Source organism: Vigna unguiculata, chromosome 9 (assembly GCF_004118075.2).
Source record: "Vigna unguiculata cultivar IT97K-499-35 chromosome 9, ASM411807v1, whole genome shotgun sequence".
Taxonomy (NCBI): Eukaryota; Viridiplantae; Streptophyta; class Magnoliopsida; order Fabales; family Fabaceae; genus Vigna; species Vigna unguiculata.
The window spans coordinates 8,218,204-8,290,292 of NC_040287.1; the positions used below are offsets into that span (position 1 = coordinate 8,218,204).

A 72,089-nucleotide genomic window follows, 5' to 3' on the forward strand; every position below is an offset into this window, starting at 1 on the left:
TTTATCAGTTGATCCAAAAATTATATCGTCAACATACACTTGAACCAATAAAATGTGTTTACCTACTCTTTTAATAAACAAAGTTGAGTCTATTTTACCTCTTTTAAAATCATTTTCGAGCAAAAATGTGCTTAAGCGTTCATACCAAGATCTAGGTGCTTGTTTTAAATCGTAAAGTGCCTTTTTCAATTTATAAATATGATTTGGAAATTTGTAATCCTCAAAACCAGGAGGTTGTTCAACGTACACATCTTCTTTGATAAAACCATTTAGGAAAGCACTTTTGACATCCATTTGATATAATTTAAATTTCATAATAGAGGCATAAGCAAGAAGTAAGCGTATAGCTTCTAACCTTGCAACAGGGGCGTATGTTTCATCATAGTCTATATCTTCTTCTTGTCGATATCCCTTTGCCACAAGTCTAGCTTTGTTCTTAGTAATATTTCCATCTTCATCCATCTTATTTCTGAAAACCCATCTTGTTCCAATCACTTGAAGTGATTCATTTCTTGGAATCAACTCCCATACTTTATTTCTTTCAAATTGATTGAGCTCCTCTTGCATTGCAATGCACCATTGATCATCTTGAAGAGCTTCTTGAACATTTTTTGGTTCAATCTGCGAAACAAAAGCAACATTCATACAGAAATTGTTCATATTTCTAGTGATTACCCCTTTTGAAATATCACCAATGATGTTGTCTAGAGATAGTCCTCTTGGTGACTTCCAGCATTTTTCAAGATCTTCAGATTGATAAGGTGGATTCTCATTTAAATACATCTCATCAAGGGCCTCCTGAATATATTCTTCATCACCTGTAATTTGCTTATTTGACTCAAGAGGGTTCACCTCAAGGTCTACAACTTCATCAAAGAAAACATGCATGGATTCTTCAACATTCAAAGTTCTTCGATTAAAGACTCTATATGCTTTACTAGTAAGAGAATATCCTAGAAATATTGCCTCATCAGCTTTAGAATCAAATTTTCCTAAATTTTCTTTTCCATTATTTAAAACAAAACACGTGCATCCAAAAATTTTAAGATGAGCAATATTTGGCTTTCTACCTTTAAATAATTCATAAGGAGTAATTTTTAAAATAGGCCTAATAAGCATTCTATTTAAAACATAACATGCAGTACTCACAGCATCAGCCCAAAAATATTTAGGAACATTATATTCATTTAACATTGTTCTAGCTAGTTCCTCTAAGGATCTATTTTCCCTCTCTACAACTCCATTCTGTTGAGGTGTCCTAGGTGCAGAGAAATTATGCAAAATTCCATTTTTATCACAAAATTTTTCAAATGACTCATTTTGAAATTCCCCACCATGATCACTTCTTATAATCTTAATTTTCAAATCTTTTTCATTTTGAACTAATTTTGCAAATTTTTTAAATGCTTTAAAGGCTTCACTTTTTAAGGTAAGAAAGAAGGTCCAAGTAAACCTAGAGTAGTCATCCACAATAACAAGAGCATAATAATTTCCTCCATAACTCTTAATCCTAGAGGGACCAAATAAATCCATATGCAAAAGCTATAAAGGCTTTGAAGTAGATAAAATATTTTTTGAATGAAAGGATGATCTTACTTGTTTTCCTTTTTGACAAGCAGCACATATTTTATCTTTTTCAAATTTTATTTTTGGTAAACCAATCACTAATTCCTTAGAAATCAACTTATTCAACTGTTTCATGTGAATATGAGCAGCCCTTTTATGCCACAACCAAGGATTTTCTTCTTTTGCAACTAGACATGTTATATCACTAGATGATGCACAATCAAGATCAATTAAATAGATATTGTTGTGTCTCATACCTTTCAAAGCAATTTCATTAGAATCCTTTTGGTGGATAATGCAGTAATCACTTTCAAAGATAACTTTGAGACCTTTGTCGCATAGTTGACTAATACTGAGAAGATTGTGCTTTAGTCCTTCTACAAGTAGCACATCCTTGATCTCCAAGGTATCCCCTCCACCAACATCTCCAATTCCAATTATTTTCCCTTTGTTGTTATCTCCATATGTAACAAATCCTTGATCCTTTCTTTTAAGATTCTTGATCTTCCTTTTATCACCCGTCATGTGTCTTGAGCATCCACTGTCAAGGTACCACAATGATTTTCTAGCTTTGAAAGTTAACTACAAAATAAGAAAAAATAATTTCTTTAGGTCCCCATTAACTTTATTGGGTCCTTGGGGTTAGAGAGATATAAGATTTATCTAGTAATAGGCATCCAAGTATACTTCCCATTTGGAACATCATAGTGTTTAATATTGCATTTATTTGATGTATGCCCCTTTTTCATGCAATAAAAACAAGTAGCTAAATAAGTATTTCTATAGTGAGCAGTTCCTTTTTCTACCCACACTCTGCGAGTCCTTTTAATTTTATTTTTAGGAACATATTTATTTCTACTTAGATTCTTCTTCTCAAAAGCATGTTTTTCAAAAGATTTATTTTCTAAATCATCTTTAAGTTGTTTTTCTAAAATCATTAACTCAAACATATAGCTTTTTCAAGATTCACATTCAACTGCCTCAATTTCTCTATTTTCTAAACTTAAGATTTTATTTTTCAAAACATTTTCTTCTTCAAGAGATTTTTCAAGATTGTCTTGTAATTCTTTAAAATCCTTTTTTAATTTTTTGTGAGCAATATCTAGTTTACTAGATTTAGCAAGCAATTCTTGAAAAACATCATAAAGAGAATCATAATCATTTTCATTGTCAGAGGAGCTTACCTCACTGTCAGAGTGATCACTATTGGCCATTAAGCAAAAGTTTGCTTCTTCCTCATCGGATCCTTCAGAGTTGGATGAACTTGAGGCATTATCTTCCCACGCTATGTATGCCTTTTTCTTATAATATTTCTTGCTTTTCTTTTCATCACTCCTTTTTGAATTTGGACAGTCTGCTTTTACATAACCAGTTTCTCCACATCCATAGCATTTAAAGTTTGAGGAGCTTCCTTGATTCTCCTTTTTATTACTCTTGAATTGATTTCTTCCTTTGGACTTCATGAACTTTGTGAAATTCTTTATCATGAGACTGAGATTGTCATCATCATCAGAATCTTCTTCCTCTTTTTGCTTTTTGCCTTTGACAACCTCGGTTTTGAATGCAATATTTTTCTTTCTTCCTTGATCTTCTTCATCATTCAGTCTCCCAGCTCAAGCTCGTGCTCTCTTAGTTTTCCAAACAGAGCCGCCATGGTCATTGTTGCAAGATTCTGTGACTCCGTGATAGTCGTCACCTTTGACTGCCAAGTCCTATTCAAATATTTAAGAATTTTTATGTTAAGTTCATCAGTATCAAATGTTTTACCAAGCCCATTGAGATGGTTGACAATGTGTGTGAACCGCTTCTGCACATCGTAGATGGTTTCTCCCTGCTGCATTCGAACCATCTCATATTCTTGTATCAAGGAGTTCTTTCTAGCCCGTTTAACATCGTCAATTCCTTCATGAGTCACTCGAAGGATTTCCCATATCTCGCGTTCACTGGTGCAGACAAAAATTCTATAGAACTCATCAAGAGTTAGAACAGATGATATAATGTTTCTGGCTTTAACGTCATATTGAGCTCGCCTGTTTTCATCAGCAGTCCATTGAGCAAAAGGCTTTGATTCCTGCACTTCATTAACAACGTTAACAGGCACAAATGGTCCATTCAAAACAGCATCCCAAATACCCCTATCAACTGATTCTAAAAATATTTGCATTCGGACTTTCCAAAAAGGATAGTTTTCACCCGTGAAAAGTGGAGGTCTATTGATAGACGCACCTTCATCAAAAGTTTGATTTGACCCTATCATTTTCGAAAAATTTGAATGACTATCAAAGCAAGCTCTGATACCAATTGTTGGTATCGCGCAGCGGAATGACTACACAAAGGTCAAAAATCAAGAAGAGGGGTGAATTGGATTTTTAAAAATCTTGACAGGTTTTAAAATTTTTCTCAAAATTTAATTAATTAACTTAAAGTAATAGTTACTTTAAATGCAAGTGCAGATAAATAAGGAGTTTAAGGGAAGAAGATGCACACTGATATTTATACTGGTTCGGATCAAAAGACCCTACGTCCAGTTGTTAATCTCTTAAACAAGGAGATTAACTCAATCACTATAATAATCAAAATTACAACAGATTATATAAGAGAAAAGATTAGAAAACACCTCTCTTGAATAACCACAAGAGATGAACAAAACTCCCCCTGAATCTCACAGAGGATGACCAGCTTTCCTAGCAACAGCACAACACTCAATCTTCTAAGAACTCACTTAGAAAAAGTTATCGCTCACTCACACTAGGTTTTTCAAAGCTTTCTTTAAGAATGTCATAGAGCAACACTTTGCAGTCACAGCCAAAGAACTCTGAATCTTAAAAAGGTGTGTTTGAAGTTGAACTGCAGTTCCTTAAATAGAGTTTTTGAAAATTAGGTTAAGAATTGAGCCGTTATGTTCCAACTGCCAAGGATAATCGATTATCACTAAGGATAATCGATTATTCCAGTAGGTTTTCGAAATTTAAGTTAAAAACTGAATCTTTATGTTCCAACTGCCAAGGATAATCGATTATCACTAAGGATAATCGATTATTCCAGTAGGTTTCCTAAAAAGCAAATTTTGAACAGGATAATCGATTATTTCAGGAGATAATCGATTATTCCAGTAGGTTTTCGAAAAATACAAGTTCTGCACAGATAATCGATTATCAATTATGATAATCGATTATCACTGTAGTTTTTCTAAAAATAAGAAACCTTCTAGAAAAACGAATGTCATGCTGCTGATTCTAAGTTTAATTAAACTATTCTACAATACACTTATTTTATTTTACAAGATAACATTTACATAATTGAACACTTTGTCTTCATTAGTGCTTGATCATTATTCAAAATCACTCGACTTCCTTCTTTTTGCCAACAATAATTTGTTCTAAAGTAGAAGCTGCCTCCCTAGCTTCTCTAGCCTTTCGATTATGCTTTCTTCTTCTATTGTTATTCCTACGAGTTGTTCGTTCTATCTCTGGATCAAATAGAAAATTATCAGTTTTTGTTTTGCTTCTCATGCAAAATAAGAATTACTAGACACAATAGGGAATAGGTACAAGATGAATATATACATAGTATGGATGTACAAAAATTAAAAGCAAAATGAATTTACAAATGAATGAAAGAGCCTAAACCGGTAAATAACACACAATTGACTAAACAATAACAAATAAATACCCGACAACGATGCCAAAAACTTGTTAACTCTTTGGCAAGTGTATCAAATCATTGCAAGTAGTAAAATGGAAGTTCAAGTATCGTTTCCCAAGGGATTTGCATTTGTTTGTCTAATTGTTATTACTTACTAATTTTAATGGTAGTAAAGATCATTATTTGATTCAGATTCAGAGAAAAAGCATACGAAATTAGAAAATTACAAAAGTTATAATATGATTCGGCAAAAAGCTTGACTATGATTGGATTTCATGAACCAATTTAATGCAACAAGAATACAATGTACCTCAATTCTAATCAAACATTCACATATGAGCATACTTGCCTTAATTCCTCAAAACACAAGTTCCAAATCTATATGTTTCATCACCAATTCCTCAATCATGTTAACATACAATTGCATTAAAATCAAATGTCTAGAATGACCAAGAGAGTAATTTTATTCCTAGAACCAAAACTCTTGGGTGTTCTATCTGTGTCTAAGTTCCAGTTCATTTTCCAATGATTAGATATTAACAAATAACATGATATTCCATTATATACATTAATAATCTAGATAGAACATTTGAACTACAAAAGAGATTATATTGCATCGAGAGAGTTACACAGAATATGAGTTCACTACATCCAATACTAATGATATGAGAGTTTAACTACTTATATGCATCCATAACATACAAGTTGGATGCAATTTTAGAGGAATTTGAAGTTTGAATGCTCCTAGTATTGCCTTTGACTAATATGAGTTTCTTTGCGTTTCCACACCAAAAGAACTCTTTTTTTTTTTTCGTTTCATTCACGACATATTAGTTATTTCCAGAAATTGTCTTCTCGTTGGGTGAGCACACAGTTTCACTAAGCGAGGAATGACTTCTGTTTCACTTTTAATTGTCATGTCTCGTTGAGCGAGACAACATACTCACTAGCGAGACAACATATTCACTGAGCGAATATCAAGCTTAACCTTTGAGCGAAAAATGGTTCTAAGAGGCAATTCTCAAATCTTCTTCAAATGTCAATTCTCCTTCATATAATCTCAAGGAAACAAATTATATATAACTTAAAAGAAAACATAAAAGTCTTACATCTTTTCATGAGAAAAACACATAACACATGAATGAATACAAAGAGTAAAATAAGCATGAAAAATAAGTATTTCACACTTATAACCTTTTAAGGCCCAATTTAAGGCTCAAATAAGGTTTAAAACTAGCCTACTTATGCTTATACAATATCCAACAAAATACAAAGAAGAATGTACAACTATACTTTTGTACAAGATCAAGAAGAAAGAAAGAAAATCTTATTATTCTACGCTTCAAAGTAGTAAAATCTCTTTTTTGTGAGGCTTCATCTTATTCTATCCTCTTCTTAGCCATTAGTTTTATGGTTGAATGCTTTTCATCATCGTCTATACATAGAGATGGAGAGAAAAAAAGTGGTTGCAAATTATTTTGAAATTGGTGGGAGATCTTGCGAACTTTTTCTTCGTATTTTTTATTATTAAACTCATAATCAAAATCAAATATATGGTCTGTTGGACTTTTATCTAACAATAAATTTCTTAGCTTTATTACATACACTTTTTCATGTTAATAAAAAATAAAAAGAAAAAATCAATTATAGAGACAATAATTTCATTCCATACATATCTTCCATGTTAATGGAATTAAGCATAGTAGATAAACCAAAAATATTTACCATATGAAAGAAAAAATATTTACCACAACCTTTGTCTCCATTAACCTACACAATCAATAACCTCATGTGTAAGCAAAACCTCACACAACAATCAACTACACCCTCCCCCGTTACTCTTTATTTACCACCATTATGAACACAAACTCAAATGACTTCAAACCTTAACTTCCAAATCTCCACCATTATCACCCACACAATGCACCTACAACCCGACCTCTTCAAAATACATATTCTTTTTGACAATTCTAAAAACTCAAACTCTAAAACAAAAATAATCAAAACATATTTTTTCTACGAGTCATTATCTCAAAAGCGCAAATTGAATATTTTACTCCTTAAATACTTCTATCAATATTATCTTTAGATATTTTCTCAAAACTTCACATAAAATTTTCAATTTTATGTTTTATTCAAGTGACTACTCATTCAACTTATTCTTAAAATGAAAACTAAATATTTGTATTTTAATACTTATTAAATTTTATATTATGTTTTAGTCGATAAATAATAATACGAGTTCTCCTTTATAATAATTTCACTTGATAAAAAACATATGAAGTTATTTAAAAAAATATTTATAATCAGTGGATAGTCCGGGAAAACATACCGGTTAGTTAACCAACCAATAAATTATTCCTATGGAAGAGTCTCAGAGGAGAGACATTTCCGTACCTTCGTACCTTTCGGAACTCGTTTATGTTAACAAAAACGAGGAACAAAACGCATCATCCCGCTCCTCGTTCCAAACACAACAATAATCTAAATCCTTTTCTTTTCTTTTCTTTTTCGACTCAGATCCTCTTCTTTCAAGAATTTCCATTGACGAAGAAGCATAAATTGATTCCCTAGGGTCCACCATCACCCATATTTTCATCATTTCTTTTTTGCTTTCCCTCTCGTACCAGTAAGTGACTAATCTCTCTTCCTTCCTACCCATCTTATTATTTCAACTATCTTGTTAACCGCTAAAATAGGTTTTATTTTTCTGTGTTTTTCTATAAAGAGGGGTTGGATTTTATTAGAGGAACTGTTTGATTGAATTAAATCACAAAGCTTTGTTTTCTTTCACTTTGAATTTGCCGTGCTGCTTAATTCGTTATGATTTCAATTGATAATTTCGAAGGGAAAAAACAACACGAGATTGCGGTCCATGTTAATTGAAGTGATTCACCGAAGGTTGATGTAGGAATTAATTTGTGACAAGGGTTTGAATGTGGACCGCACCGCAGTGTGTTTATGCAGACGACAAATCTTTGAATCATGTGAATTCCTTTTGTTTTGACTGATTTTCTGTTGCATTGATTGCTGTTGTGACCATTGGCTTTGGTGTGAATGGAACATCTTGGTAGTTAGTTCATTTCACATTAATGCCTTAATACGTTTCTCTTTAACCATACAGAGTTAATATTATAAAGGTTCATCATGGCTACAAAAGGGAACCCTGGGGACAATAGAAATAATAGGAGTCCAATGTCTGTTTTCATCATAGTTGGCTTGTGTGGTTTCTTCTATATATTGGGTTTGTGGCAACGGAGTGGCTTTGGAAAGGGAGATAGTATAGCTGTTGAGATTACTAAACACACAGATTGCAGTGTTCTCTCTGATCTAAACTACGAGACTCACCATGATGATGATTTTGGAACATCTGATGGTTCCGACATACAAGTCAAGGAGTTCAAGCCTTGTGATAATCGTTACATTGATTTCACGCCTTGTCACGATCAAATGCGAGCGATGAAGTTTCCTCGAGAAAATATGGCTTATAGAGAAAGGCACTGTTTTCCTGATGAAGAAAAATTGCGTTGTCTCATACCTGCCCCAAGAGGATATGCAACACCATTTCCATGGCCCATGAGTCGTGATTATGTACCATATGCAAATGCACCTTACAAGAGTTTGACAGTTGAGAAGGCTGTACAGAATTGGATACAATATGAAGGAAATGTTTTCAGGTTCCCTGGTGGTGGAACTCAATTTCCCCACGGCGCTGATGCTTACATTGATGAACTTGCATCTGCTATTCCATTGGACAATGGGATGGTTAGAACTGTATTGGATACTGGTTGTGGGGTACGTCAAATCATGAATAAACATCCTTGTTTTGATTATATTCATTTTGTTGGCCTCTCTACATAATGTTTGCATGAAGACATTATTGTCCACAATGAGACAGTCCTGGCTAATTGTAAGCTTTCCCAAAGGAACCTTCAACATTTGAATGCTTCACCCATGACATTTTCTTTTTATTGAAATGCAATCATTCTTTCCTGTTTCTCTTTCAAATTTGGAGCCTAAATATGTGCTCATTAATTATATATTATAGCTCATTGTTGATTTGTTGATGGTGCTAGGTTGCTAGTTTCGGTGCTTACCTGTTTAAGAAAAATGTTATTGCTATGTCAATTGCACCAAGGGACTCTCATGAAGCACAAGTGCAATTTGCTTTGGAAAGAGGTGTTCCAGCAATCATTGGTGTTCTTGGAACCATAATGCTTCCCTTCCCGTCCGAAGCTTTTGATATGGCACATTGTTCTCGCTGCTTGATTCAATGGGGTTCAAATGGTGAGAATAACTATGACATTTCTGCTCTTAAACAATTAAAATAGATCTTTTAGATCAATAAAAAAGTTTCTTGGTGTCTCTCGTGTTGGTGATTTAGTAAGTTATTATGGCCTCTATGGATGGCAGAAACAATTTTTTATGATATGCATATATACCAACAAGGAAGCCTGATTCAGCTTGTATTTATTATAAAACTAACAACTTAGAAGGGTTGGCTTGTTAAGTACTTTGATTTATTCTCCCGTGCTTAGACAACGTAAATTAATTTTGAGTACTTAAACTATGACCCTGCTATTTTTTGTTATGATGATGCCTCAAAGTCCCATTTTTCTTACAACAGATCAATCTGTTTTTTTATTCACTTCGTTTCTTGGTTTATTATTAACTGTTTGATGGTGGGCTAACAAAAGTATTACTTTGGCTTTTTGGTTATATGAAATATTTTTAAACTGTATTTAATGGAACTTCTTTCTTAGATGGAATATACATGAAGGAAGTGGACCGGGTTCTTAGACCTGGTGGTTACTGGGTATTGTCTGGTCCTCCTATCAACTGGAAAATGCAGTTTGGTGCGTGGCAGCGTCCTGAATATGAGCTTGAGGAGGAGCAACGGCAGATTGAGGAAACTGCTAAACTTCTATGCTGGGAAAAGAAATATGAAAAAGGTGAAACTGCGATCTGGAGAAAACAATTACAAAGTGGTGATTGCACTGAAAGAGAAACTCTACCAACCATGTGTGCTACCACAGATTCTGATGATGTCTGGTAAATTATTCACTCAATCTTTTGCCCCTTCCTCTTTTTTCTTTTGACTGATTAATAATACTTTATGTTCAGAAAGTCAATTTCCTATTATTACTCTTGCACTATATTCTTTGTCAATTAGAAGGATAATATGTATTTCAATTTAAGTAACTGCTTAAATTTCTTCTAAAGTAATATTTTTCTCTTGGCTTGTCTTAAACTCTTCCTTAAGCCTTCTTATTGAAAGGATACAAGAAGTTTGAATTTTATCTATAATCGTTTTGTAAGAATTATTTCTTGACTGCTAAAATGGTGTCTTACAAGATTGAGTACTTGAGAAACATGGTTTAACGAGAATTAGATTTCTTCTCTCCTTATGAAAATTACTAATGAGGTCCTAACCTTTTGGATTATAGACTATTGGTTTCAGTGACTTTCTGAAAACGTCTGATAATGTGTAGGTACAAGAAAATGGAAACTTGTGTAACTCCTAGTAAACCTACTGGTCCATGGAAGCCATTTCAAGAGAGACTCAACGCTGTTCCTTCAAGAATTACTAGTGGATTTGTTCCTGGTGTATCTGTGGAAGCATTTGAACAGGACAACCGATTGTGGAAGAAGCATGTGAATGCTTACAAACGGATCAACAAAATCATTAGCTCGGGGAGGTATCGAAACATAATGGACATGAATGCTGGCCTTGGAAGTTTTGCTGCTGCACTGGAATCTCCCAAATTATGGGTTATGAATGTTGTGCCCACAATTGCTGAGAAAGCTAACCTGGGTGTTATATTTGAGCGTGGATTGATTGGCATTTATCATGACTGGTAACTTCTATGACATGGTTATCTATAGAAGTATAAGTTAAGATGACAACTCTAAGATCTAGTAAATTTAACCCTCCACTGCATAATTTAGTACAATAGTTCACATTTCTGAGATTGCACAGACAAACAAGACAGAATCAGAGCACAAACCCACAAAGCATAGGCCTAAACCCTAACAAAGAGTTCTTTCTCAAACATTTGCATTCAAACTCATGTACCCTATCAGACAACTGTCTGCCTTACATAAATATATCACCAAAGTGTAACACCAAGAGAAAAAATAGTGGAGTAAAAAGAAATGAAACATGAAAAGCAATAGATAACCATTCTCTTTGTCCATAATAGAAACTTATTTTTGCCCAATCTGTGTTTGATATTCAATACATTCATACTCTTGCTTACGTAATTATTCCCACTTAGTTCAAAACTGCACCTCCTAGGATTGCTTGAAGTCACTTTATCGAAGGTCTTAGTCTGAGAAAATTGTTGAAAGGTGCAGTGATGATTACTTAAAGGCCAAGAATCGTATGCATTGTATGAAAAACAATTTTAGTACTGTTGAACTTTATGTACAAGGAATACATTCATACTCTTGCTTACGTAATTATTCCTACTTAGTTCAAAAGTGCACCTCCTAGGATTGTTTGAAGTCACTTCATCGAAGGTCTTGGTCTGAGAAAATTGTTGAAAGGTGCCGTGATGATTACTTAAAGGCCAAGAAACGTATGCATTGTATAAAAAACAATTTTAGTGCTGTTGAACTTTATGTACAAGGATTACATTCTGGAATTTTTCTGAAGCAATAAATTCTGCTAAATTTTGCTTTCAATGGACTATCATATGATCTGCCACACAGAATTTTAATTTGAAACTTTAGGGGGTGAAGTTCTGTTTAATAATTATCATTTTCCGACCAGGTGTGAAGGCTTCTCCACATATCCAAGGACATATGACCTTATCCATGCAAATGGTGTTTTCAGCTTGTACAAGAATGGGTAAGTGCGTGCTAAATGTTTATGCTAGACCCTGTACTGGAACAACCTTGGAGACAGGCGTGCAAGGGAAACAAATTACTTTTGGGTTTTGCTAACTCAAATGATCAATGCAGATGTAATGCAGAAGACATTCTATTGGAGATGGACCGTATACTACGGCCTGAAGGAGCAGTAATATTCCGAGATCAAGCTGATGTGCTAGTGAAGGTGAAAAGAATTGTGAAGGGAATGAGATGGAATACCAAAATGGTGGATCATGAAGATGGTCCAATGGTTTCAGAGAAGATGTTGTTTGCTGTCAAGCAGTATTGGGTTGCAGGTGACAACACCACAAGCTCAGAGTGATGAAGCAGTGTTGAAATGGAAGAACAGTTCCTTAATGGCATTTGACAAACTGATTCTAGTTGTGACTTGGATTCAAGATATTTCCAGCTGATGAGTCAGACGTGTGGATGAAATCGTCTGGTGTCTTAACATCTGTTGTATATATTTTCTTATTTCTTTTTGCTAAGTGGTAGAGTTTATAGTTGTCCTATTTGTTAGAGTTCACAAAACGTAGTCATAAGATTTGTGTATTTGGCTTCTCCAGAGTCACATTTTGTACTTGCAATCAAACCTCAAAAGACTTTAGATCATCAAGCTATAGATATGATCTTGAAACTAAGGTCATGAATCATGATAGAGCTTGGTTTGTGTTTTACACTTCCTTCTTTTGCTATCTTCTCTCATCCATTTTTGTGAACGAAATTTAGATCTTATCTTGTTCATGTTATAGCTTCTGTTAATTCTAAGTCTATTGGGTATTTTTTATTCAACAAAACATAGATTACTTCCTGAAGCATTTGGGTTTCATATTATTTTAAGCTTCGTTATCCGATCTGGTTTACCGGGGAAAAACGGGTAACAGTGGCATGATTTCTCTCTTTGTACATGAAAAGTCTTTATAAAATTTGTAAAGCAAAGCCATTAGGAATGACAATGCAATAGGGTGTGATGAGAACATGTTTCAATTTCCCATCTCCATTTCTAAAATAAAAATTCATACTCGTCGTTCTTTTCGTATTTAATGGGTATAACATTTTTATCTCACCGTATCCTCACCAGAGAATAACTATATCAATATCCATGTTGTATCTCTTATTATATCAGTTATTTAACTTTTATAAAAAGATCACTAAAGATCAAACATGATATTATTAAATATTTAATATAAAGAAAACATATTTAATATCAAATTTAGAAAAATAAATGATAAAAACTTTAAATCACACTACCAAATAATACTTGAATAAAAGTAAAAAAAAATATAAAATATTGTACAATTACACATAAATAAAATTTATAACAAGCAAAATATCTATTAACTTTAAAAATGTTAATGAAAAAAAGTTGAAGTTAAAATATATTTTTAAAAATTATAAAAAAAATAAACATTGAAGTTTAAAAATATTTTAAATGTCTCTTTATTTTCTTTTCTCTAAATTATATGAAATATCTATTTTTATACATTAATAAAGGTTATACTATTGAACTTAAATAAAATTACACATAGAACAAAGATTAAAGTAATAATGATTTGTATTTAGACATATATCTTTCATGATAAAAAATACATTTACAAGAGTGAGTTAAAAAATATAAATAATTATATAAAAATCATTAAAACAATATTGTACATGGTAAAAAATAACAAATAAATACATTGAAAAAAGTAAAAATATCAAATGTATGTTATAAAAACGATTTGATACACCATCAAACAAAATTTTACAAAGAAAAAAAATGTATAATTTAGGGTATGATGAGATAAAAAGTACTTTTGAGATATGAGAAAAATTTTCGAATATCAAATTAGTTGAACGGTTGAAAGATAATAAAAATTGTTTGAGCAAAAAGAGAAGAGCAACCCCAACTTCAAAGGAGTTGAATGGAGATTGTCATGAAGATCCTATGACACTTTAGTACAGAGTAAGTACGAGTGGTGTGGATGGTGAGGTAATGTCTCCACGTGAAGTTAATGAGGTTGAAGATGTTGTGGTGGTGCAAGAAGAAAATACGAAGACACAAATGGGAAAGGGACTAAGAGATAAAATTTCATCGACAATGTATAAGGATTTTGTTACTCATGTTAGAAAAGTAAAGCCCTTGGAAAGTTCATATGCTTAGTAACATGCCTTAGTTTGGAAAATCTTTATCCCATTACTTACTTTGTAAATAATGAACGATTTTCTCTTAGACCTCGAAATTTTGTTGTAGCTGTGACAACAGGAAGAGAATCTAAGAATTTTAAGGACACCATAAAGTATTCTGGTTGGTGTGCTGTAATGGTTGGTGAGATATGAGCCTCGAAAGAGAATGAGATATGATTTTTGCAAAAACTATCGTATGGAAAAAAAGCTCTTACAAGTAAATTGGTATACAAAATAAAACATCACTCAAATGAGATTATGGAGCGTTTAAAAGGGAGACTTGTTATATTTGGACATCATTTATGAGATGAACTAAGATAAAACATTTGTTTTGTCCTGGTGATTTTTATGACGAAAATATTGCACATTTAATAATAAATTAATAATAAGTTTCCAAATTTATTAGAAATTTAACTTAATTAAGCCTTTTATAAAATTTAACAAGTTTGAACACAATTCTATATCAAAATGTCTATATGAGAAATGGTAAAGTTTAATAATTAATTAGAACGAAATTAAAATTCACTATGTCTATTTACAAATTAAATTTTGAGATAAAATTTAAAAATAATTATAATAAAATAAAGTTTAAAGAGATTAAGCATTTTTCTTTCAATTTTTCATTTATTATTGACTATACTTAGAAGAAAAAGACTAATCCAATTCAAATGACTTTATTTTTACCTTAAATATGAATTCAAACATAACCACAGACAATGTTGTCACAATACATGTGTTACATGAATACAGGTGTTACATGAATACAGGTGTTATACTCATCCTGTTATTGAAAGATATCTCAAGACTTGCAGAAGAAGCAAATAATAATGGAAAATCCATTGAACTGGTGAAGCCTATATCAGGCTGCAGCAGAAGATTTCAATGCAGACTGCCTGAAAAGCTGAAGTATTCCCACTACTTTTTCATGTGGAGGAGTTGCCTTTTTCACTGCTTCCACCTCTGCAATGCCCATCAACCAAGAAAATAACACTGGAAACTTTTCTGGCACTATGAACTTCGTGCCAAGAACTTCTTCATGAGCCTTGTAACAACCAAATAACGCAGAAAACACAATTTCCACGATTCCAAAGTTGCTTTCAACCTTTGCATCGCGTTCTGCCAGATATGTCTTCATTCCATTTTCAAGCACATTTAGTTTTTCATACACTTGGTCAACTGCCTTCTGTTGCGCTTCTCCATCAGTTTTCACTACTAGAAAAGTGGCCTCCACCAACTGCAACCAAAAAATTGAGAAAAAAGAGAGCGAGACATGCATTAGAACAAAAGCACTTGGTTTAATCAAGTAGTTTGATTGATCCCAGTTAAAAGACAATAAATTTATGATTCTTGTTACTTATAATGTGTTCAATTTTCTCGGTCTAATGTGGAACTTTATGCTCAGACTCCCATGTTTTAATCTTGAGTTATTAACAAAAATTTGTGAACTACAAATACTAACTAGTCTTCTAACATTCTAACACTACTTTCACCAAACAAGTGGTCTACGATATGGAAGGTGAGCAGAAATTAGCCAACAAATAGGAACTCAGATCAACAATTTTCTTTTAAGCAACTGCTACTATCAATTTTCATTTTCATACATATACTAATACAAAATTAACATTGTGGAAGCAAGAAATGCATGCACTGATGTAGTTAATTACCTGATCCTGAATGAAAGTGGACCAGAAGCGAGCTTGGGCCCTTCTGTAGGAATCGGCGGGAAGCAGGTTGGGACCATGTTTCCATGTTTCATCGATGTATTCAAGGATCACAATGGACTCAGCAATGGCATTTCCATTATGAACAAGAACAGGAACCTTCTTGTGAACTGGATTGTACTGAAGAAGCAATTCACTCTTATTTCTCAGGTCTTCTTCCACATACTCGTAGGGTATGCCCTTGAAATTAAGGGCCAATTCTACCCTCTTGGAATATGGACTGGCCCACATCCCGTGTAGGATGACCTTGTCTTTCTCTGCCATTTTGCTCATAATTGATGATGGAGTTGATGATAAGCCTATGGGTGTCTTTTTATATATTGTTTTGAACTTGATCCCCAAGTTTTCCATGATGGAGTGGAATATATTATATAGTATTTCAAATGTCAATGTGAATGGGTTTGATCCAATTCTGACCAAAGTGTAATTGGAGTGTGAATGCAAACTATATATTTTTCCTTGGATCGTTGAATTGATTTGTTAAAAGATCTTTGACCCAAAACTTTTTTTTTTCCGAAAATAAAATACCAAATAGAAATAATATTCTTTAAAAGTTAAAATTGACTTGAAGTTAAAAAAATAAAGATTTAAAGAAGATATGGAAAATAATTTCTATAAATTAACTTAAGCTAATTTTATCAAATACATAAATTTATTTCATTTTTTTCTTCTTAAATATACTACAGATAAATTTTTCTAAACATACACTAAGAAAAAAAACAAATATATATATATATATATTATTCATTTTATGTACAAATATTCTATATTTTTATTTAATTAATTTTTTTAAGAAAATTAATTTTAGCTATAAATTTGTGTAACTTGCAAATATTCGTACGCAAAATTTTAAGTAAGTAACAAACATTATTATATCAACTATAAATATGATTATAATTATAATTAAGAGATGATATCATATTTAGAATATTTAAATCAAAATTTCAATTACCGGATTGTTTTTGTAACAATTTTAACAACTTGAAACTAATAAAATAGGATGTTTCATCATCTATAATAATAATATATAAAAAGAATTCCATTTTTTGTGTTCACATTTCATAATACCAGTTTTACCCTTAATTATTTTAAAAATTAATTATTTTATAAATAATTTACTTTTAACCGTTATTCTAAAAACATCTTTTGTCTTAAACCATTATTTAAAAAAAATTATACATATCTTATTTTTTTAATTTTACATTTAACAACTATTTTAAAAATTTATATATTTGTTATGAATCTGAACTTCAATTTCTTGAAAATTAAAAAATGCGAATACATAGGTGCAACAACGCCTGTGTGTTCGCTAGTAATATTTAAAAGAGGTAATCAGTCTTAAAAAATATATTAATATAGTCTAACAAAAGAGAGGATAATAAAAATTATTATTTATACACTCAAACTAAATAACAAGCTCTATACCAAAAACTAACCAAAACTAAAACTCTCTAAGACTTCTCATAACTCTAACTGATAACTCTTCATCCTTCAGACGTGCCTCTAAACTTGCAACTCCATTTGCTCCTAGCGAATAAGTGATCATCCCAAAAGGAAGAAAACAAAACACAATAACCAACAAGTGTAAGGGTAAGCTAGTTGAAAATAAGTACACATGTATTTATATTCACCACATACTACACCATTTTATTATCACAATAGATATATTTACAATCATCACACAAAAATCCTACATATCATCAGACTCTTTTATAATCAATTATATGAATACATTTCTTTGACATAGGAGATTACTGGAGGCGTACACTTGTAATAGTATTTTTGTAGAGCCATAAACAAACGAGTTATCACCCTACTAGTCACAAGGTAAGTTCCTTTCAAGCCTATGACCAAAATGATCTAGTGACTAAGACCTCCTGTAACTCTCATCACATAACTCATTCTATTCTATTTGAGTGTGAATGCTTATTAAAGTATCAGGATGCCTCCTTACTGCCTTCCATATGTCAATGCATACACTAACAATACCATCACCAAGAATTTTCTTTGAAACTCTTTAAATATCATAATTTCACATGCTCACACATCATCCCATACCAAGAATCATCTTACGTACTCATAACAACATTTTCACCTCAATTTATAATAATAAAAGACATAAACATGCTTAGAATCAATCACAAAACATTCAAAACACACAAATAGGATAAACATGCAAAACATCGCATTTGACGCTTAGCGCCATTTTCCTCGCAAAAACTAGCGCTCATCGATATCATGCTACCACTCAACACCAGAAGATTCATACACTACAACAAATTTCCAAATTTGCGAGAGAATAATCCCTAGCTAATCCCTAGCAAACTAGTTGTAGCAAATCCCTAGCTAATCTCTAGCTAAATATTTGTAACAAATCCCTAGTTAATCCATAGCAAACTAATCCCTAGCTAAACCCTCGTTAATCCCTAGCGGAGTGATTGTAGCAAATTTCTAACTGATTCGTAGCAAATTAATACCTAGCTAAACCCTAACTAATCCCTTGCCAATTGTAATACTTTATCTTTAGCTAATTCCTAACCAAATCGTAGCAAATTGCATTAGGCCATATTGTTTCATGCTCTTATTATTTTTGTACCTTATAAAATAGATTTAATTATCAATATTACTTAAAAATATAATAAATCTTGCGAACCAATTTATATGAAACATTTCAAATTTTATCACATTCAAAATAGTCAAAGTTAAGAACATAGTGAAAGTTTTTAAGCATAACAAATAGATCAATTGTCAACGTACATGATTAAAATTAAAATAAAACAATATCATCTTCATATTTTGTTCTCCCTATGTTTCTTGAGTGACTGTGGAGATGATACCTTTAATGCAGAAAATAAAAGGCTGCAAATTGCCCAGTTGCTAGGTCTTGATCATCTTTAGATATGCGGACAACTGCAGAGTGACCTTGGCCATCTCTTTCCACTTCCATTTGTAAGCTACAATCGTAGAATCCAGGAACGTGTCTCACCTAAAAAGGTCAAGATACAATAACTTAGTACTACAAAAATGAGAAATTGTTTTAAATAACAGGAAGGAGAAATTGATCTTCAAGTAATCCACCTTGCATTGTAGCTAACTTGTCTGGTCAGGGGCATCTCAGTAAGCCATTTAAAAAAGAGCCAACATGGAATGCACGCATCCTTTTGTCAAAGGAAAAGTAATTTCTTGAGACAAAAACTACATTATTTTTTCTTCCCTATGTTTTTTGATTGATGTTAATGATAGAATCTTTAAAACAAAAATAACTGATGTTCAAGCAGCCAAAACTAGATCATAACAATGTTGGGAAACTCCTGATAAATTGATTTGCTACTTATTTCCTCCGAAGCTTAAATTTGTATCAAAAGTTAACATAGCGTGAACTTTAATTTTGATTGGAGTATCATTGAAATCTAAAGTAATCTAAAAATGTGATTAAATCATAAATGATTAATCTAAAAATTCCATTAATCAGATTTATGTACAAAAGGAATTTGTACCAATCATGTTACATGAGATAAGTTAGACACCCCTTCAACAGAATCACAATGAAGATGCAATGGAAATCACATATTATTAATGACACTTCTCAATAATCTTTTTATTTTCAATTCTTTAACCAATATACCCATTTGCCTTAAATTAAAGAAAAGATAAGAATAGGTGACACAGACAGAACTTATTAGAAAGCCATTGGGGGAGAGATCCTTTGCCGACGTAAGGAAGTTCCCAACCGCAACATTCACAAGTATATCAATCCTTCCAAAGTGCTTAAATGTTTATTCCACCACCCTCTATGCATCCTCTTGCTTCCATAACACTCATACTAGTGTCTAGTCCTAACTATACCTTAGTTGCTATTATCCTAATTCTAAATTGAACACTACTTTTTAATTAAAACTAAAAATATAATTGTAGACGTAAAGACTAACGCTCAATGCTCTAGAGCCAAATGCTTTCAGACCTGTAACATATAATTGGGGCTCAACGACACTCTATCGTTGCTCAACACTGCACCAAATAACAACAACTCCATTTTATGATGTTAAGTGAACCCTGACCTGACCAATTGATCAAATTGGTATCCCTTCCTCAGTACAATGATTCAAAACAATTTTACCACATGGAGAGGGTATGCATTTATTCAATTGCTCAGATTCCAAATATCATAATCAACACAAAATCAAACAAGATTATTCAAGCATAAGAATATATCCATAATATACTAGATTACATCAAAACATACACACCAACTAGATTCATCAGACAATTCAATTCAATCCTCCAATAAAATCAATAATCACCAATTAGAACAATCAAATTGATAAAGTCACACATACTAATAGTGACTAGCTTCCCTTACTTGACAAAACAACTCAATAGACCCAACCTACTTTAAAAACATCAAAACGTTTCTAACTCTACAAGATGCTCTATTTACACATAGAAACATCACAAGAACGATTAGGACATATAATTATGTTCATTGATCAGTAAAGACTCATATAGAAGATTACAACCTCGTATGCAAGCGAAAAAGCCTCACATGCAACAGAAAACAAAAGAAGACAAAAAAAAGATTAAAACTTAACTTACACAAACGGAGGAACTGATCGATCCAAATTGAAGAGTTCTCCGTGAGGATCACTTCTACGAACTCAAATCTTCAATCAGGCGAACAAAGGACGAGAAATCATAAAGAGAACTTTAGAAAAATGGTTTATAGAGAGATTGTGTGTTTTAAAATAATGAAACTAATTTATAACAATTTTATTTATACTAAAACCTTTTAATGTTAAAATAATTGAGTCTTACTATATTTAAACCACTATCAATTCTAAAATTTTATTTTCTAGGGTTTTATAGTCTTTTCAGACACGCTAACCTTTTAGACAAGTGTTGGAAGAGGACTTTTTGTCAACTATAAGAAAATATCTTCTAAGAGAAAAATATGGTGGATGATGTTGTCCTGTGAGGTTATCTTACCTGTGTAAAAATATATGGCAAGGGACGAAGTTGAATTTTCCCATGCCCCATGATATCAACAAAAAACATGACATACAAAGAGTTACAACGATACCCTAAGGTGCAATAAAACCGTATAAATGAAGTCATAATATTGGTTGAAATTATTAGGAAATATCTTGTGAACCTGAGGAAGAGAAAAAGAGGATGTGGATGTGCATAGGTTAGAAAACACCCAAATAAAGAGAAAGTTGAAGGAAAGGTAAAGTATTCCTCATCTTCTTGACACTAAACACTTGTAGAAGGAACAAAAAAACCCAAAAGGTCTAACAAATCTAGACATAATAAATATTTTCTCATCACTTGGTTTTCAAACTCAACCTTAACTACACCATCTTCTTCCTCTAGAGCTTTGAGAGATCTAGTCTATTTTCACCTAATAGGAATTGACTTGAGTTTGGTTTGATTTTGTCTTGGATCTTAAAGATGCGCCTTATGCACTTTGAAGATTCCTAGAATCACATTCTATGTGTAGGGGTGGGCAAAAAATCTAATTTTCTTGATCCAATCCACTTTTGCTCCAATCCAATCCATTTATAATCCATTTTTGTAAAAATTCAATCCATTTAAAAACCATTTAATGGATCTGGATTTCAATCTAATCTACATTTTATATATTTTATGGATTGAATATCTATTTTATAAATCAAGATTTTTCAATATGGATAATCCAAAAAATTCAATCCAAATTTTCAATTTAAATTTAGTTGGGTTAGACTAAAGGTTGAGATGGACTAGGTTAAATTCAGACTCAGACGAGCCTTGCTCGATGACCTATACGGATCGGGCAGGCCCGACGACCATAAGAGGTTGGACGGGCCTAAAGATATGAACGAACTAGGCGGGCCCAACAAACCAAACGAGTCGATCGGGCCCAACGGTTCAAAAAATTCGAGTGAGCCCGATGACCCGAACGGACCAGGCAGGCCCAATGACCCGACGAGCCAGGTGGGCCCGAAGACCCGAACAGGCCAAGTGGGCCCGAAGACCAGAACGGGCCAGGCAGGTTCAAAGATCCGAACGGGCCAAGAGGGCTCGAGACCTGAACGGGCCAGGCAGGCCCGATGACCCGAATGGGTCAAGCGGGCTTGAAGAACCGAATGGGTTAGGCGGGCCCGAAGACCCAAACGGGTCAAGCGGGCCCGATGAACCAAACGAGTCAGGCGGGCTCAAAGAATCGAACGGGTAAGGCGGGCCCGAAGACCCGAACGGGTCAAGTGGACCCAAAGACCTGAACGGGTCAGGCGGACCCGAAGACCCGAATGGGGCAGACAGGCCCAATGACCAAAACAGGTCAGGCAGGCCCAAAGACTCGAACGAGTCAAGCAGGCCCAAAGACATGAACTGGCCAAACGTGCCCAATGACCCGCGGGCCCGAAGAGCCGAACAGGCTAGGTGGGTCTGATTACCTAAAGAGGCCTGGGGGGTCCGATGACCCGAATGGGCCCGACGACCCGGATGGGCCCGATGATCCGGACGGACCTGATGACTCAGATGACCTGGACGAGCCCGACGCTACGGACGGGCCCGATGACCCGGACAGGCCTGACGACCTACAAGGGAATTACGACCCAGATGGGCACGACGACACGAACGGGACGGACGACCTAGATGAGCCCGACGATTGGGATGGACCTGACGACTTGAACAACCGAGACGGGCCTGACGACTTAGACAGGCCCGACAATGCAGACGAGCTCGACGACCTAGACAAGCCTGACGACCCAAACGGGCCTGACGACCTACACGGGCCTTACGACCCAAACGGGCACGACGACACGAACCGGCCCGACAACCCAGACAGGCCCTACGACCTGGAGGAGCTCGACGTCCCAGACGGGTCGTACGGCCCGGACGGTCCTGACGTCCCGTTCATGTCGTCGGGCTCGTTCGTGTCGTCGGGTCTATCCGGGTCGTAAGGCCCGTGTAGGTCGTCGGGCTCGTTCGGGTCGTTGGGCCCGTCCAGGTCGTCGAGCCTGTCCGAGTCATCGGGCCCGTCTGGGTCGTTCGGGTCGTCGTGCCCGTTTGGGTCGTGCCCGTTCGGGTCGTCGGGCCAAATTGACACCTTTATGGCCTTAATGACACAAGTTTAAAAAAATTCAATTTAAATTTCTTTTATAAAAAATGGATTCTGAATTTTGAACTTGATCCAAATATTTGGATTGGATTTAAATCTTGATCCAAATATTTGTATATGGATTTTTAAAAAATCCAAACTACTTTTGCTAAAACAATGGATTTGGGTCGAAAATCTAATCCAATTATTTGGATCTAAAATGGATGTGGATTGGATAATTAAAAATCCAATCCATGCCCACCCCCTATCTATGTGAGATTCTTTAGGTTAAGGGCCTATACAATGGCCATTGTATTGGGCTCTCATATCTTTGGCATGTTATCTAGCGACTTTAGGTTGACTTGAGCCTTAGAGGAACTCTATTAGAGAGCTTCTAATAGAGGGAAGTTCCTTCTCCGATAAAATGTGGCTCCATTCATGCCATATTATTAGATCTTTTCTTCTAGCAGGTGTTTAGAGCTCAATCCTTTAGAGTTTGTGTGTTAATATCAATTATAGAAAATAAGTCAACACACAAAAAGGAGGATTGAATTGTGTTTTAAAATTGGTGGAGAGTAATGACCAAGTGTCCTCCTCCTAATGGAGAGGGTTTCCTCCTAGTAGTGGGCATGTGTCCTTCTACCAACGGAGAGGATTTTTCCCACAATAGTGACCACACCACATGCCCTCTTCTTAATGGAGAGGATTTTAGCCTTGTTACCAAAGTTAGGAAAGTTGAGGGTTTTAGAGTACTTCTAATTTTGTGAGACATTTCTAGGGTAAGTTAGTTATAAATAGAGTTGCTCACCCCATGCAAACATTATTCTGAGATTAATATTTTTATGTTGTCAAAATATTGTGCAGTCATATTTATCTCCAAAATCAAGACTAGAGCATCTATGTGATTTTTTCTATCCACCTTCCTATAGAGTTGACCTAACATCTTTTGGAAGTCATTGAACACCTTCTTTCCCTTCACACAAACACCGAACTGAGAGCTATCATACCCATTTCTTCCATTGCTTCCACGCAAACTTCTTTCATTGGACTCATCTTCATGCTTGGGAACTTCTTAGCTTGAGAAGAAGGTCATCACTTAATCCCTAATTAGTCATCAATTGTGTAATATTTTTTTAAAAAAGCTTGATTTAATATTTTGTACAATTGAAATAGAGGAAAAAACATTTAGTCTAAATTAGAAAAAAAAAGTTTGAACTCAAAATCTTCACAAAGAGGGCACAACACAAATCCCCGTCTATTTTTTACATTATAAACATTAATTTTTGAAATATAAAAGAAAAATTGAGGAGCAAATAGAATCACTCTTTTATGAGTTGCTGTAATATATATTTGGGTCTTGTATTTTGAATATCCAGTCCAAACTCACAAATGCTAGACTTAGCCCAACTCGTTCATTCAATGCTACGGGGGTTTTCTTCCTGCACCCCCAATATTTCTTCTGCACCTCCAAACTTTTCATAAATTCCAAAACTACCCTTTTAGTACTTTTAAATTTTAAATCAATTAATCTCTATTTCTCTCTCCTATTTAATGTTTCACTTGTTTTCACTCAACCCTAGCCGCCGCACACCCCCCCAATCTCTCATCTGCCCCCACTCACCACTCTAACGTGCTTCACTCTGCCCCACTCCTTCTAATTTTTTTTGTCCGCTCTTCCTCTTCCCTTCCCCATTCCTCTCCAGGTAAGTAAAGCTAAAACTATCCCGTTGTATATTTTAATTTTATAATTTATTGATTGTTTCTGCCATCTTTGTTATGTTTGCTGTACGTAGTTATTATTTTTTATTTGAATATAGATCTGTAAAAACACAAAAAGCTGGAAGTCGTGGAACCAGGTTGGGAAGAAAAAAAAATGGCACTTACGGAAGTCGACATCAATACCGGAAGTCGACTTCCGTAGTTAGTAAATATTGATTTCCGTAAGAGCAGTTCCACTTCCGTAGGCCAGTTCAACTTCCGTAGGTGAGTTCGACTTCCGTAGGTGAGTTCGACTTCCGTAGGTGAGTTCGACTTTCGTAGGCGAGTTCCACTTCCGTAAGGCGAGTTCCACTTCCGTAATAACGTAATGATGTGTTCCACAATTTTTTTTACTTCATTTTAATTTTAATGTAAATAATTTTGATATTAATTAATTTTAATTATTATTAATTTTAATTAATTATAATTTTAAAAAAGTAAAATTTAGAATAATTAAAATTTTAGTTATTTACGATTTTGAATAATTTTAATTTTATTTAATTTTATTATTGAGTAAATATAATTTTAAAAAATTATAATTTAAAATAATTAGAATTTAAAATAATTAAAATTATAGTTATTTATGATTTTGAATAATTTAAATTTTAATTAATTTTATTATTGAGTAAATATAATTTTAAATAATTATAATTTAGAATAATTAAAATTTTAGTTATTAAGATTTTGAATAATTTTAATTTTAATTAATTTTATTATTGAGCAAATATAAATTTAAATAATTATAATTTTAAATAATTATAATTTAGATTAATTAAAATTTTAATTGGTTTATGATTTTGATAAATTTTAATTTTAATTTATTTATTATTGAGTAAATATAAATTTAAATAATTATAATTTGAAATAATTATAATTTTGAATAATTATAAATTTAGTTATTTACGATATTGAATAATTTTATTTTTAAATAATTTTTTATTGAGTAAATATAATTTCAAATAATTATAATTTTGAATAATTAAAATTTTAGTTATTTACCATTTTGAATAATTTAAATTTTAATGAATTTTATTATTCAGTAAATATAAATTTAAATAATTATAATTTTGAATAATTAAAATTTTGGTTATTTATGATTTTTGAATAATTTAAATTTTAATTAATTTTATTATTGAGTAAATATAATTGTAAATAATTATAATTTTGAATAATTTTAATTTTAATTAATTTAATTATTGAGTAAATATAAATTAAAATAATGATAATTTTGAATAATTAAAATTTGAGTTATTTACGATTTTGAATAATTTGAATTTTAATTAATTTTATTGTTGAGTAAATATAATTTTAAATAATTATAATTTTGAATAATAATAATATATTATAATTTTGAATATTAATAATTATAAATAATTATTATTTGTAAAAATTATAATTATTATTTATAATTTTGGATAATTTTAATTAATTATATTGTTCGAATAATTTTATTTTTAATTACAGACATGGCTAGGACAAGAGGAGCTCATCGTGGTGGCTCAAGTTCTTCACATGCTGAGGCTTCTGAGCAAGAGCCTAGGCAGAGACCTACTGCATCTGTTCGTAGAAGAGGTAAGGGTCATCATACAGAGAGTGGTCCATCATCTCATGGGGAAGGTGGTTCATCAACTAGTCATGGAGAAGCTAGTCCATCATTACCAGTTCCTACTGATATTCATGAGGAGCAAGAAAATATAATTCAGCATAAGGAGGTTGTTGCCGGGCAGGACCACGATGTTTTAGGAGGATTTCCTGGAGGACCCGAGGATACATCTTTGTTGACCGGATTTGCTGATCATGTGGCATGTGCTATTTGGGATGGCCAGGTTAGTATTGTACTTTAATAATTTATTTGTTGAAATTGGTGGATGAATTTATAATATTTGTATAATGGTTTTTATTAGGACCGAGTGGACATGAAGTTAGTGTCCCATGGCAAGAAATTGAAAAGATTCGGAGTTTGTCATGCAGCTATTCAGCCATTTGTTCAAAATTCAGGGTTGATGCCACTATGTGATATAATATATGAATATCCTGATAAGGGTCTGATACTAGCTTTTGTTGAGAGGTGGCATAGAGAGACCAGCAGCTTTCATCTTCCTTTTGGAGAGATGACTGTGACATTAGACGACGTCTTTGTCCTTCTCCATTTGCCTATAGTTGGAGAGCTTTTAAGCAATGAAGCATTAGACTTCGATGTTGCTCTTCAGTGTGTGATTGATCTTTTAGGCGTTGAACGGTCGAAGGCGTCATCTGAGTTGAATCATTGTCGTGGTCCTTATGTAAGACTCAGTTGGTTGAGAGACGTCTACACTGAGTGTTGTGACAATGAGCAGTGGGAGTTTGCGGCACGGGCGTATCTACTGCATCTTGTTGGGTGCACGATCTTTGTGAATAAGAGTGCTACCTCCATCAACGTCTCGTACCTCAATCTGTTTGCAGATCTGCAGTCTTGTGGAAGGTTTGCATGGGGAGCTGCTGCATTGACACATCTTTATGAGCAGCTTAGCGATGCCAGTCTTGCCCACACAAAGCAATTAGCTGGATATCTTACTCTTTTACAGGTACAAAAATATTTTTCAAAAATTAACTTTTTACTTTGGTCATATTTTTTGTTTCGTTGTTGAAAAATCTTTTTGTTTGTAGAGTTGGATATATGAGCATTTCCCAGGATTAGGAAGGAAGCAAGTACTGGACAACTATGATGAACAGAGACCTCGGGCGACGCGTTATGTGATACCGAGACTGAATTGTACGTTGCTTGAGGTTAGGGCACAATTGGATGCACTTACGTACGATGGGGTCATTTGGAACCCCTACGTAACACATCGGGTTACTCGTCCTCTTATGAACATCGCTCTATTCTGTGGCTTCATCCGGTTGGGAGAAATTGTGCACCGTCATCTGCCGGATCGTGTCTTGCGCCAATTTGGGTTTATGCAGCATATCCCGAGGTCTCCACTTTCTATTGGTGATTTCAGCTTAGCAGACATTGATGCTCGATGGATTCGCTTTGCGGATCATGTGTTGAAAGGTTTGCTTCCAGCTGTACCTCCTTATTCTTGTGTAGACGGCTACCTACAGTGGTTTAGACAAGTATCTCATCCGTATATTATTTCGGGTAACCATGACGATCGACCTACTTTAGTGCCCCGACTTCGACGACATGTACCAGATGATCTACCACCGCAGAGGAGATCACCCGATTCATCATCCGGCTTATCTGTAAGTATTTGAAAACTAGATTTCAATACATGTAAATTATTTAATTTACTTCATTTCATGTTGTCATTACAGGGTGCTATTAGACGCATGATTTCCGTCTTACAGAGGATGGTTGATTGTCGCGATGTGACTGAGGGGACAGTAGCATGGGAACACACTAATGAGGCGTTGCGGATAGGTCGTCAGGCAGTTGAAGAATATGGCAGTAGTAATAGAGGAGGTCGAAATGTGCGAGGGAGGCGGTCTAGTTCTGGATAGGAGACCTTTCTATATTCTTAAGTGAACTTGACTTTATTTCTATCCTTTATATTAGTTAAATAGTCATGAGCTTTTGATATTTTATGATGTAGAACTTCTAATTTTTGTAATGTGTTTTAATGTGTGTTTATATGCAATTATTTTTTTTTTGTTGAGTTAATGGTCATTGCACTAAGGCCAAAATATATTCGTCCCTTGGCCAGAGGAGTTATAATTTTATAAATATGCTGAATAATTACAAATAGTTTTTAATGTCTATATGACAAAATATTGAGTTACAAAAATAACTATCCTTAAAAAATTAAATACAAACATCAGTCCATGCCCAAGTCTACATAACTACTATTCACACCCATCAAGTGCACAAATGTCTGCATCCTGTTAGCGTAAAATGCAGACCAAGCTCGAGCCTCAGGATAACAATGTGTAGATGATATGATATCTACCATGGGTATAGGACAACCATCTTTTAGGTGAACCTGTAACAAATGAATGATATCATACATTGAAATTGTAAATCAAATAAAAAATACAACAATTGGGTTACCTGAACAAAATGAGAATCGTGAACATGTCCTATACATATTAGCTTATGTTGTCTTGAATCAATTGGTGGTCTGGAACGTAGTGGAAAAATTGTAATGTTTTGCCGTGATGATAAGCAGACTAAGATAACATTATACCGATTAGCAATTGTGTAGCCCATATCAGGTATAGTCATCCACTTATCCATATTAGCCTGTAAATAATGTAAATAATGATTAATATTGGTTAAGAAACGTATTTGTAAGAAGTGAACAGTAAAGTTTCAAGAAATGGATATAACATACCCCTGCTTGCGATTCCACTAACAATGACTTCCTTAGTTCTTCAAGATGGTCATAAGATCCTACTAATCTTGCGTATTCATCACGCCATTGACTAAGTTCTTTAAAAAGATCATGTCGGATTAGGGGCCACGATTCCTCACCCATTCCTAACAAGGCAGCAATACATCTATACCCACAATGGCCATCAGCAACCACATCAACAACATTCACAATGTAAGGGTGACATATAGGATGAAATTGATCTAACATCGAAATTGCACTTTCTTTACATTTCCTTTTAGATTTCGTGTCACTTTTCATGGAATGACCACTGTGAGAGGAAAAGAAGGCGTCGACTTGCTCAAAGTACGATGGATCACGCTTAGTGGACCGTTCTGATCGATGACCTTTTTTTTGTTGTGCACCTTTGGTTTTAACTTTGTGCGTTGGAGCCACCATTGATGTCATTGCAGGACACGCAATTTCATGTAACTTTTGTTTGATTGTTACTTTTCCTGCAATATCGACTTCACTGAAACGATTGACAACCATATCAATTTCTTTGTCTATGCATAACCTAGGAAGCGATTCATTTGATGAAATATTTGAGAAGCTTAATCTAGTCCACATTATATGAAGAACAGTCGGAGGAATCACCCCATAGACATATCGTGCTAATTCACAAGCACACGGTAAATAGGGATGGCAACGGGGCGGGGCGGGTACGGGTATCATGATCCCATCCCCATCCCCATAATAAAAATTCATCCCCATCCCCATCCCCAAACCCAACGGGTATACAACTTTTGACCCATCCCCATCCCCACCGGGTAACGGGTATTTTCTTATACCCATACCCATACCCATTTTTTTATTGTTCCATATATCAATTAAATATTTTTTATAAAAAAAATTTAAAAATCACACCAACGGAATCATGATACTATCAAAATATTCAATATTAAAATAACATACTCTTTTTTATTTTCATGATGTCAAATATTAAGAAAAATATTATCATAGTATAAATCTCAAATTAAAGTATCAAATAACAACTAAATAAAATTCAAATAATTATATAAAAGCTAAAAAATTACACATTACTAAAATTTTATAATAACCAAAATATTTATTAATTTTACAAATGATCAGTGGTTTCATTTGCATTCGATCCACCTACACATAGAAAAAAAATGAAAAATTAGATATGATATAATAATTGAAATTGAAAATTTTAATTACTAGAATATAATGTACCTTCTTCATCAGATTCATTTTTACTCATGAGAACATCTTTTCCTTTTAATTTTTTAACACCTACAAACACCAAATGTAGAATATTAGATGAGAATTCACAAAAAATACTAACAAAAAATATTAATAAATTTGAGTAACTTACCTAGATGGTTTGAGTTCCATATCCAACTTCTTGTACACATCAAAGCCTCTATAGTATTATCATGAAACAAAAAATAAATAATAAATAAAATTATCATAAAGGAGTAAAGATAATTAAATGTGTGACCCAAATTTGAGAATATCCATTTGAACATAACATAACGGAAAAAAAAGTATAATTAAGATTATGATAAAAGGAAAAGTACCTTGAAGATCTGCTTAAACCTTAAAGAACAAGCCAAACAATTAAAAGAGAGTAAAAAAGTGTATAACCAAAGTAACAAAAAGAAGAGCTACAAAATAAGAGTCAAACATTTTCATGAAAATAAATAAATAAATAAAGATAATCAAATGTGTAACCTAAAAATTATTTCATAGAATGAAATTGAGGAACACCTATTTGAACATAACCATGTACAGAGAGTAAAAATTATGTAATAAGAAGAAGAAAAATTACCTTCAAAATTAAATCTTGAAAAACAAACCAGACAATTGAGAGAGTAAACAAAGTGTATAACAAAAACAAAGAGAATGAGAAATATGTTATATATATATATATATATATATATATATATATATATATATATATATATATTATATTATATTATATTATATATTATATTATATTACTATGTATATATATATATTATATGTGTGGATATCTTATGTTTATATATATATATATAATTATTTATATATATTATATTATATTATATATTATATTATTATTACTATGTATATATATTATATGTGTGGATATCTTATGTTTATATATATATATATATATATATATATTTATAGATATATATTTATTTTAAGTATATATTATATTATATTATATAATAATATAAATATAATAATATATATTATATTATTATGTATATATATTATATGTATATGCGTAGATATTTTATGCTTATATTTATATATATATATATATATATATATATATATATATATATATATATTTCTTTTAAATTTTTATAAATTTGTAATGTTATAAATTTGTTTATAAAAGATCTCACTAGTTAAATGATTAATTTGTTTTATACGTATATATTATATATATTATATTATATTATTATGTATATATATTATATGTATATTATATTATATTATATTATATTATATTACATGTATATGTGTAAATATATATATATATATATATATATAAGTATATTTTATTTATATGTATATATACTATATTATATTATATTATATTATATTATATGTGTAAATATATTATTTATTTATATATATTTTTTAGATTATTTAATAAATTATAAATAGTTTAGTAATTTAAGCGGGGACGGGTATTTGGGCGGGTATATATATATCCCCATCCCCATCCCCATCCCCAGTTGAAAATTTCGGGTATTACCCATACCCATACCCATACCCAGTCAAAGCGGGGATTCCCCGTCAAAACGGGGACGGGTTCGGGTGATACCCACGGGCACGGGTTTATTTGCCATCTCTAATGGTAAACCATATGTCGCTCTCAACACACATCCACAACTCCCGCTGTCAAATCCTATATGATTGACTCGTTCAACCTCATCAGCAATGAGTCCTAAAGCATGTCTTGATACAATTCCAACCAATCTTTTATACATGCCTCCCTTATACGCGTCACTGATCAGATTTATACTTTTTTCAAAAGATGCCTTGATTTCATTATGTTGGAGGATAATAACGTTATGGATTGCATCCCAACACGAGCATAAGTCTCCCATACTGCTTCCTAGAACTTTCTTCAGGCTCTAGTGCGCTGATTCAACCCTATTATATTTAACATAAACAATATTATAAGTGAATTAAGAACATAATTGATGATAATAACAATGAAACATACCTGTTTGATGTTGTGTTTCCTAAATGCATTACTCGATTTGTCCATGCCTTTACAAAGAATTTTTTATAAGGAATTATCCAACTTTCATTGACATACTCAAAGAATAAAGGCCATGAGATACAAACATGACGAAGGCGGTCAACACAATCATTAAAGTACGACTCATCTTCACAATACATAACATTTTCCCATGCTTCCATCACAACATCCCATGCGTCAACAGAATTTACTAACATTTTACACTTCGCTTGCACATTTTTTTGAATATGGAATCGGCAGAGGAGATGATAACAATTAGGAAAAACACTACCAATAGCATTCATCAAAGCAAGGTCTCTGTCGCTCACAATTACTTGTGGACCGCCCTCAGAGGTCATGAATAATCCTCTAAATCTTTCTAGGGCCCAAGTGAAATTAGATTCTCGTTCACTAGATATGAATGCAAACGCAGCAGAGAAAGTCAACCCTGTAGATGTCACCCCAACAATCTCAAGTAATGGCAATCGATATTTGTTGGTTTTGTAGGTGGTGTCCATCAAGAATACGATATTAAATGCATTCAACAATTTAACAGAATCAGGATGTGTCCAAAACAAATCACTAACCACTTCAAATTCATGTAGACATCTACTCCAATGGATGTAATTATCACGATCTAACAACATCATCAAGTGTTGTAATTCAGTTCTTGAATCTCTCAACGATCGTTTATAAGTGTATCTTGCATTATAAATTTGCTTTATTGTTGTGACATTACACTCACTATTTTCTTTGAGAGTGAGTAGAATATTTGCTAGCTTGACTTGACTCTTAGACATGTCAACAAGCAAGGATTGTTCATAAGATTTTAACCTCCCAACAAATGGGTGACCAACTAGTGTATGAGACACATCATGGTTATGATATCCACACATTACCTTCAACATCCAACCATCTCCATTACTGATTGGTTTGCCTCTGAGTTTAAATGGACAATCACATTTTCTTGTGCCAGAGACACTAGGCTGAACATCAGATTTATACTTCCTATACTTACCACCCCTTTCACAGCCTAACAATACATACGTTTTCCTCCCAGGTTGACCAGTAGCTTTGTCAGATCTGATAGTGACAACAACAAAACCAAGATGAAATGCTATCCCTCGAACCCACTGAATCAACTCATCTCGTGTTGAAAATATCTGATCAGTCGTAAAATTATTTGTATAGTCTCCATCACTCATCTCATTTATAAAAGAAGAGAAATCTGAGATGAAACTCGAATTTACTTGTGAATCCATAAAATTTAAAGGAAGATCGTCCATCTTAGATAACTTTAACCACCTATAATCTAACATTAGTAATCAATACCACTTTTTACAAAATAAAATAAATATAAAAAAATTAAAATATTCCTCAAACAATTAAATAAATATAAAAAAAATCAAATATACATAAACACTCAACCATAAAAAAATAAAAAAAAAATTAAATTCAATCAATAAAAATTAAAAATATTCATTCAAAAATATAAAACAAACACACAATAAATAAATAAATAGTAAACTTAAACAAATAATAATTAAAACATACAAAAATATAAACAAAAAATAAATATTCATGTAAATAAAAGTTAAATAAATAATAAATAAAAAATAAGTTATTATTCAAACCGTAACAAAATTATAAATTACAAAATAAAATAAATTAAAATATTACTAAGTCTAAAAGCATGGAAGTAGAAAAGTGAAAGAAAAAAGAAAAAAGACAACTTAGTATAGCGAAGTGGAAAACTGAAAAAGAAAAACAAAGAAAAAACAAAGGTTAGCCATCTACGGAAGTGGAGTGGAAAACTGAAAAAGAAAAAACAAAGAAAAAACAAAGGTTAGCCATCTACGGAAGTGGAGTGGAAAAATGAAAAAAAAAAGAAAAAAAGCATGGTAGAACATAGAAAGCATCGGAAGTGGAAAAAAAGAAAAACAAGATAAACCACTAACTACGGAAGTGGAAAAAATTTACTCACCACACTACTTACCAAACAAATACTCGACTTCCGGGCGAAATATTCACTTTAAAACCGGAAGTCCACTTCCGTAACACTATAAACATTTACTTCACCGGAAGTCCACTTCCGATTTATTCATACACTTTCGGAAGTCGACTTCCATAGAAGGAAAAAAATTATTAAATTTTACTTGCCTCCGGAAGTCGACTTCCGTTTTACATATACACTTCCGGAAGTCGACTTCCGTATATGGAAAAAATAACTTAAGTTCTACATGACACTTCCATAAATAAAAATGACTTCATGAAATATTAAAAATGCACCAACATTTATCTCACACATAAACTTATCAAATATAAATTTCTATTCTAAATAGGCGTACCTCTTTTTCTGAGAAGAAATGAAGCAAATGGAATTTCACACCTCAACCACGAAATTTTTTGCACTGAAAGTGAAAGTAAATGTAAGTGAAACTGAAAGTGAAACTGAAGAGGGGTGCAGGGTATATAAACGACTGGCCGGTAATTAATTCAGGCAGCCAACTAACTCTGCCATTCATAATTGCGTCTACCTAATTAAACTTTTTTTATTTATTTAATTTTCCAAGGGCATAAATGGAAGAGCATGAATATTTGGAGGTGCAGAAGAAATATTGGGGGTGCAGGAAGAAACCCCCATGCTACGTTGTAGTGTTCAAGCAAAAAAGAAAAAAATGATATCTTTTATAGTTTGTTTATTTATGGATTAGGCATTTCCATATCTTATTTTCTGAAGGTGGGCTTCATTTAGTGCTTGAACTAAGGCCTTTTCTTCCTCATCCTATAATTTTTAATTGCTGTTCCATAACTTTTAAAATAATCATTTTGTTTTTTTTAAGTGACTTTTAAATTATTTATTTTAGAAATTTTTGGGAACAAGTTTTCCAGGATTTTACATGACTTTTGGAACATAACTTTTGAAATTAGTTTTTTATAACATGAAATAAGTTTTCTAGAACAGAATTTCCAACTGTCTTAAATGAGTTTTCTAAAATGAAACTTACAGAACAAGTTTTTCAAACACAAAATTTGTTCTAAAATGATTTTTTCCTAATAGAATTTACCCAACAAGCTTTCTAAAGCATGAATGATATATTCTAGAATAAGTTTTCTAGAACAAGCTTTTTTGCATTACAAGCTCACTTTTCTTTTTTTTCTCGCTCTCAGAAAATGCAAGGAGAACGAAGTACAGTAACAGTGATGATGGCATGGTTGAGTAAGAGAAGTATTTTAGTTTTCTTAATCTTTTTTATATTAGGATGGAGGTGCAATCAGTAATAATGCGACGAAAGAAAAGCAGGCCTTGAATTAATTTGTGAGAAAAAGTGCTTCAATAGTTTTAAACTTGATTGTTTAGATAATAAAATGCTAGCTTAAATAAAAGATAAATATAGGTTAATAAAGTTTTTTTATAAACTTTGACAAACTATTTATTTAGGTAAAAAAGTACTACTTTAATATTTTATTTTGGTTAAGAAATAAAAAAATCTATTTTAATTCTATTTATAAAAAATTTGTGAACTTTGTCCAAAACAATTTTATCAAAAAAGATAAATTTTCTAAATAAAATAAATAAAGCTTGACCAGAGTTAATTGCAACCTCCATCCATTTGAAGTATTTATTTTTCACAATTTCTTTTCTATTTAAAATACTTTTCTCTTTGTAAAGATAAAAAAATCAAATACTTTTTAATTAGGGTTAAATGTATTTTTCTTTTAATTCTACGGAATAGTTTCTTTAATTTTTTTTTCTAAAATTTATTTATTTTTATTTTATAAAATAAGTAAAAATTAATTCTTTGTTTTTTCATTCTTCCACAATTTAAAATTTTTCCAATCCACTATATTCATTTCAACACAAACGTAACGTTTACTTTAGAGATCAAAAAACTTCGTTGGAAGTTATGTGTCGGCACGACTCAACATATATTTACATATGTAAGTAATTGTTTGGTTTTATGATAAGGACAAAAGTACTTATTTTATTATTAGTGATGGAAATAAATGAAATTATTTTATAAATACAACTAAAATTACTACTTTGTAGGAAAAAAAACATATTTTATTAAAAAAAATATTATAGAAGTTCAAAAGAAAAAAAACATTTTCACCTTTAAAATTTGTATAAAGTAAACAAATAAATATCTTTATGTAAATAATTTAAAACCTAAAAACCAGGATAAACTATTATTATTAGTGAAAAACACGTGTGTTAACCTTTTTTTATGATAATAAAAAATAATAAAATTATTGTTATTATTATAATTATAAATTAAAATCTAAATATTTTTTATAATTTTATTGTAAACAGTAATAATTTATTTTATAAATATTTTTTAATTAAAAAGGGTTTCTTTAAAGGCAGTCAAATAAAAAATAAATAAATTTTAAAAAAAGTCACTTAAACAGTAAATTTGGTAAAATAATTATTTTTTTATAAATATAATTTTAATAAATAAATAAATAAATGTGACATATAAAAGACAAATCCCATTTATAGATTATTAAAAATCTTTTAAATGCATAGTCCACTTTCTAACATGCAACTTTAAGTTTAAGATACACTTTTTAAGGGAAATATTTTAATAATTTAAAAAAATTAAAGTACATGATACTTGTATTTGTAAATAAATTCTGTTTATTTTTCAAATATTGTTTGAAAAGAGTATTTAAAATATTTTATATTTCAATCAATTGAATTTTTCTTTTAAAATAAAACTTTATTCTAAAAATATGGATGTTTAAAACTAAAATTTATAAAAGATATTAATCAAATTTAAATATTCAAATTTTATTTAACAATTTAATTTGTTAAATATAGTGAAAACCTATATATAAAATTAATCTCCCTTTATGTAGAAAATATAGGATACTATGTTTATAATAGAAGAAATATGGCTTAAAATACAAATAAGGAATAATAATAAAATAACTAAAGATAAAAGATAAAGATAGGATATCTATCTAAGATACATAATAATTTAATATATTTAACATTCCTCCTCAAGCTAGTGAATTCAAATCTAATGTATCAAATTTGTTACAAATATAATCAATTTTCGACTCCCATCAAGACTTAGTGAAAATATCTGGTAACTGATCACTTGAGTTAATGAACTCAATCTTGATGTCTCCAGATACAATCTTCTCTCGAATGAAAGGACCATCAATCTCAAAGTGTTTAGTCCTCTCATGAAAGACATGATTAAAACTAATGTAAAGAGCAATCCGATTGTCACATATAAGTGTCATTTAAGTGACATCTCCAAATTGTAACTCTCTAAGTAATTGCTTAAGTCAAACAAGCTCACATGTGGCTGAGACCATAACTCTATATTCTTCTTCGACACTAGATCTTGCCACAACACTCTATTTCTTGTTTTTCCAAGATATCAAGTTACTACTAAAGGAGACACAATATTCAAATATAGACCCTATATCAGAAGGAGATCTTGTACAATCAACATCTGAATAACAAACCACCCTTGTATGGTTATTGGAACCATAAAATAACCCTTTTCTAGGAGATCCTTTAATGTACTTTGATATATGGATGATTGCATTCCAATGATCTTCATAGAGAGAATTAAGAAATTGGCTTACCACACTAATTGCAAAGGAAATGATAAGGCAAGTAATCGTAAGATAATTCAATTTTCCACCTAGTCTTCTATACTGCTCGAGGTTTGACATAGGCTCCCCTTGATTTGGTAGAAATTTAGTATTAGGATCCATGAGTATGTCAACAAAATTTGAATTCATCAACCCAGTTTTCTCGAAAATATCAAATGCATACTTCATTTGAGATATAACAATATCATCGTTGGATTGTGCCACCTCAATTCCCAAGAAATATTTGAGTTTACCAAGATCTTTGGTTTGAAAATAGTTGCAAGGATGATGTTTCATTTGAGAGATGTCATGGTTATCACGACCTGTAAGAACAATGTTATCAACCTATACTATCATATAGACACATCCAGTACTCGAGTGACAATAAAAGACTGAATGGTTTGCCTCACGTCGAGTCATACCAAATTGTTGAACAATGTTACTAAATTTTCCAAAATAGACCCGTATAAGGATTTGCGAAGACGACATACCAACCCAAAAGACTTTCCCTGAGCAACAAGCCCTAAAGGTTGCTCTGTATAAATCTCTTCTTGCAAATCTTCGTTGATGAATGCATTTTTGACATCCAGTTGTTAAAGAGGTCATTGTTGAAGAGTCACTATGGCTATAAATAAATGAACAACAATAATCTTTTCCACTAGAGAAAAAGTATCATTACAATCCAACCCAAAAATTTTGTATGTAACAAGATGGGCTTTGAGGCGATCAATAGTACCATTTGGACCAACTTCGATAGAAAAAATTAGAGCTATCAAAATGGGTAACCCGGCCCGACCCGACTCAACCCACCACGGGTTGATGATTTAGTGAGCCAACCTAACCCGACTCACTTTTTAGCGAACCAAAAAATTCGAATCCGGCTCGACCCGACCTACCACGGGTTGGCTCACATATTCACTTAATTAAAAAATATATTTTTTTTATTTTTCAATCAAAACTAAATTATAATTCTAATTAAAATCTAAATAAACTTTAATACAATCCAAATACAAACCAAAATAAAAAAATACAAATCATTTATGTGTTGGCTAAAAAAAACAATCTGACATGACTCAAATGTAAACCCCAACTTAATAAAAAATACTTGTGTGACCTTTTTATCTGTAGGTTGGTGATCCAACCCGGCTCATCACATGTTCAACCCAGATGAGTCGGGTTCTAGATGAGCAGGGTAAAAAATTAACCCGTATTGAAATTTGTAAAAAAATTTCAACCCAACTCGGTTCGAACCCGTGGTGAGCCGGGTTGGCTCGCGGGTCCCAACCCATTTTGACAGCTCTAGAAAAATCCATTTGCAACCAATAACAAATTTTCCAAACGGTATTGGGACAAGCTCCCAAGTTCTACTATTATGAAGAACACTTAGTTCATCTAACATGGCTAGACTCCAACCAGGATACACTAAAGCATCATCGACAGATTTTGGAATGGTCACAAAAGAAATAGATTAAAGACAACTATAAAAAGGTGAAGATAATATATGATAACTTCAAGCAATATAATATGGAGAGGGATGACGGATAGAACATATACCTTTTTCGGAGGAAAAGTGGAAGGTTAGACTCAGTTGTCGAAGCCAGAAGAGACAAAGTAGTTGGTACTTCAATTGAGTCACTTGGTGGTTGTTGAGAAGTATCTAGTGGACTTGACACAATTGAAGAGCACAAATAACAAGAATATTGATTGCATTAGAGGAATATTAATTGTATTAGAGGGAGACACACTAGAATATCCTTTAAAGTAAAAATAAGATTCATTGAATGTGACATTTGTGGACACAAAATAGTGTTCAAGAGAAGGAGAAGAGTAATTGTATTCTTTTTGTGATCAAGTGTTAGTGGAAACTCTCACAATTCATAAGGACTTGCGTAACACAGGATAACCTTTGCAATTCATAACTCAATTAGATAACAAAGTCATAGAAACATAAAGAAACTCTTTATCTTATTTTATCAAAGAGTTGGTGTGCAACAAAAAATTGTCATAAAGTATATATAATTGTTAGAGGTGTAAAACTGGGTTCGACTTGACGGGCTAGCCCGCCAACCCAACTCAAAAATGGCGGGACATGTTAGACGATCCAACCCGCAAACCCATTACAACCCGGTCCGTCGTAGCTAGCCACACGACGATGTCAACACCCAATTTCGTTTGGGTGAATAAATTTATTTTTTGAAAAAAAATAAAAAAAAGTGTTTTATAGTTAATGGTAAATAAAAAAATGGTGAAATAAAATTTATTCAAAGAGTTTCAAACTTTTAGCAAAATAAAGAAAAAAAAAGAGTTGAAAAAAAAGACAAAAAAGAAGAAGGAAGAGCCCAATATGTTTTTAATTATCGCACTCATTCTCATGAGCCCAACAACCCAACATAGTTTCTACCCTTTGTTCCTGATAGAGAAAATAATGATATAATTCTAAGAATTAGAAGCAATATCTCTTCTAATAATTAGAATCAATAATACTTATGATGATTAATATTGTGCTCTGATTTGTTGCGATTTGATTTTCGTAATGTATTGCTATCATGACTAATTTTTTCCTTATATTGTTCATTAATTTAAGGCTGAGATTGCATTGATATTGCAATATGTGAATATAAATATGCAGTCTGTCATATGATCGAAAAAAAGAAGAAAATATTCTCTACATTTTCTCCTTCTTTCTCATTACCACCCACTCAAACACATCTCACTTTTATCTCTCTTGGAAAAGAAACAAAAATCTTAGAAAATGAGGCATGAAAAAAAGAAGAAGAGAAAAGGTAGCTGTAATATATCAAATGAGAGGTGTGATTGATATAGAATAAGAGATATTGAAAAAAAATTAAAGATGCATCACTATCAATTTCTTTTTCTTTTGATTTATTTTTTCCAATTTTCATTATTTTTTTAATCATAAAAATAATTTTTTCCATTTCTTTAGTGTCTGTCCAACCGCTCGCATCGCGTGACAACAATTTTAAAATATAACTAAAATAAAAAAAAGGTTTTCAAAAATATCAAAAAATTAAAATCATTTTCCAAATAGTTTTTCGAATAGTTTTTTCTAAAAGAACTACATAGCCCTAATTCTCCATTGTAAATGGAGATACGTAGGAGCGATGATTAATCCTTGTCGAGCCCAAAAAACCAAAAACAATATTTTTTTTTTCCATTTGTACATCCTTTTATTACTATTTTTCGGAAAAATAAATATTTTGAAAACCACATCCCTTTGTATGTTTAATTGAATGTACCGTCTTAGGATGAATGTTATGGGGTGTTAATACATTCTCCATGCGTAACTGACTCCCAGACTCAAAATCTGGTTTTTTGCCGACCTTGTCTTACTTTTTTGGTTTTTCTATAATTTTCCAAAATAAACTATGGTGACAACTCCAAACTCTTTTTGTTCTAAATTTTATTTTTGGTTCATCGTCCTATCATGATTTTGGTTGCAACAGAGGACTTTAGAGGGCAGGTTTGTATAGGGCAACCCATAACCCATAACCCATTTGTAGATAAATTAGCATCTAGTGCTTTTGCGAGAAAGGCATTTTCATTTTCATTTTTCTCTTTGCACCACTCACAACACAGAAATTGGAGAGACGTACACACTGCCACGCACAACCGAAGAGACTCATCAATGGCTACCTCACCAACTACAACATACGTCAGAAAAGGATAAAAGGGAGATCAACTCAGTTTTGGAATATGGAAGAACGGTGAGGTTGACACTGACAGCTTGGATTGGATGAGGGACAACAAAGGTGACATTGGTGTTGGGTATTCGAGCATCTTGTGTGAAGGAGGAAGAATGGAGGCACTGCCTCCCTTGTGCGTGTTAGGGAAGAAGAAGAAGATGGAGTGAGGGACCCGAAAAGCGATGACACTGGTGACAATTGTTGCTTCCGTGTTAATGATGGTTCCGACGACGACTTGGCTGGATGATAGAGATGAAGGTGTGTAAAAGGGCCTGTAGCTTCATTTGCTCTAATTTCTGGATCAAGAATTTTTTTTTTTTTAGTGATGTTGCAAATTGGGAATTTTTGGGTTTTATAACTTTGTGAATTAGGATTTGTGGTGTGATAACTTTGTCTATTCCTTTCATGGATTTTTGAGTGTGGATTGAGGATTTTACTTTCATGGATGTCACAAAGGTAACTCCACCATTAACGATTAATGTCATCTTCATTGTGTGTAAAACATTAAGCAAGGAGGGAGGAGGCGGGCCAACTCGCCCTTTGGCTGGACGGGTTCAAGATCCCAACCCATTTGTAGACGTCGGGCTGGCTCGACCTAACCCGAGTTAGGCGGGCCAGAAACGGGTTAAGCCTAAACGGTTTGGGTTGACCTGTTTTGACATCCCTTACAATTGTCAAGACTAGATTTCATTCATTTCATTCTCATAAATTCACAAACATATCAATTCCATATTCAAGTAAAAATCAACTCACCAATATACTTAAATCCTATCCTGATTGACTTTGAGCCTATGATAACTCATTAAGCTACAATTCCTTGAATCATAAACAAGCAACCATGCATTAAGTTCAAGAGTCTTAAGATTACTAATGAATCATGTTATATCCCTAGATACAAACTCCATTAGGTACTCAATTTCAGTTCTAGGTTCAAAAGATATTTTTCAACACCTCAAGAACCAACAATCAGGCCATGGATGGTCAAGCCACAAAACAAGAATTAAGCATAAAAGTCAAGTACTAACATTGAAATGGAAATGTATATGTATTAACATCACAAAAATACACAAGATTTAGTTTATTACATTTAATCTTAACAAACAGGGTTATCTTTGTATAATGAAGAATCTAAAGTTTACAAATTGAACAAATAAGGAAGAAATTGAAACCAAAGAGAGATGCACACCTTTCCCAAGGTTCTTCGCATTTCCATCTCCAATTCATGACTCATCTTCCTCCTCAACTCAAAAGGGGCTAAATCACCATTGATGAATATTGAAGCCCAAGGAGGAGAAAATGAGAGCTTCTTAGCACCCCAAACAACCTCCAAGGGCCTCTTCTAGTCGCTCTAGGTGAAAAATGAAGTGTGGGAGGAGAGAATCCCCCAAACTCTTGCAGAAGACATGAATAAAACAAGCACCAGACAACTAAAATACAAAACAATACAAAACACACCAAACTTGAGGATAAAACAAGATAAAAGTTGGGTAAAATTTGATTTATTCATGACAATAGACACAAAAAAAGCTAAAATGGACGTTATCATCGAGTAAATCCTAAAAGAACACATTTGTGTGATCTAGGAGATAACTTATCAAGAGCAAGACTAAAATTATGAACAAAACATGTAAACCTAAAAACTTTAAGAGTTAATGGATTTAAAGATTCATGAGGAAATAAAACAGAATGAGGAACTTTGTTATCTAAAATCGAAAACGGCATGCGACTAACAAGATAACATCTAGTAAGAATAACATCATCCAAAAATATTGAGGAACCCTACCATAAATTAAAAAGGTGTGAATTGTTTCAATATGATGTTTATTCTTGTGCTCAACCACCCTATTTTGTTGAAGTATATAAGCACATGAAGTTTGATGAAGAATGTCATGAGAAGTCATAAAATGTTTAAAAGAATGAGAAAGGAATTCAAAACCATTATCATTTCGCAAAGTTCAAATAAAATCCCAAATTGAGTTTTTATTTCATTATAAGAGGTTAGATATATAGAAAATAATTTAGAACAATCGTTCATTAAAATTAATCAAGTGCATCTTGAATAATCATCAATAAGAGTAACAAAATACTAAAATCTTAAATTAGACTTAACACAACTAGGTCCCCAAATGTCAGAGTGAACTAATTCAAAAAGGTGACGAAGCACGTTGTGAGACACTATGAGCAAATGAACTATAATTACGTTTTCCTACTTGACATGACTCACACAACAAACTAGATAAATTGGACAAACTAGGAATATGTTGTTGTAATTTAGCAAGACTAGGATGACCTAACTAAGCATGAAGAAGAAATGAAGATTCGATAATCGTGCCAACATATGTAGAAGGGCAGTGATAATAAAGACCATGAGACTCACATTCGATGTCGATCACCTGTCTCGAACTCCAGTCTTGTAAACAAAAAAATATTTGGTAAAAGAAATAATACAATCAAGAGAAGAAGAAGAAGAAGATGGAGTCAAACCAACAAAAGATGTACTTGTGCGTGCTACAAATACAGGGGAACTAGAAGGTTGTAGATCCTTATACCATTTGAGAAATTTACTAAAAATAATAAAGTCATCGGTGATATTAAATGAAGGAGGATTCGTAGTACGTGAATGTGAGGGAGGACTAGTCTGAACAACAATGACATATAGAGGAAGATGACCATGTAATGCATAACACTTGTCAATCTTGTGTCCTAGCTTGCCACAATGGTCGCAGTTGTGATGTCCTTTCCCGGCTTACGAGAGTGATTAAGATCATCACGAGATTCCAATGCAAAGGAATCATCAACAGAAATAGGTTTATTATTGATGGGTTTACTTGGTACACACAAAAGAGTGGAACAAGTAGAAGTCAAAGTGGGTGATAAGGGTCAAGAATAAGTCAATTTTTCATTTAAAATTGACACTTATCATGTATCAAATGGTGATATTTATGTATAAAATCAACCTCTTTAGCTTAAGATACAAGAATGAGATGTTGAGAAATAGAGTTTCATAAATTATAATGATATTTTGCTGTTTTGCAGTAAAAATAAAAGAAGATATCAAGTATGTCGTTGAGCCACAATACTGGAGTTAAGCCATGGAAGTAGAAAAGGCAGAGCAACATATTTGGACTTTCTAGTTGAGCACAAGAAACGCAGTTGAGCCTTGTGAGGAAACCCTCTTTGCAAGGAAACCTGGAGCCCAAATCCATGAGGCTCAACAGCCAAGAAAACCCTTCCAAGAAGAAAAGGTCATGTGCTAAGCACTAGGACAAGGGGATAAGCTGGGAAGGAAACCCACTTGTGAAGTAACCCTTGTGGTTGAACACCAAAAGTTGGGCTGAGTACTGTCCAAAATTTCGTATACATAAAGGGCTTGGATCTTCATTTCAGGCAGGAGTGATGAATTCTTTTCAAAAGAGCCTTATGTTTTAGATACCATGTTAAATATAGTGAAAAAACTATGTTTGAGATTAACCTCCCTTATATAGAAAATACACATAGGGCATTGTATTTATAATAGAGAAATATAGGCCAAATCCAAAATACAAATAAGAAATAATAACAAAAGTAACTAAAGATAAAAGATAAAGATAATATATCTATATAAGATATCTAATAATCTAATATATCTAACATTGTTTTAACATTTTTGTGTGTATGATGTGTATAAAGAAAGATCGACTAGTTGTAAAATTTTAATTAATTTTAAATTATAATGTTTTAGTTATTTAAAATGTATTTTTAAAATTTATAAATTTCATTATTTTAATTTTCTCATCCAAATAACTTTTTTATTTAAACAAATTTTCAAATTCACCAAATAAATTAATTATTCTATTGATTTATTTTATGCAACCACATTATTAAATTATTTTTCAGTGTGTTTTCGAATAAAAATAAACTCTGATAAAAAATCCTAATTTCTTAAAAAAAAAATCAAAACTTATTTTTTTTGTATTTATAAAAGATAAAGTGCATGTTTGATTTCATTTTGAAAACACCTAAAATCAATTCATGTTAATAAATTGTTTGGAAGCATCTAAAATCAATTGTAGATGAAAAATTTACATCAAGAGAAACAGCTCTTTCTAACTTTTCCATCAACTAAAATTGATTTTCTCAAATATAATCAATTTTCTCAAAGAATTTCCAAACACAGACATCAAAGACTCTTAAGTAGAACACGTTTTCTTTTTCAGTGCTATATAATTGAGACAAATATGATAAAGAAACATTTATTTGAGTTGGTTGTCGTTGAATCTTTTATTTTAGGATTAAATTTTGAGAAGAAATTTGTTATTTAGAAGAAAAAAAAGGTAGATTCCATCACTGATTGACATAACGGGGAAAATAATCACTACTTTAAAACTATAATAAAATGAATATAATTTCTTTCACAAGAGACAATGAATATCAATCACTTCATAGTTAATAAATATTAAAAGATTTAGGCTTTATTTGTTTACATAAATTTAAATTGTTCTGATGGTTCATTTCCACAATTATTGTGTTCACATCTCAATTTATTGTACTTAAAGTTTTCCCATTTTCTTTTATGAATTGTGTACTCGGGTAGGGCTATAGTTCGGTGTCTTGATTAACTCAAAGCTATTATAATGACCACAAAAATTATGTAATAATTAATGTTACTGTATAAAATTTATTAACTTATGAAATGTTATATATATATATATATATAATTGCTGGTTGAATATATTTTTAGTTTTTAATTTATTTATGTTTAAAATTTTGATATATTTAAATTTTAAATTTTAAAAATAAATAGATATAATTATTTTAATTTAATTATATTAAATTTTTTATATATATGAAATGTTTCTTTAGTTGACATCGAAGCGAAAACATATATAAAAGAACTTAAATATTAGTATAATATATTTGATACGTAAAAAGAATTAATGTAATCAGACTAAAAATTTTTATTCATTTTTAAAATTTAAAAACTAAAATATATCTAAATTTTTAATATAGGCGAATTTCAATTTCATATCAAAATTTACATACTAGAAATATATTTAACGTTTTTAAATTTTAGAAAAATAACTCATATCTCCAAATATAATTGTATGTGTATTTTGTAGTAATTAAATTTCAGATACATCTTTAGATTTCCTTTATGAATATGAAATATATTAAACAAAAATCATTAATAATAGGGACCCTTAAATTGTATTTTATTAAATAATGAGATATGTGATATGAATTGGAAAAGATAATACCTTCAACTTGTTTTTGTTTATTGTCACTTCGCAAATTCAATTCATTCGATATCTAAATGATAAAAAGAACATGCAAAAATGTGAACAAATATAATTATATAAAATATTAAATTTATTAACAAAAAATTGCACAAAATTCTGGAGGTACAAAATTATGATGACATAAAATAGAAATGTATAGATTTGTTCGTATTTAATTTGATTAAAAAATGTCTTTAATGCAGTGGATAAAAAATCAATAATGACACTTAATTTTTTGATGGAGATGTAAAGTTATCATGTAGCTTCACAGTGCTCTTCTGTGCAGACTAATTTTAGAGCCAGTGATGTACTTTTTCAGCTGTTAAAGTTGAATTTAATCAAATCTCAACGTTGTATGCAATTACAGGTAGATCCGAAGAGAAAATATTGAAAATATTTTCAAGTGGCTGTGGGATATTTTGCTTTTTTTAATTACACCGCTATTTATAAGATGACAAAAAATAATTTTGACGGTAAAAATTTACGGATAAAATTTACGATAAATAATTTATATTCATAAATATTTATTATTCGTAGATAATAAATATTTTAATACTTATTTACAAATAAGATGTCGACATCATAATATTTGTATTTACATGTATTTGTTATTCGAAAAAAATTAAAATTAAAATTTAAAAATTTACATTTTATTAATATAAATTTAACAAAATTTAAAATTTAATTTATTTTTTATTAAATTAAATTTAATTTGTTAAATATTAATTAATATTTATTTTTTTGTAATTTTATTTAATTTGTATTTTAAAAATTAAAAAAATATTTCTTTTTAAATATCCGGGAGTATTTGAGGTACTCGCGAATCTTAAAAAATATGTAAATATTTTTCAAATAAATACCCAACAAGTAATGAGGTAGGTAAATGAATTATTTGTTGGAATAAGATTTTAGATAGACATTATCCGTGTCCGACTTGACCCATTATCATCTTTATCTATACACCACATTTTGTGATCTTAATACAAAAATAAAAGTTTGGTATGGGTTTTTTTGGTCCATTTGAAGTAGTGGTGAGGGTGGACGTATTACCTTATAATCTATATTTCATATTTTGGTGTTCAAGCAGTTTCATGGAAATTCATCTCACTCATATTGTAGTTATTGAGAATGAATATAAAAAAGTCACGTATCACATTAGTTGTGGACTGAAATGTGATATATTTTCTACATCAATTTTGATCAACAAAGTTATGTAGGAAGTGTCCCTATATATATATATATATATATCAATTAACAATTATTGTAAAAACTCTCTTACTTTCTATTGTGAATTATATTTAAAATATCATATTTTAATAAGTTTACATAGTTAAACATTATTTTAGAAATAACTAAATATCCAATTATTTAAGTTATTTTTAAAGCTCAAAATAACTAGAGGAAATAACACTTCTATAGAACATTAATACCTCATTAGTTGGTTGTATAAGACTATATCTTCATTTAGTTAATATATCCTTATCATAACTTCGTTTTTGTTTAAAAATGGTGATTTAGAATGATCATAACTCAAGGTTCCTTGCGGATGAAACATCCTATAAGGTTAAAAGGTTTTAAAAAAAAGGTTACTTTAAAGTTGTGATTGTAAAACCCTTTAAAGTATTGACAAGATATAGCTTTCAGTGGCTGAAAATGAAACATTATAAAAGCTTGTAGTACTGTTTTCATCCCATTTGTTTATTTTCTTCTTAAATTTCTACATGTTGATTTTTATCACATAGGTCGTAATCATACATTGCATATTAAAATATTTCTTTATACGTCACTAACATCTCAATCGAAAAATGTTTGAGTTTGTTGGAACATATTCACACAAAAAATTAACAATCTTGTCCATCTGTTTCCCCAGATGTTTCTCCACTTGTTCTTATTTAGTCTATCCTCAAAATAATTTCACATATTTTAATATAAAATATACAATTAGGAATAATTTAGTCATATATACTCGGATTCCTTATACCTAAATAATATTTGAATTGAACTCTATTATTAAAATTATTAAAATGATTTTCATTCATATAACACATTTTGAGTGGCGGATGTTTTGAGGGATAGGGAGAGGCATGACCCCACCAATATTTTATAATTTTTTTATATTATATGTAATTTAGAAAATTTTCATGTTTTTTAAAAAGTTTAAATTATATGTAGTTTATATTAAAAAAATATGATTATTAAATTAGGTATTTTTTTAATTTTTTATAAAGTATAACATTTAGTGATAATAAATGATAAAACATAAAATCAAATATAATAAAAATTAAAAATATTTATTAAGATACATCTTTTTTTATTATTTTTTTGAACTTTTTACATATTAGATTTATCTCTTATTCTCATATGTTTTCTTTTCGCTTTTGAAAAAAAAAAGTTCATACAAACTTATTATTTTTTTTTTCATTTCATTTGTTCTCTTTCACTATTGAAGAAAAAAGGGAAATTCTCATGTTTTACTTGATCCTGAAATATTTATTTAATAGTTAGCATTATATTTTATCTCATGAGTTTTATGTTTATTTTTTATGAATATAGAAGTAAAAGTAATGTATGATGTGTTTTTTCATAACCGATTTTGAATTGTGACTTTACTATCATAGATTTTTTTTAGGAACTCTCATTTTTTTATTAGATTGTAATAACTTATTTTTTTTATTTTAATCTCTTTTAGGAACTCTCAATCTTTTATTAGGTTGTGATAAATATTAATGAAGAATAAGATAATAGATTCATTGTTTTAAAGTGATAAAAGGAAAGCTACATGTGAAGATGAAAATAAGACTAATTCAATTTTTTACATATTCTGAAACATAATACTAATGACCATATTGTTCAATTAGAGGATCCTTTTCTTAAAGTTCAACAAGTTACATGAGAAATTTCCTATTAATTATTTAGAAAGGTTTTCATATTTATATTAAAAGAAATGGCTGAAAATTTTAGTTTTTATTTAATTATTGATGAGTTCAAGAATCTGAAAAAATAATATTTAGATATGTGTGATTTGTTTTGTAGTTACAGTTATATTAAATTATGTATTAATTTTTATTGTATAGTGACAATAATTAAAAATATAAATTTTGAGTATATTTTTTGACTCTCCCAATATTATTGGATAAGATCCGCCACTGCATATTTTATAAAATTTTTGAAATATTAAACTGAATAACTTTTAGTAAATAACTAAAACCCTTCGTTTAACGTGGATTTTACCTATTCAAATCAATAAGTCTTTCGTATTGCTATGACACCACTTTTAAATATTAACCTTCTCAAATGATTATGCTTTATTAAGAAAAGTAAATTGCATTAATACCTAAGAATTTCTCATATTACATCAAAATTTTAAAAATTACAAAAACTTCTTTACCATAAAAACTATCATATTATTAAAGAATAAAAAAATATATCATATTACAGATGATGAAATTCATCGATAAAATGATATTTAGCAATGAGTTTTATCGATAAAAAAAAGTCAATAAAATATAATTTAATAATGAATTTTAAGATTTTAATTATCGACATATATTTTTATCAATAATGGACTTGTTGATAAAATCTATCAGTAATGCATACATTTTTATTATTGACAGATATTTTTGTCGGCAAAATGGGTATCAAAGTTTTTTCACTCTAACTTTGACCATGTACAGGTAAAATTCGTTGATAAATCTATTAGTAATGTTTTTTTTTTCTTCATTTGTTGGTAAATTCTTAGATAATTGAATTTTTTGAAAATTCATTAGTCAATCCGTCAGTAATTCAATTTTGTTAAAATCTATTAGTCAATCCGTTGATAATTAAATCTTTGAAAATTCGTAGGTAAATTTGTCGACAATTGTATTTTTAAAAGTCGTTAAAAAACTTGTCGGAAAAAGGAATGCCATTTTTTTTTTTGCAAAATACAACAAAATATGTGTTATAAATTAAATGGAGATGGATGTGAAGAAGAGAAGAAGAAGGAGGAGAAAGGGTAGGAAAATTAGGAGGCAGTGATAGTAATGACAATGATGCACCATCAACAACAACTATAGAGGCGGAGAAGAAAGAGGAGAAGGAGGAGGAAGAGAAAGAGAAGCCAAAGGTGGTGGATGGAGTTTTGACTGTCATATAAGAGGAGGAAGAAGAAGAAGTGGAAGAAAAGAAAGTAGAAGAAAAAAAAGGGAAAAGAAGAAGAGGATGAGGAGGAAGATGAAGACAAAATTGTGATATTTACTGATGAATATTTTTCGACAATTTTCTTTAATTACCAATAGATTTTTGTGTCAATAATTATTGATGAATTTTTTATCCGTTAATAAAATTTACCGACGAACATTTTATTAACAAACTTTTTACAACAATAAGTCGTTGATAATTTTGTTTTAGCAACAAATTTGTGTTTTTCGATATATTTATATTTTATCCATAGGTAAAATCAATTCTTTTAACGTTCTTCTTTCTTAATAAAAGAAATTACATTATTTTTTTCACATTATAATACATGGCTTTAAATTAGAGCTGTCAAAACGGATAATCTGGTACAACACGGCTCGACCCACCACGGGTTAATAATTTAGTGAGTCAACCAAATCCGGCTCACTTTTTAGCGAGCCAAACAAATTTGAACCTGACTCAACCCACCACGGGTTGGCTCATGGATTCACCTAATTAAAATATTTTATATTTTTTTTTCAGTCAAAACTAAATTGTAATTCTAATTAAAATCTAAATAAACTTTAATACAATCTAAATACAAATCAAAATAAAAAAATATAAATTATTTATGTGTTAGATAAAAAAACAACCTAACATGACCCAAATGTAAAGCTCAACTTAATCAAATAAAATAAAATAAAAACACTTGTGTAACCCTTTTATCTGTGGGTTAGTGAGCCAACCCGGCTCTCCACGGGTTCAATCCGGATGAGTCGGGTCAAAAATCAACTCGTATTGAAATTTGTAAAAGAATTTCAACCCAATCTAGCATGAACCTGTGATGAGCCAGGTTGACTCGTGGGTTCCAACCCATTTTGACAACTCTACTTTAAATTTTAAAAATTTCTCCTATAGCTAGTTTTTGTTTAGATGAAAGAGTGAATTACGATGAAAATAAGAACAAAAAAAGTTAGAAAAACTTATCTTTTGACTTCCTAAAATTCTATTGAAGATTAAAATTCTTCTAAAATTATTTCAAACTTTTAGTTTTTCAAAATTTTCAAAGAAACGCATCCACTCTTATCACTTATATCAAAATCTCTTCTCCAACTTAATTAATTCAATTTCTAAAATTTTAATATGATATTTTCCATAAAATATTTAAATTGAATTCATTTCATACCATGAACGAGTTAAAAACTAATAGATAGGTGGGGATGAGTGGATTGGAAGTATTACAGTTCAGATGTTTGATAATTGGTTAGGTTTTGTTAATAAGAAACATATGCATACCTTGAAGTGGAGGAAATGATTCTGACGATGACGAAAGAGTGGTGAATTCAATACTCCTGAATACACCGCATTAGTAAATGAGGGGGTTTGAAAAGGAAAGATTGTACATCAAATAAAGATGTGGATGGGATGTGGCAATGGGCTTAGCATCTACCATATCATGCCACATTCAACATCTTGTCGGACTCTAGGCCCCACAAGACAGTTACGTTCGGAACTCTTCCCTTCATCATACAATCGACACGTGGCAAAAACCTCCTCGAACAAGACAAGCCTAGAGCGTCTTCCCAACAAAGACTTCTCAGGAATGGGCCCAGGCCCACCATTGCAAGATTTAAAAGTTGCCTTTTGTTGTGGGCTCCTGCAATGTGCGCAACTAACTAAACGGGGCAGGCCCAGTTATGGTAGGTAGGTGGGTTTAGTGGTGAAGCAGGATTCGTATCTTTTTCTTCTCACATTGGCTTCCTAAATTTTGAGCTCAATCATGCAATATCATAGATAGACCATGTCAAACCCGCATCACCATCACCTATTAAATCTATCTATTCGTCATATGATGTGAGCTTCTAGCTAGCTATTAATTGTATTTGGACGCAGGCAAGGTAATAAGTTCAAGAGTTTTCATATCTTTTTAAAAAATAAAGTTTCACATTTATTCATTCTGATTTTGACTTGCTGTTTCATTATGGCCCTCACAATGTGAACAATATTCAATACTTTCTCTCATTGGTGACTAGTGTTTACTATTCTATTCATTCATCTTATTTAATTACATTATGTAAGTATATGTATGTGATACATTAAAATATATATATATATATATATATATATATATATATATATATATATATATATATATATATATATGTGTGTGTGTGTGTGTGTATTAACAAGTTATAATTACAATTTTTTTTAAATTCATTTAAGTTGTATTTTATTAATTTATTTTAAAAATTAAGCAGGTGTATATTTTTATAGATAAATGTTAGATTGAAGTTTAATATTCTTATTGTTGGTTTTGATTTTGTGTTTAAACAATAACGAGAAGTGTATTGTTTAGTTCCATAGATAAGTTGTCTCGTGGATTAGACTAAGTATTTTGTATAGGTTCTTTAATGTGTACAAAAGATCTAAATTTTGATATCTATAATAATTCAAATTTATATTGTTTTAAGTTCATTTAAATTGATTTATTCCAAATCTATATCAATAATTTTGGATTTTAAATCCAATCCCCTTAATTGTATTTGGATTAGATAATTTTTTAGACAACAAAGGATGGTTGAGTCCTCACACAACACTTTTAAAAGAGAATGATTGGATTCATGTATTTTTTATGTATAAAAACATAATAAGATTAAAGTTTGAAATATGAACCAAAATCAAAATCTAATATAGTTTAAGGACAAAAAAACACAATTAATTTTTAATAAAAAAATAAAAATTTAACTTGACAAAAAAAATAGTTATATATATATATATATATATATTAATTAAAAGGAATTTACATATTATTATAATAAAATATCATATAAAATATTAATTTCTATTCACGATGAGATTTTTATTCTAAAAACTCCAACCAACTTCGTGCTATTCTTTTCAACTCAATTTCCTATTCACACACCCCTAGTCCAATTCACGCACTCCTAATCCAATTTCCATACCTATGGCCCGTCAACCTAAATTTCTACTCATACGCCCAATTTCTATCCACGTACTACTTTTATCCACATCCCAACGAAATTTTTATCTTCACACCCCTAACCTAAATTTGTGTTACACACCCGAACTCAATTTCTAATCACCCACCGCAATGCAAAAGCAATTCATTTCACAAATATTTACCAAAGTATTTCAGTTTCTTGGTCCCTATAATATCAAATTCTGACTTGGTCTATTTTCTTATTTTAAAAAATTTGGAAAATGTATTACAAAATAGACATAATTAATTTTTTATAATAAATTGACATATTTATTACAAATATTAATAAAATTATTTTATATGATAAAAAGTTAGTTTAACTATTTTTTGGTCCCTAAACTATTAAGCAATTTTTATTTTAGTTACTCTTTCAAAATTTGTTCTACTTAGAAAAACCATAATTAATCCTAAAAAGTTTTCAACCATGAACAACCTTAGTGGCTTTACCCAAAACAATAAATTCTTTAATTCAAAATATTGTACTGCATGTCAATAGGCATTTATCTAAAAGACAAACTATATTATCTAAATTTTATTCACACTACTTGTTGGATTAAGGTTCAACAAACTTAAAAATAATTAAGAATGTTGTAGTGCATATCAACAAGCAGTTATCCGATATACAATCAAGATTATCTAAATTTCTTTCATACTAATGGTTAGATTAAACATAAAAAAATTTAGTATTATCTTAAGTGATTTTGATTAAAGTCTTTATAATAAAGTTTCAAACGAAGTATATTTGTTTTTTAAGTATTATATATTGACAGGTGCATTTGCTTTTTTTATAACCGCATACGAAAAATAACTTGTAATGTAACTTCATCTAATAAATTTATGCATAGAGTCATCCAAGATGGAGAAGGTATCTAATAAACCGAGGTATCCAAAAAAGTTAAGTGTTATGTGTTCACTCAAACCGGATAAAGGAGATCCCCAATGCTAAAAGTCTCCAATAGGATGACGTGTCGTGAGACAAGGATTTAAGGAGGTCTTCTTAGAGCTGAGCTCTAAGACAAGCATGGTAGGTCAAGTAGTAGGTGTTTATAAAGTCGAGGTATCACATTAGTAAGGAGTCAGAAAGGCAGGTCTCCAATAGGCCGAGGTATCGTAGGGAATTAAAAAGGCATATCTCTAATAAGTCGAGGTATCATGTAACATAGGGAGTTGGAAAGGCAAATCTCCAATAGGCTGAGGTATCACATGGAATCAGAAAGACATATCTCCAATAGATTGAGGTATCATGTAACATAGGGAGTCAGAAAGGCATATCTCCTACAGGCCAATGTATCATGTAAAATAGGGAGTCACAAAGGTAGATCTCCAATAGGCCGAAGTATCACAGGGAATCAGAAAGACATATCTCCAATAGGCCGACATATCACATGGAATCAGAAAGACATATCTCCAATAGGCCGAGGTATCATGTAACACATGGAGTCAGAAAGGTAAATCTCCAATGGGTCAAGGTATCATGTAACACAAGGGATTAGAAAGGCCAATCTCCAATAGGCCGATGTATCATAGGGAATAAAAAACGCATATCTCCAATAGGTTGTAGGCCAAGGTATCACGTAACAACATGAGTTAGAAAGGCAAGTCTCTATTAGGTGTTTACGATATTTAGTTGTTATTGTAACCCAAAATAAGACAGTTATTATAAGTCGTTGTAAGGGAATTATTATTATTGTTTAGGGTAGTTATTATTTTCTGATTGCTATTATTTTAAAGGAACTCTGAAAAGATATTTGTAAAAGATGACCTATTATCTTTATGATGTAACTCATTTCACTATAAATAAAACTCTACTTCCCACGGCCAAGGAACATAATTATTTTGGCTTTGAGTGTGATTATTAGCCGAGATTAAAATACTTCTTCACTTTTTGTCCTCGGTTTAAAATCAATTTACACATTTACTGGAACAATACGATATGTAGTTCTTGACATTATAAACTACTACTTAACATATAAATGCTTATATTGTGTTTTGCAAAGAATGTTCTTTTGTATAACCAGCAAGAGGGTCTTACAATAAACATCAATATCAAATATCTCTTTAAGAGTGTGTCAAAGTTGTCAATCGTCAACTCATTTGAAAAAGTTGACTACCACCTTTGCATATAATATAAATCGTGCACTCTCTTGAGCTTTACTCAAAAATATATTTGTCCCAGGCCTTGGACGTCATATTTTGTATCAAAGATTTCTTCAAAATACAGTTTATATAAAGAGGATATATGTTCTATCTAGTTTGAAACCACTTCAAGAGGATTTTATCCTTATCTCACCCTTTGACTATCTTACAAGATGTTAATCTTACAACTTTATTCAATAACAATAAACAAAGTTGAAGTACTCAAAATTCAGTAATACAATTAGCTAGTCCATAATACACTCAAGAAAACATAATTAAAAGAATTTACTACAGCAGAAGTACCATTATGACTGTAAAATCAACACAACCTTTGACTACTTCCAGAGTTTGAAAGTACTTAAAATTTATGTGTATAACTTGGAAAGTATTAGTGTAATTCGCTCTTTATGATTGAAAAAAATTATTTAAAAGATTTATAAAGCAAATAAAATCTTTATTATATGCTTGATAACATTTTTATTTAATTCTTATATTTATATATATATATATATATATATATATATATATATATATATATATATATATAATGTTCTGTGCTGACTTGTTTTTATGTATAAAAGATTCAACTTTCATTTTAAGAGAAAACTATATAAAATATAGGATTAAATATGTTTTTGGATCCTTAATTTTTAGTAAAAATTGGATTAATTTCACTTCGAAACTTTGGCCTAATTTAGTTCTCTAACATTAGAAATGCATCGATTTACTCTTTTTAATCAAATTTTGTTAAATTTATTTGACGTTTCTAGAATGTTTCATGATAGCATTTGAGTTGTTTATATCATTTTACATATTTTTACTTCAATACTAGTTAAAAAACTATCATAAAATACTTTTAAAACGTTAATAAAATTTAATTAAAATGACTAAATTTATATTATTAAAAAACTGAAATTAATAAAGTTTGAAAAGATGGACTAACAACAATCTTTACTAAAAGTTAAGAATAAAATTTATATTTAACCGTAAAATATATAGTAGAAATATATTAATTGAATTATGTTATACATGTTTCACAAATGTATTTTATTAATACTTAAATAAAATAGTTTTTTGTATTATTCCAATGTTATAATAACCTTTTCAATTTCATCCCATTTGAATACTCTTAATTTAGTATTTTTTTTAATCGAACCTATATAATTTCATTCCATCAAATTCAGAAATGCAATGTGAGGTGACATTTACTTTTCCTACCACATGTTACTTCAGTCATAAGTCAACTTCAATCCATGATGTTTCATCATTGTTCATGTCACGTGTTATTATTATAACTTCATTTCAAATTAAAACTTATCAAATACACTTATCTATATACATAAAAAGATATATCATTAAAGTTGATAGATAATCTAAAATAATTATAAATTTTATTCTTTTTTGAGTTAAAATAATTTGTTAATTATTAATTCTTCACCGATAACATAATCAAATCCTAATATAAACAAATTAGTCCTAGAAGAATTCATTCATCATCACAAGAAAAAGAAAATAGAAATACAGTTTTACATAAAAAAAAACATGTATATATGGAGAAAAAATAAAAATTGTGGAAGAAGACGTATATAGGTGCATAAATGTGAAGAGGACTACCCATTCTTCTTTAATATCAACTTTTATCTTTCTCTTTCAATTCACTTCCACGTACCCTCTGTTTCTCATAAATACCCATTTTCTCAACTTTCACACACATTGTCAACCCAAAATACCTAATCATTTTATTCTTCCTCCTTCGTGAAAGCGTGACCAACAGGGATTACACTATGTACAAATCAACACTCCTCACGTACCTCAACACTCAAATTCCAGAAATACCAAAATTAATTACGATCTATCGAAGAAAATAAAAACCACCATTAATGAACTTTACGTGTCTCTGTGCTATTTGGACAAATATCAAAACCAAAAGAAAAAAACCCAAACCAATTGCTCGCATAGTTTCTTATTAATTGCAGTATATGAAAATTAAAATTAATGCACGTTACGTGTCCCTGTGCCATTTCAACACATTGCAGCCACATCAAAAATGAAAACGATAAAAAAAATAATAATAAATTGGAGAATTTATTGTAGATTTCACCGCCATGTAAATTATGGTTTATGATAACAATAGTGTAACACGTGGACAATAAAAGCAGTATCATTTTTTAATGGAATGATGTAACTTTTAGATGTGATTCTTTACAAAATTAATTACAAGTTAAGTCTAATAAGATCTTATAAAAAAATTGTTTATAAAATTAAATTAAAATGTAAAATTTACATAGATAAATATTTTTTATTATCGTATTTAAATTTATAATTTTCATCTTTATATTCTATCATTATACTTATATTGAAAATATAAATAACTTAAATAAAAAAGAAAAATTATCTTATTTATCAATGTAAAAAAGAAAATAAAATGTTAAATATGTTTGGGTTCCTTAACATCTTAACTTTCAGTGAAAATTGAAATTAATTATTTTTCAAAATTTTGGAACGATTTAATCTCCCATCTTTATAAATATGTAAATTTTGTCTTTTTAACCCAATTTTATTAAGTTTATTTGATGTTTTAAATGTATTTCTCAACTAATATTGAAGTCAAAATGTATTAAACAGTGTAAACAAACTCAAATATCATCATGAAACCCGTTTGAAACGTTAAATAAACTTAACGAAATTTTGTTAAAAGGACTAAATTCACACATTTATAAAGTTAGAGGATTAGATTGGGTCAAAGTTTTAAAAATTAACTAATTTCAATTTTCATTGAAAGTTAAGAAACCAAAAACATATTCAATAAAATAAAAAAAATAAAAATACATATCTCATTGTTTAAAAACATTAAATTATCAAACTAATAATGGAAAAGAAACTTCTTTTTAAAAAAATGATTAATCATCTCTACTATGCATTTTTCTCAACACATATACTATATTATCTGTTTCCATATAAAAATATATAAAAATATGATAAGGTGGAAATCACAACTACCAAAATAGAAGAAGAGTGGGCTAACCAAAACAATAACTATCATAACAATAGTTTTCACCACATTATAAGTTGAAATACATTTTTCAGTAAAAATCATAAACTCAAATAATACATCATTCAAACACATATGTTGTTTTCGTCGTACAATACTCGGTCTACATGTTTCTAATTACAACTCATACTCGTAACATTCAAGTCATTTACTCCGCCACTAAAGTTAAAATTCATCACTACTTTCTAGCATCTTACTAATAGTACGTTAATTGTATATGTAATAACAATTATAATAATACAAAATCGTATTAATGAAATAATAACAGTGATTACGATGAATAGCTATTGGATAGGATAAAAACACTATAGGTCTTAGGTTGTAATAATGAGTATGGTTAAACTAGTAACTAGCATAGTATGCATAAAAATGAACGAAGAAAGAAAAAGAAAGATGTATTTCAATTTTTTAAATAACGTACATGTATTTTTTTTTTCTGTATAAATAATTTCTAGAGAGATTTGAGGTGTCAAAATTAAGATGTCATAGTGATGCTTTTAGGACTGATACTTTTCCTAGAAAAAAAGACGTTAGACGTAGAAGTTTATTGACACATAACATTTGAGATTGATTTATGAAGAAAGATGAAAACTAAGTTAAGAAATCATACAAATTAAAGAAATTATTAAGAGATTGAAATCAAAGTTGCATAATAATGTGGGCGCAAGGTAAAAAAAAAAATACAGGAAGTTACATTGAGATGAAAATAGCTTCATGGATAAATGAAAGAGTTTATGTTCACACGTATATTCACCAGTTTCTTATCTCAACTATTCGAATTTCTTTACTTACCTCTTATTTACAATTGTTTATTTGATCATAGTATGTTCATTTTAACATTTATGTTTGGATTCTTTTTCCACTTCCATTTTATATATATCTTCAACTCATCTTCGAAACTTCAAGTTACCAGTTTAAATTTCAAACTATATTTTTGGATCAAAACTTATATTTACAAACAATTGTTTTATTCACAAAAAAAAATCTAAAATATTTGTGGTTTTTAAATTTAAATAAACATTTTTCTTCTTTTAAATTTAAAGAAAACAAAACCCATAAAAATATAGAAGTTATATTTTGATATGTTTAATTAACTGGAAAATCAACTTTTTTTAAAAAAGTAAATATAAAATATTTTGGTTTTAAATTGATTGTCGGATTGAATTGTATTATTTTACATAAATTAAAATATTTTTTTAGTTATTGTACTTATATTGTTTTAGAAAGAAGGGGAACTTAAGAGGGTTTCGTATTCTCTGCTCATTCACAATATAAAAGTAATGTACTATACATGTGTCTACATGTGGGATGGGAGGAGGAGAAATTTGAGCACGTTACGTTAATGTGTCAAAAATGAACTATAGTAAGTTTGTGAAGAGATATTAAAGTTAATCCTCCTTACAAAGTTCGACTTATCATGGTTTAATATAAAATTAAGTCACTTCAACTCGGTTTATTTTTTTACGAGTTAAAAATATGTAATCTGATTTAATCTAGATCAGTAGATTGACTTATTTTAAAGATATTTTATTTACAGAATTTATTTCATATATTTATAACACTAAAGGTAAAAATGACATTTATTTGACCGTACATTATAATATAAATAATAATTAAAAATTAAAATATTAACTTATATAAATAAATAAATTAATTAATTAAGTATCTATATTATTTAAATATTATTAAATAATATTTTAATCTTTAAAAAACTTAACTAAATAAAAATAATAAACAATTATAATAAAAAAATTAGATAAACCTACTTTAATTTTTATTTTATTTTAATTCAATCAAATTCAAATTCATAATAAAGTAGATTCACTCACATGTTAAAATTATGGATAACAAAATGAGTTAGATCCAACGAGCTAACCTGTCAAAACTGGATGGATCAGTTTGACATTTTTAACCTATTAATTTGTTTTGGTCTAGTTTGTCGAACAAATGGAAGAAAGACAAATTAACTTGTCTTTAATTTGTTGGTCTGTTTTTACTTTTTAAATTAAAAAAATAATTTTTTTGTATTATATATTTTTAAAATGTAAATATATAATATTATTATAATTTAAATTATTAACATTAATTAATTAATTAGTTAAGTTTAATTATTAATTATAATAGAGTGATTTAAGGTGTAAATGTAAGTGGTGGTAATATCCGTTTTCTAACCAGACAAGTTGCAGTTTTGATTTGTTTTACAGTGACAAATCAGTACTATTTAACTTTTTTTTTCGAATTAATAGTGGAATAAACCAAAAATCAGTGGGTTCGTTTTGTTATCCTAATTAAATCTTATTTAAAGGGTTATAATTTAGTGTTATTATATATCGTTGAGAATGAGGAGAATGATTTAATAGGTTGCAGCGTAATTTGTTTGGATGTGAATGTTGGCATAAAGTTTGGACCTGTGCCGCCATTACGCATGTCTTGGCGATGTTACAGATTTCGGGACGCGTCTGCTTCTGCTTTACCCGTCTAATAAATAGCATAAGCTAAATAGTCAAAACCATTCCTCATCCCTTTCGCTCTCTCTTCAACCCTTCTCATCAATTCCAACCTATCGCAATCTTATGTCTTAATTCAACACTACACACTCTATGCACATTCAAACCACGCAATATTATAAAACCCAAACAAAATACGTACATCAGAATCATGCTCAGACTTTTGTTCTGCGCTTTTAATGAGTTTAGATTGTGGAATAATTAACGCATCTTCTTATGTTACCATACAATCTCATTGGATAACCATTACGAGACTTTTCATTTTTTCAATTTAATGCCGATACATGTCGCACCCTATCTCTATTTTTAATGCACTTTCCTACACACTATATGCTTAAACGCACACATTCATACACATACAATTTAAATCTTTCTAACACTTTTTTTAGTTATTGTGCCTCCTTCATTCTTTACACTCCATCACCACCAAAAACAAAAATCATTTCTAGTAAAGGCTGTTTTCTTTTCATACATTAAAACTTAAACCATTAATTATTTCAAAAATCATATATTTTTAAAATATTTTGTAATTAATTGATAAAGGAAGTGTATTTATACTAAACCATACAACCCAAAATTCAATATAACTCCCATGATAGATACAAATAAAAATATAATTCCACCATACATTTTTTAAACACACACACACACACACACACACACACACACACACACATATATATATATATATATATATATATATATATATATATATATATATATATATATATATATATATTATCTAATTATATTTCTTAAAATTTCTCCATTTATCTTTGGCATTATATATTTGTTATCACATCTCCCACTTGGTACATCTCACATTTGTCTCTTTCTTTTCTTCTTATTCATATCTTAAAAAATATGTATTTCAGAAGCGACTTGATCCAAAGAAATAAAATAATTCAATCTAAACAAAAATAACAGATTAAAATTGATTATTTTTAATTGACTTACATATTTTCTTTTTCAGGATCGAGCCGTTGATTTTTGTGGCTACACACTTTGAAACCCGTTCATATATATATATATATATATATATATATATATATATATATATATATATATATATATATATATATATATATATATATATATATATATATCAAAAAAGAAAAATTAATTTGTCTAACTTGCTCATGTCCCTTTTTATCTGTGGTTTTAGGTAGATTCGGAGCATCATGGGAGTTTGTGGTGCCGTGACCCCAAACTTTTAAACTGTGTATGTATAATAGGAATTTATACTTTGTTTATAAATTAGGAAATTAGGTAAATTTTTCTATTGTTTAGAAAATATCCAATTTAATAAAAAATAAACAAATTATTTTTCACTTGTTTTTTTATTTTAGAAAAATAGATATCTCTCTTATACCATTTCATCACAAAATTCTCAATTAGAAACTAATTTGAAACAAAAAATAATTAGTCACTACAGTGACCAATTTAGATATCATTTTACAAAATTAAAAATTATTGATTATTAAAATACTCACTATTATAAATAAAAAATTATAATTAGTCACTAAATTGATCACTAATTAATTATAAATCAATTTAGAAATTAAGTTATTTTGATAGTCAAAATCTAGATAACTAATTTTTAGTGACTAATTTTCTTTGATAATCTAAATGAGTGGAAGAATTTATTTAAAATGAATTTATATCGAATACAATATCCTACTTCAAAGTTACACTATTATCAATACTTCAAATAACCACCTCACAATAAAATAATAATTCATATAAATATAATTATGTTTATAGTCATACTCTCTAAATAAATTTTTTCAAAGTATAGATATTACAATCATTAAGAGAAACTAAAACACATTATATCATATATATATATATATATATATATATATATATATATATATATATATATATATATATAAACAAAATTTAATTAGTTTTCAACCCGTCATTATTGACCACTCCCACCTACAAAATTCTTTTCACCCTTCATAGTAAATGAAAACCACATCCAACATATCATATCTAGATAAATCACCATTTTTCAAGAAAAAACATTTTAGAAACTCATGCATTGAATTAGACATACTAGATGAAAACCACATCCACCAAAATAGGATAAGCTATGATATCAAGATAAATCACCATTTTTAAAACAAAACATTTTAGAAACTCATGCATTGAACTACACTTAGATATTTTACATATTATATTCAACATTCACAAAATAGTCATTCTGACAATATATTCTATTTTCAGAAGACTCGTGCTTTGGATTAGACTTAAAAAGTTTACATTTGTCATATGACCTCACAGTAGATTATGACATATAAGTTCTGGCTCCACTCAACCTCACATCTGAGGAACTAATTCGTCCACTCATATGTCAAGATAAATTCCTTATGACCTATCACACATATTTCTCTTTCACACAAGTTGTAACACCCTTAGCAGATATTATTTAATAATGCAAATATCATATAATTTCTTGAAATAAAAAATATTAAATAAGGTTCCCAGGTGCAGGAAAATTTAAAACTTATATCTTCATAGTTATATTACAATGCTCTATCTTTATTACAAGTTCATAGTAGAGAAAAACACCATAAAAGTTTATTACAAAATGTCTGAAAATAAAACATAGAGTAAATCCCCATTGTCTGCTCCGTCTCTAGGCATCAACGTTCTCAACTGGATTCACATATGCTCCCGCGTGACAAGTTGCACAATCATCGTCAAACACAAACATAAAGGGTGAGTTGAGAAAGAAAAATAACACAACAATTAAATAATAAGAATTAATTCCTCAACTAATCTATCTTAACCAATTTTAGTTCGATCGATTTATTTATATTGTTCCACCCCCAATCTCATAACCTATATGAGAAAGATCAATACACAACCTTGGTCCTTAGGGATTATCATGCTCCCACAAACCTACTTGCTCGTGGTCCAATTCTACAGACCTCCTCGCCCGTAGTCCAACTCTATAAACCTGCCCGCTTGTAGTCTAATTAGAGTCACATATCCATGTTCGACACGTATTCGTGTCCGATACTTTATCGATACTTATAAATGAGGTATCTAATTTATGAAGTCGTAGTAAACTACAAAAAAATCTTTGAATAATGATCAATTTTAGTGACAAAAATAATTAGTTACTATAGTGACCAATTTAGGTACTAATTTACAAGCTAAACATTATTAGCAACTAAAATAGTTTAAAAAATTATAATTGGTCTCTACATTGCTAACTAAAATATTTTCTATTATAGATTAGTTTATAAATTAGTCACTAAAATTAGCTACCAAGGTTTTAATTTATATTCATACAATAACAATCATATATTTATTATGTTTTGAAGAATTATTATACATTTTTCAATATTCATATATCACGTATCTATTACTTATCTTATGCTATTATTTTCAATATAAATGTATTAATGTATCAGATACATGTTGTATCTGATACACGTATCATATTCGTGTATCATAAGATGATATTAATGTTCACAAACAAGAAGGGGGTGAATTGATTGTTAAAAAATTTATCGTTTTTTCTTTTAAAAATGGTTTTTAAGATCTTCTTTAATAAACTAATAAAGTGTGAGTGAGATGATTAGTTTATGAAGCCTTTACAATTATCAATTTATGCAAAGATAATGAAGGAAGAGATAAGAGACAATATATTTTATACTAGTTTGATTCTTGAAGAATCTACATCTAGTCTTTAGCAACCTTAGCTAGAAATTCACTAATCAATGAAGAGTTAGGTTTACAATATTCACCTATGCAAAACCTACACTCTAGACAAGCAAGCACTTGAAATACACTTCCAAGAATCTCAATCAGTCGTAACGCTACACATAATTACTCTGATCTATCACCTACACAGTGACAAAGAAATATAAAAGCAATAACAACAACTTGGAACAAATACACTTGAAAATCAAGCAGATTTTACATGGTCATCTTAAGCCAAGCAAGAGAAGCCTTCAACCAATCAATCTTGAATGAATCTTAATGAAGAAGTTGATTAGTAGTCTATAATCGATCCAAGAACTCTTTTATCTCTCTTTCACACTTTCAGATTTATGAAATTCAATAATTCAACTCAGAGATGTTGGGCTTTTAAAATAGTTTTCTGTCGCGATTAATTGATTACATCTTTTAATGTAATCGATTAATCCGATACTAAATTCAATGTCCATTGGTCAGACTTACCATAGTTAATTACATTGGTGGCTTAGTTGATTAAGGTGACAATTTTACCAGGTGTTAGTATTTATCCAATTGAGAATAATTCCTTTTGCACCAAAGGTACTCCTAATCAATTATGTTGTGATTAATATGGTATTAGTATTTCTAGCTTGGCATTTAGGTAGCTTTAAGCACCCGACCATTAGTTGAGTCGTGGAGACTCCTCCCCAAAGAAGTTACCTTAGAATTTGAGAACAAAGCAAGCCCACATGGAAAGGAAACCTCTGTTGCTGACCCATAAGTGTGCGGTTGAGCATTGCCCTCGACAAATTATTAAAAAAAAAAGTTGTACCTCTATTTTAGAGAGCTTGTTTTGTAGATCCTTTTGGCAAAATTTTAGAGACAATTTAGGCTTTTTCTATACTCATTGTATATCTTTAGAGAGCATAAGAGAGCTATAACTACTCTAAGTTATGTATTTTTCAGAATCGCCATGAGGAGTTAAACTCTCCGGTGTTGAGATTTGATGTAACCCTTTTTGCACTCACTAGTACTGGTACTGTTTTATTTATTTAAGTATGATTTTATTTACATGTTTGTGAATTGGTTTATACTTGTTATTGGATAAATTGATCACTCATCTTATTTCAATGGCTTGGGATTGAGTGAGAATTGATTTCAAGTTGTGGTCCAACTAATTCTCCTCCTACTTTTAGATGCTAAGAATATATTTAAGGCTCTTGTTGGTTATAGAGTCTTGCACTTAAAGAAAGCGATTCATTCAAATTGTCATTTAGGACTCATACTAGAATTTGATGATCTTAGGATCTAGATGCCAAGAATAGATCTAGAGTTACATTTAAGAACACTCCCACGACATGAATAATTGTATCTAAATACATAAAATATGGATTAGTACAAGAGAGGGATAAGTGATGAAATCTGATCCAACACGTCTTTATCATATTGAAATAAACTATTTTATTTGAAATCTGTTTCACTTCATTTTTTTACAAACCAAACACTGTTTTATTCAAATCAAAATATTTCTAAACATTGTGTATTCTTCCAAATCCTTCTAGATATGATACTTGTTGTATTACAGCTACCCAATATACTTGTTGAAAAATTGATTACATTGGAACATCAACACATATGTAATAATTTCAAATCATGTGGCATTGCTTTAGTTGACAATTAAGCTATAATTAGCCATAAGAAGATGAAGAGACGAGGTGCCACCACCACTACCGCTGACCTAAAGTTCCTACTACCACCACAATCACATCCTCTAATACCCTAACCTTTATACCCCAACAATGCGAAACAATGTGAAATTAGAGTCAGACTCATCCGATGAACTATCTAAAGATGAGGCCTTTTGTGACAGGTCAAAAATATGTTGAAACCATCACGTGACTCACGTCATAAGAGACATAGTCATTATATTCATGGTGGGCCTCCACTTGCACCTAGGAGGCGAGAGTAGCACCACCAAGGACCTCCATTGACACGTGAGAAGGCCTTGATGGACTACACGCAGCTGGTACGAGCCTAGATCCAATCTGACCAGTGGAAGTTAGAGACAAGGATGGAGAGGTGAGAGAGGGTGTGGAGGTGAAGCTACCACTAACAAGACTGATGGACTGATGTTAGATTGAATGACAAGTCACACTGTAATTGTAGTTGTTTAGAAATAATTTTACTATCAACTAAATTAGTGTCAGGTCTTTTAAAATTATTACGTATTAAATTTTTATTGGATCACGTGAAAATCACAATATTTTTTCAAAGGGACACATAGCAATGCCCTCCACATAATACTTATACAATACTTATATCATCAATTCTTATTTAATAAACGTTAATCAAATTCTTTATCCAAATACTAAATCAATGAGATCGATCCTATAAGAAATCTTACCTCACGAATTATGTGTATATGCGTCTCTTATGGCTTAATTTGACTTCAGCTATGCTTTCATTTCAATAACCATAAGGAAAATCAAAATCTTTAATGTGGTTGGTGTATATAATTAGGTAGAAATTGAGACATTATTTATTCTATTTCTTCCTTCGGTTGGAAAGAAAAAGAAAATATAAAAAGTGTAAGAAAAAAGAAGAAACAGGATAAAAAATATACTTATTGGTTTGAAAGAGTAAGTGATATAAAAAAAAACTGTCATTTTAAAAACTAATAGATAAATGAAAATTAATTAATTAAAAAATTACTTATATATATAAATTCAGTACTTTAATTAATTGTGTTAAACTAGTAATTATTAGTACATAACATAGTATAACAGTTAATTGCTGCATAGTTATAATACAAATCATTAATATTTTTAATAATTTGTTAATACGGTTAAATCTCACACGCAAATTAAATAAATATTTTGCTATTGAATTTTGAAAATGCAACAGAGTTTGTTCATGGCATTTAGGTCTTATTCTTAGCAAGATATTCCTGTTTCTTTCTAAGGGGATGGTTAGGTATATTGTCATTTTTATTGCCACTTCAACCTTATAAATTTAATGGACAGCTGACAGCAATTGTTATCGGTGATAGTTTCTATAACTTTCTCGAACCCTAGGAAAATTTCTATTTAAACTCACTCATTTTATAACTCAAGTTTAATGTATAACCAATACCAACTTACTATTTTTGTATACTAATATAAAGTATAATAATTTTTTTCGAAGAATTTTTTTTTTAAATTAATAGTTTTAAGTTAGTTATAAGAAATAAATTTATTCATAGGTTTACTTGCAACTAAATACCTTAAATATCTTATTTTTATTTTGTTGTTATTTTCTCATCTTTTAATAAGATGATTATGCACAAACACTTTCAAGTCGCTAATAAAGGGTTGACTGGTATATTATTAGAGAAATAATCAATTTATGTTAATTACTTGTTAACCTTTTCAGCATGTAGGCTCCTTAATTGACTAAAGATAATAAACTCAGCGTAAACTTTTTTTTTTCAAATATATATATATATATATATATATATATATATATATATATATATATATATATATATATATATATATATATATATATATTAGAGTATTTGGGTACTCTAAACTTTATACACACTTATAAGATTACTCAAATATATAATACACATATAAAAAATCTTAAAGTTTGTACTTAAAAAAAAATCTACGAAAATTGTACTGATACATAACAAAATTATCACAAACTTAACTAAAACTGTGTTATGGAGGTATACAAATAATTTGAAGAACATCTTCCAAATCAAACCAATATACATCTCATAAAAAAAATTACTTAGATTTATCATCTCCCATAGTTAGTTGCATATGGAGTAATAATTTTATCAACACTGTAAAAAGTTGTACAAGAAATTCAATCAACTTGGTTACAATCACAGTCTAAAAAGTTGTAAAAGAAATACAATCACAATTTAACAACTGCCGACATGCACAATCAACCGAAGCACCTTCTTATAAATTCATATAACGTGTCAAGTTAAAACTAGAGTGAATGATTCAACATATTCAAAATTTAGATAGGATTGAGTTAGAATAATTCAGTTTCTTAAAATGTGTCAAATTGAATTGTGGTCACTTAACATACACATTAAAAAAATTAAATTCATGTTGAAAATATGTTGACATTTAATCTCCAACAATGATCCTTTATCATTAATTTAATAGTTTTTAATTACAATTTGTTTTTTATTTTTCACTAAGAAAATTATGATTTACTTACAGATTTAAATATGTAAATAAATTAATTGTTACATACGAATCTGAATATGTAGATAAATTATTTAATTATGCTGATAATTTGATTATTTTTTCAAAGATTTATATTGTGCAATGATATTGAAATGATTAGAACTTTTAATTTATTTGTTTGTTTAGTTATATAAACTGACAATTCGATTTTTACTTTCTATATTTATTTTTTTATTATGTAATTGACAAGTGTATAAAATTGTACAAATAATAAAGTGAACAAGTTTTGTTGTCGTTTTTCACATAGATTAATATGAAAGATAATTATTTGTTTACTAATAAAGGGTAAGGGCAATGAAACATTTTGATGGTATAAAGAATGGATTCAAACTTAAGAAATAAACAAAATTCACACATTAAAAACAATAAACTTGATATAAGAAACTATATGAAAAATACTTCACCGTGATTGAGTTTCGGATTTCATTCAAACTAAAATATCAAATAATATATTTTTACTTACTTCTCTTGCATTAACGAAAGTTAGACGTAATGTAATTTTAATTCTTTGTGAATTTATCATTTAATATAAATCTTTTTCATAATCTTTCACGTTGACAACAATTTGATTATAATATAATAAATATATTAAATAATTTAGAAAACAAAAAAAAATTATATGAACCAATCTGTCTAATTCACTGAGTGATCAGTATTAACTAGATTACAAAAATTCTATTTTATAAAAGAATAAACCAGATTAAACTAATTACTTTTAACCTAGAGTAAACAAATTTATCAAGTTTAGCATTCTCCCACATGGATTAAAGGAAAGTATTTGACAAGTGTAACACGTGAAGATTAACACAACAATCATGACCGTTGGTGTAGTAAAGAACCAATGCAACGAATCTATGGAGCAATGATTCTGCATGTTATATTTTGCAAAAGTGTAATATCATTGACACAAATCAAAGTCTTGAGCAATCACATGGCCCCTACAAGATAACCCCACCTTGAAAGCACTTCCTAGCATACACACTTTCTACACTATAGTGCCTACTTTTTGTTTTCTTCTAGATACTTCAACATTTGCCTATGAACCACTTCCGTACAAAAACGCGTAGTGCATGCCAAACACACCAACCTCTGATAATAACAACACCCAATTCTTCACTCTAAGTTCTGCTCATAGTGTAGCATATTTCTCTCCAAACTCATTATAAATATGTTTTAAGCCTCTTCTTCTTTCAAAAACATGATTAAATCCTCCTTCCTTGATTAATGAAGTTATTTTAGACATCCGTGTCATTTATGTTCCTTCGTTCATCTTAATAGATACGCTTATCTAGAATATTTGTCAGAAAGACTTTTAATTAAGGGACATGTACTGCACTTGTCTGAACCGGATTTAACTATTGGCTCTAATACTATTTGTTAGGTTTATAAAAAAGGAAATTTACTGAAAGATACAAAACTAATAAGACCTAAGTTTAATCACATAAGATATTAACATCACTCTCAATCTAAAATCTTTAAAACAATAAATTTATGAGTTTTTATCTTTATACAATACTCTACTTTCTCATTTCTAACCCATATAAACTTTAAATTTACACTTGAATTCTTAACAATTTATTACTAGTGATAAAATTGACTTAAGAATATTATTTTTGTATGTTTTGATGATTTTAAAAATGTTTAATTCGTCAGTTGATAAAAATATTATACTTTGATCCATATTCTTATTAAATTTATTATTATAAATAAAAAATATGATGTTGCGTGCCAACATAATATATTATATAACTTTGGCAGTGCCGAGCAGAAGGAGTGAACCAGCATAGCCAATGACAGCAATATCGAAAGTCACATAAAGTTCAAAGTATCTAACTAAATATTGTGGCTTGATGGTGCCTTGAAACTTGAATAACAGTGAGAGAGAATTAATAATCTTTGTCTCCTGCTAAATCTGACACTTGAACAATATACATGGAAATTTAATTTGCATGAAGGCATGACATGATTACATGCATGAATGCAGAACATAATGCAATGGTCTGCAAGAGAAATTAATTGAAGGTAGAGCTTGTAATTTATTCTATGGCCTCAAACTTAAGATATATAAGCTATTCTTTATGGAGTAAAATTGATGGCAGAGGTTGCCATTGTTGAAAATGAAGAAAACTGTATAAAGAAGAAGATAAAAGTGTGAAATGGCGGTTAGCTATATCCTTCTATTTTTATTCTCAACTTTTGAGGGACAATGGTCCCAAGTCCAGAAATGAACCAACCTAGTTTCACGGATGGTTTGAAACCGAAACCAAAATACACCACTTGCCACCATTGTTGATGCTCATCAATCATCACAATGGTCCTCCTTCCACAATTCAATACAAAT

The 72,089-nt window shown here is 30.3% G+C and overlaps 4 protein-coding genes across 4 annotated transcripts; 2 read left to right on the top strand and 2 right to left on the bottom strand.

Annotated features, from left to right (window-relative positions):
• The first annotated feature begins 7,558 nt into the window (after window positions 1-7,558).
• Window positions 7,559-12,769, top strand: LOC114163855 (probable methyltransferase PMT2). Its single transcript, XM_028048212.1, has 7 exons — window positions 7,559-7,840; window positions 8,336-9,006; window positions 9,288-9,498; window positions 9,975-10,263; window positions 10,704-11,069; window positions 11,987-12,064; window positions 12,178-12,769. Exons 2-7 carry the CDS (start codon window positions 8,359-8,361, stop codon window positions 12,407-12,409), a joined length of 1,824 nt encoding a protein of 607 aa, XP_027904013.1. The 5' UTR covers window positions 7,559-7,840; window positions 8,336-8,358; the 3' UTR covers window positions 12,410-12,769.
• A 2,139-nt stretch (window positions 12,770-14,908) lies between these two features.
• Window positions 14,909-16,305, bottom strand: LOC114162281 (glutathione S-transferase U9-like). Its single transcript, XM_028046109.1, has 2 exons — window positions 15,918-16,305; window positions 14,909-15,487 (listed from the first exon to the last, which is right to left on the bottom strand). Exons 1-2 carry the CDS (start codon window positions 16,245-16,247, stop codon window positions 15,113-15,115), a joined length of 705 nt encoding a protein of 234 aa, XP_027901910.1. The 5' UTR covers window positions 16,248-16,305; the 3' UTR covers window positions 14,909-15,112.
• Window positions 16,306-26,276: 9,971 nt separating this feature from the next.
• LOC114163405 (protein MAIN-LIKE 1-like) lies at window positions 26,277-28,293 on the top strand. Its single transcript, XM_028047723.1, has 4 exons — window positions 26,277-26,636; window positions 26,715-27,374; window positions 27,457-28,035; window positions 28,108-28,293. Exons 1-4 carry the CDS (start codon window positions 26,277-26,279, stop codon window positions 28,291-28,293), a joined length of 1,785 nt encoding a protein of 594 aa, XP_027903524.1.
• A 314-nt stretch (window positions 28,294-28,607) lies between these two features.
• On the bottom strand, window positions 28,608-33,659 carry LOC114163406. Its single transcript, XM_028047724.1, has 4 exons — window positions 32,356-33,659; window positions 29,124-29,721; window positions 28,841-29,032; window positions 28,608-28,772 (listed from the first exon to the last, which is right to left on the bottom strand). The coding sequence occupies exons 1-4, from the start codon at window positions 33,657-33,659 to the stop codon at window positions 28,608-28,610; spliced, it is 2,259 nt and encodes a 752-aa protein (XP_027903525.1).
• Window positions 33,660-72,089: the final 38,430 nt, after the last annotated feature.

Bases quoted from the DNA above. Each gene is read 5' to 3' on its own strand.
- LOC114163855 (XM_028048212.1), top strand. From the start codon at position 8,359: ATGGCTACAAAAGGGAACCCTGGGGACAATAGAAATAATAGGAGTCCA. The intron at 11,070-11,986 runs GTAACTTCTATG...TTTTCCGACCAG, and splicing joins ATTGGCATTTATCATGACTG to GTGTGAAGGCTTCTCCACAT. The intron at 12,065-12,177 runs GTAAGTGCGTGC...TGATCAATGCAG, and splicing joins TTCAGCTTGTACAAGAATGG to ATGTAATGCAGAAGACATTC.
- LOC114162281 (XM_028046109.1), bottom strand. From the start codon at position 16,247: ATGAGCAAAATGGCAGAGAAAGACAAGGTCATCCTACACGGGATGTGG. The intron at 15,488-15,917 runs GTAATTAACTAC...TTTTGGTTGCAG, and splicing joins CCACTTTCATTCAGGATCAG to TTGGTGGAGGCCACTTTTCT.
- LOC114163405 (XM_028047723.1), top strand. From the start codon at position 26,277: ATGGCTAGGACAAGAGGAGCTCATCGTGGTGGCTCAAGTTCTTCACAT. The intron at 26,637-26,714 runs GTTAGTATTGTA...GGTTTTTATTAG, and splicing joins GTGCTATTTGGGATGGCCAG to GACCGAGTGGACATGAAGTT. The intron at 27,375-27,456 runs GTACAAAAATAT...TTTTGTTTGTAG, and splicing joins GATATCTTACTCTTTTACAG to AGTTGGATATATGAGCATTT.
- LOC114163406 (XM_028047724.1), bottom strand. From the start codon at position 33,659: ATGGACGATCTTCCTTTAAATTTTATGGATTCACAAGTAAATTCGAGT. The intron at 29,722-32,355 runs GTATGTTTCATT...AATGTGGACTAG, and splicing joins GGAAACACAACATCAAACAG to ATTAAGCTTCTCAAATATTT. The intron at 28,773-28,840 runs GTAACCCAATTG...CATTTGTTACAG, and splicing joins ACGATTCTCATTTTGTTCAG to GTTCACCTAAAAGATGGTTG.